The 72,089-nt window shown below is 36.0% G+C and overlaps 1 pseudogene; it reads right to left on the minus strand.

Moving 5' to 3' along the window:
• Nucleotides 1–12,782: 12,782 nt before the first annotated feature.
• Nucleotides 12,783–13,094, minus strand: LOC123811063 (annotated as a pseudogene).
• Nucleotides 13,095–72,089: the final 58,995 nt, after the last annotated feature.

Below are 72,089 nucleotides of genomic sequence, written 5' to 3' on the forward strand. Positions count from 1 at the left end.
TTCTAGCAGTAAAAATGAGAAATGTTAGCATGTAATATTTGCCATTTAATCAAAGTTTAGTGAGATATAATTGAGAAATTCATCAGGACATGAATACTACCAGGAAATAAGAGAGCAAAGTGATAATTCTCTTAAATAAATTGTTACCAAGAGGCAGTTAAGTGTCACTATTCACAATAGATAGGAGATGGAAGTAACCCAAATGGACAAAGAAATTTTTAAAAATTCCTACTGTTTGTGACAGTATAGATGGGCTTGGATTACATTATGCTAAATAAAATAAGTCAGTCACAGAAAGACAAATGACAAATGGTCTTACTTATATGCAGGATCTAAAATAGTCAAATTCCTAGAAGGAGTTTGCCAGGACATGGGGAGAGGGAGAAATGGATAGTTTTTCAATGGGTATAACATTACAGTTATACTAGATGAATAAGTTCTAGAAAATTTCTATAGTATATAGTGGTTATAGTTAACAAAAGGGTGTTTTTTACTTAAAACTTTTTTTAAGAGGGTAGATATAATCATAAGTGTTTTTACAACCTCCCATAGAGAGGAGCAAAAGGATCCAAGAAATTTTTAGAGCTGATAGGTATGTTTAATATCTTGATAGTGGCGATGCTATTAAAGCATATGCATTAAGTCCAAACTCATCAAAATGTATACATTGGATGCAATGCATACAGGTTTTTTCATATATTAATTATACCTCAATGGAGCTGAAAAGAGAAATAGGACCCCCATTTCTGGAACGGCAGCATGAGTTTCTCCAACGTCCTGCTTCTCAGTAAAATGACCTGCAGTGGGTTAAAGAGTATAATCCCAAAGTTCATATCCACTCAAAATATTAGATTATGATCTCCTTTGAAAATAGTGTCTTTGCAGATGTAATCAAGGTAAGGATTTTGAGATGAGATCATCCCGGATTTAGGGTGAGCTGAAGTCCAATGATTGGCATCCTTATTAGAAGAGGAGAGGACACAGATAGAGACCCAGAGAAGATGGCCACAGTGAGACAGGGGCAATAACTGGAGTTATGCTGTCCAGCCAGGAACACCAAGGGCCACCAGAAGCTGGAAGAGATAAGGAAGAATTCTCCCTTCCACAGAGCGAGACTTTAGAGAAATCATGGCCCATTTGACACCTTAACTCAATAATTATGGGCTCCAAAACTGTGAAAGAATAAGTTTCTGTTGTTTGATGCCTCCCAGTTTGTGTTCATTTGTTATGATAGCCCTTCAAAACTAATATACAGCCATAAATAAATAAGGAAACTATTTCAAAATATAAAGTCTCTGGGAATTGTAATAAGGATGAAAAAATGAAGAAATATTTATTTAAAAAATTACTGAGTATAGGTAATAAAGGAAGATTCTGTAGCCCTTGAGCTATGTATAATCTACTCCGACTCCCATCCCTAGGTATTTTTTTATATAATTCATTTTTTAATTTAAGTGTAGCTGATATACAATCTTATATTGATTATATTACTTTAAGATGTACAATATAGTGATTCAACATTTTTATGCCTTACAATGGGATCACTCCACTAGTTTTGGTAACCACATGTCACCATATAACCTTATCACAATGTTATTGACTATATTCCCCTTTACATTTTACACACTTCCCCACCCTTTCCCTTCAAGTAGCAGACTGTTTAGCCTCTGCCTCTCCTAGTCTGTTGTCTTTTTAAAAATTATGTTTGTTTGTTTTATATTCCACATATAAGTGAGACCATATAGTATTTGTCTTTCTCTACTTGATTTATTTGACTTAGCATAATACTCACTATATCCATCCATGTTGTCATAAATGGTAAGATTTCATTTTTAGGTCTTTTTGGTTGAAGCTTCACTGTGGGTGTTTGTGGCTAAGAGGCTGTGGCTACTTATCTTTTCAGCCTGTCAGTCAAGAGATACACACAAGATTATGGTACAGACTCTTATGAATCTACCACTCTTGTGAAATCAGCTACCCTGTATACATCATCTTCAAAATCTATGTACGTGACACAAGTAAAAATAGCTATTTAGTACAAAAGAAAGTGTACAATTACTTTGACTATCAGATTTTGCAGAAAAGGTGGTGCGAGATCAAAGAGATGTGAACATTTAAGATGATGGGACCTGTCTAAAAATTTAACAAGTAACAAGTGCTGGCTGTACTCAGATATAGATTCTAGCAGTATCAAATTTTTATTCTTGAGTTTAGTGTTCATTATTTGTATAATGACTGTTCTTGGACTTCACTTATTAAGCTAGTGGCACCCTTAAGAAAGAAGTGTTTATGTAATTTAAAATCTAGTCCAAAAGTGCTGCAACACTAATGTCGCACTCTGTGTAATTTCGCTTTAAGTGCGACTTTCAAGTATTCTAAACTAATTCCTTCATTATGTGCCAAATTACAATTGATTCTTAAAGTGGTAAGCTTTTTTGTTATTTCTAATTTGTAGTTCATTCCACCTATAAAGTACAACATAAAACCCATTTCCTTTTATTGCTATCATTTGTCAAAAAGCCAAGTCTAGGAAACGGAGGGACTGAATAATCAAAAAAGTACCCTGTTACAGAGAAAAGAGGTGGAGAGGGTGCACTGGGGACATTATGACCAACTTTGGCCAGCTGAAAGCTGCAAAATCAATGTGGAAAGGGGGAGGGGGAAAAGGAAGGGATTCTCAGAAGAGTATTAAGGCACAGATAGGAATAGAGTGAAAATAGCTTCATAGACATTATTTTTTTAATATTTTATTGATTATGCTGTTATAGTTGTTCTGATTTTTCTCCTTTTGCCCCTCCTCCACCTAGCATCCCCCACTCATTAAGGCAATACTCCCACCATTATTCATGTCCATGGGTCATGGGTATAAGTTCTTTGGATACTCCATTTCCTATACTGTTCTTTACATCCCCATGGCTATTCTGTAACTACCTATTTGTCCTTCTTGATCCCCTCACATCTTCACTAATTTCCTCAAATCCCCCTCCCACCTGACAACCATCAAAATGCTCTCTGTATTCATGATTCTGTCTCTGTTCTTCTTGTTTGCTTAGTTTGTTTTTTAGATTCAATAGTTGATAGATTTGTACTTTTTTGCCATTCTATTGTTCATAGTTTTGATCTTCTCTTTCTTAAATAAGTCCCTCTAACATTTCATATAATAATGGTTTGGTGATGATGAACTCCTTTAGTTTTTTCTTGCTTGGGAAGCTCTTTATCTGCCCTTCAGTTCTAAAGGATACCTTCATTGGGTAGAGCAATCTTGTCTGTAGGTCCCTGCTTTTCACGACGGAATATTTCTTGCCAATCCCTTCTAGCCTGCAGTTTCTGTTGAGAAATCAACAGACAGCCTCATGGGAACTCCCCTGTGGGTAACTAATTTCTTTTCTCTTGCTGCTTTTAAGATTCTCTCTTTATCTTTAAACTTTGGCATCTTAATTATGATGTGTCTTGGAGTGGTGTGTCGCAACCGATCAAGGCCAGGCAGATTCACTCTTGCTTCCAAAAATTGAAGAAAACGTGTGGAGCTGTGGGGATGCTTGACATGTCTTTATTCACGAGAGGGCAACCACAAATGCCACAAGCTGCACTCTTCTCGAGTGAGAAGCCCCTACCTATTTAAGTACTAAAGGGGAATAAAGCAAGCAAAATGCCAGAAAATTACATAACATAACAAAAGTCTGTACATGCTAGCCCACTTTGTGTTATGGGAACAGTTTATTGGACTCAGTCTGAAGGCTATGAGAACACTGGTGATCAGGGCTCTCCAAAGGTATGGGAATGCTGCTCCTCTTAATTACCCAGACACCTGGGCAGGGAAGCCAGACTGCCTCCACTTACCCTACAAGTGGGCTCTTTGTATCCATCTTGTTTGGGGCTCTCTATGCTTCCTGGACTTGCATGCCTATTTCTTTCACTAAATTAGGGAAGTTTTCTTTCATTATTATTTTTAAAGATTTCCAAATTCTTTTTTTTTAAATATTTTATTTATTTATTTTTAGAGAGGAAAGGGAGGGAGGGAGAGAGAGAGAGAGAGAGAGAGAGAGAGAGAGAGAGAGAGAGAGAGAGAAACATCAATGTGTGGTTGCTGGGGGTTATGGCCTGCAACCCAGGCATGTACCCTGGCTGGGAATCGAACCTGGGCCACTTTGGTTCCCAGCCCGCACTCAATCCACTGAGCTATGCCAGCCAGGGCTGATTTCCAAATTCTTGGTCTTTCCCTTCCCCTTCTGGTTCCTCTATGAAGTGAAAGTTGGACCTCTTGGAGTTGTGCCAAAAGCTGCTTATACTACCCTCAGTTTTTGGATTCCTTTTTCTTCTTGTTGCTCTGATTGGTTGATTTTGCTTCCTTGTTGTAGGATAAGTGGAGGCAGTTTGGCTTCCTTACCCAGGTGTTTGGGTAACTTAGGGAAGCAATATTCCCATAGTCTTGATGGAGTCTAATAAGCAGTGTTCTCATAGTCTTGAGACTGGGTCCAGTAAACTATTCCCATAACATGAAGTGGACTCACATTTGCAGAATCATGCTATGTTATATAATTTTCTGGCTGGAAGCTGGCATTGTTTACCTCTAGTACTTAAGTAGATAGGGACTCCTTGCTAGGTGCCATGATGGGTGCCATGCTGTGGAGCAAGGGCCGCAACGTGTGCCACACCGAGACACACAGGGGGACACGTGACTTGCAGCATGTGTGGCTCACCCACTCATGAACAAAGGCATGTCAGACATCCCAATGGTTCCGTGAATAGTCTTCCATCTGTCTGAATACCATAAACCTGTCAGGCCTTGAACAGTCACAACACATTTATCTATCATATCATTGATTTGATTGTTGGCTTAATCTACACTACTGTTGTTTCCCTGTATTTGTTCTTTATTTTAATTAGTGTAAGCTTAGTTTCTAACTGGATCTTTTTTATGCTGTTGAGGTCCTCACTAAGTTCTTTGAGCATCCTAGTAACCAGTGTTTTGAACCCTGAATCTGATAGATTGCTTATCTCCATTTCATTTAGCACTTTTTCTGGAATTTCCTCATTTTGGCAGCCTCCATGTGTTTGTTTATATGTATTAGGTAGAGCTGCTTTGATTCTGTGTCTTGGTAGTGTGCCTTAATATAGTAGGTGTCCTGTAGGGTCCACTGCAGGCACAGCCTCCCCTGTAACCTGAGCTGGGTACTCAAGGTACATTCTTCGTGTGGATTGAGTGTACCTTCTTCTTGTAGTTGAGCCTTGGTTGCTTTTGGGAGATCAGTGCGAAGTATTTACCCACACTAGTCAGCTGCAAGACTGGCTGTGACCACCTACTACCAACCTCTGCCTTCCATGGAAGATCAGCTGTGCAGGACAGGGTGATGGTGCTCCCATGTTACCTGTAGCTATTCACTGGGTGTGTAAGCTCTGGGATTTTCCAGGTGGTGCAGGCCAATGTCAGCCCCTATCTGTGTTTTGACCAAGGCTACTTTGCCTGAGCTATAAAGCAATCCGAGATGGCTGCTACTTGTGCTGGGTTTAGAGATTCCCAGGTGAAGCCAAGCTGTGAATCTAGGCTGGCTGCTGCTAATGCTGGGTCTGGGGCTCACTGAGGCCAGCTATTGTTTGTTTGATAGGGTTTAGAAAGCTGTGATCCCTGAGTCAAGACCAGTCATTCATACGGAAAAGCAGCTTGGGAGGGCCTATTAATTGGGTGGGGTGGAGTCCCTGGGGATCTCCTAGGCTAGTCAACAGTGTTAGCCAGGTTGATGGAGTCTCAGATATGGCACCAACCTGCTGGCTCTGTACAGGGAGGGTTTAGAAAAGGGACAATGGCATCTGTTTGCCTCGATGCCAGACACTTCAGTGTCTCCCTGCATGCCAGTGGTCCCTTTCAAGCTGCTACCCTAGTGCTGGAGCTCAGAAAGAGTGTGTCTGAGTAGGTGAGTCCATGTGTACATTCTTTAAGAGGAAGTGCCTGGGACTACAGCACTTTTTCCTTCCACCAACTCAATCCCCAATGGTTTTTGCAGCCAGAATTTTTTGGGACATATCTTCCTGACACTAACTCTGGTCTGGGAGGCCTAGTATGGGACTGGGATTCCTTGCTCCCTAAATATTCCTCAATTTTTATCTACCACACATGTGTGAGGTACCAGCCCATTCCTCCCAGTCTGCACCCCTCCTACCAGTCTGGATGAATGTAGTTCTTTTATTCAGTAGTAGTAAGACTACCATTCGACCTGATTTCTAATGGTTCTGAGTGGTGACTGTTCTATATTTTAGCTGTAATTTTGATGTGGTTGTGCAGACAGGCAAGTCATGCTTGCCTATACTACCATCTTGACTGGAAGTTATCCAAAGACTTTATTACATTTTAAATTTCTATATAGATTTTTATAGAAAATGTTAACTAATTTATATATACCACCAATTAATTAAAACTGACAACAATTTTACATTTCCCTCTTTTATTCAAAGGGCAAAATGTTATTTGTCTAAGCTGTTATAAAAAATTGCAGCATATTTATTTATACTACTCTCTCCACAATAATCTTACCGATAAACTTTTAAAAATCCACACTCTGAAAACACATGTACATTAGTACTGTGAAAGTTTAAATATTTGGCAGACTTTCCACATCTTATTTAAAGAGAAAACATTATGTGGGGCTCTAGTAATTGTCAATTTTATTATATACAGCAAACATCTTTATTGACTGCAAAGCAATACATGTCATGGACCTGAATGGACAAAAAGACCTTTCATGTTCATTTACCTTGTAGTTTATTTTATCTATTTGCTTTGCCATTATTTTTGGAAATGCCATCAACTAATACATTTACTTGCAAGTCATTCTTTAATTATTTTCAAATAAAAAATTACTAAGTGCATCACAGAAGGCCATTTTTAGTTATTTCTTGTAAATTTATTAAGTGCTCTGGCTGGTGTGGCATAGTAGATTTAGTGCAGGCCTACAGACCAAAATGTTGCAGGTTCAATTCCCAGTCAAGGCACATGCCTGGGTTGTGGACCAGGTCCCCAGCTGGGAGTGTGCAAGAAGTAACTGATGGATGTTTCTCTCCTTCTCTTTCTCCCTCCCTTCCCTTCTCTCTAAAAATAAATAAATAAAATCTTTAAAAAATAATTAAATATAGTTGGAGTGACTTTACCTTTAATAAATTGTGTTTCCACCTCAAATACCAATTAGAAAATAATATCTGAGGTTGGCTATAATTAACAAAATCCACAAGAAGAAAGAACATGAACTATTCACTGATGTGCTTGCCCCCAGCATCTAGAAAGTTCCATTACATACATCTTGAATAAATAAACTCTAACCATAATTTCCACAACAAAAGTTACCATAATCTGAATCATTGTTCAAAGTGTCACGGTGCTACAGGGATATAACCACTGAGAAATTTGGGCTTGGTTGATAAAAGGAGAGCCAACAAATATGTAAGGATTTGGAGATTAAAACACACTACATCCTTGCAGTTTTTCCAAATATAAAATTCAACATTAGCAAAATTTTTACATTTCTATCCTAGTGTTTATATAAATAAAATTCTTTAAAGGCTATCCTACAGGATACTAAAGAGGGCTGAAGAATTCTTGTGGCAGGTGGGTGGGTGACGATGTGTTTTATTAATTAAAATATTTTGTGAATTATGTATATAAAGTAGCCACTAGATATTTCATACATTTATTGGCAAAATGAATTTTCCTTTTCTGTGAAGTGCCTATTGCCCACTTTTGTCCATTAAAAAAAAACTTCAAACTTTGGAATATTTTTGTATTTGCAGAAAAATTAAGGTAGTATAGAGAGTTCTCATACAACCATACCCATTGTCTCCTATTATTAATATCTTACATTAGAATGTACTTTTTCATAATTAATGAAGTGATATTGATACATTATTATTAACTGGAGTCAAACTTTATTCTAATAACCTTACTTTTAAAAACCTAATGTTCTTTTACTGTTTCAACATCCCATTCAGGGTAACTCATTCCATTTAGTTGCCATGTCTTTTTAGGCTCCTCTTGGCTGTGACAGTGTCTCAGATCTTGAGAGAAATGTCCCAAGTTTAAACTAGCTGTCATGGGGAGTGTCTGACAACACTGAGGGCCATGGGAGATTATGTTTTTATAGTGATATCCTTTATGTCAGTCAGATCACTGTATCCAAAACATAAAACATTTTGAGGCTGAAGAAGAGGGAATGGACTTTGACATTAGCCCACTATCAGGTACATGGTTTGCACTCCTTATGCCTTCTTTGCAGTGCACTGGTTGCTCCTTTGCTGTGTGGAGTCTTTTTGTTGTTTGGCATAGTTTCACTTGCTTTCATTTTTTGTGCTTCGGTGTTATATCTGTGAAATCACAGCCAAGTCCAATGTTATGAAGCCTTCCTCTTATGTTTTCTTCCAGGAGCTTTAAAGTTTCAGGTCTTTTAATTCTTTATTCATTTTGAGTTAATTTTTGTTCTATGGTGTAAGACAACAGTCCAATCTCATTCCATTTTTATCAAAACCATTTGTTGAAGACACTGTCCTTTTCCTGTTGTGTATTCTTGACACCCGTGTTAAAGCTCAGTTGACCATATACCTATGGGTTTATTTTGGGACTCAATTTTGTTTCATTGATATATAGAGACATACCTTCTTTTACTGAGCTACAGTTTATTATGCTTCACAGATTTTATACATTTTTTACAAATTGAAGGCAAGAACCTCAAGCAGCAGGAAGACTGTGACTCACTTTATGTGGTGCAACCCACAATATCTCCAGGGCATGCCTGTGTGTGTGTCTTTGTGCAAGTTCTATGCTGGTTTGGTTACTGTATCTTGTCATACAGTTTGAAGTTGGGAAGTGTCATGTCTCTAGTAGATGTCATGTTGTGTTCTTATTACTGTATAAAAAAACAATGATAGAGATGAATAAACTAAAAAACGAAGGCAGATTTTTATTTTATTCAGAGTAAGACTTTGTAAGGATTGATAGTTCAGAAGGAAAAGGTTGTGATAGAACTGAGAATGTACAAGTGATAATATTTTTAAAAATAGTTTACAGAACCCAGACATGATGAACTAGGAAATGTAGCTGAGAGGCACTGGATAGAGTGAGACTCTATAAGTGGAAAATTCAAAATAATCAAACCACTTTAAGGAAATAAATGAGTGGAAGACATGAGAAAATAAAGGATAAAAATCAAAGAGCAGAATTTTTAAATTTCTTAACAGATTGCTAATATTTTTTCCACTTAAGACAGAGTAGATAGTGTATACACTTAAGTGGAATAAATGTTTTTAAAGCTATAAATCAAATAATTATGAGTTTTGGAGTTGAGAAAAATCACAATACTCTGGGTGAAGTATGCAGTATATATAACATATATGTACCTCTACATGTCTACATATGCTATCTCTGCTTTCTCTGCTATGCTATTTAATATTGTTATTAAGACAAAACTATTGAAATAAATAATTGGGGATATATAAAAATATAAATGAAATATTATATTTTTATGTAAATATAAAAATATGTTTTTCTCTAGCTTCTCTAAATAAGGAATACAAAGAAATTGCATGCTCAATAATTATACAAGTGACAAATATTTACATGAATATGGAATCATTTTTTACATGTGGTTTGTGGGTCACCATAGCTGTTTCATGTAACAAAGACAATACTGGGGTTGGAGTAAGAATATCAGGTTTTAAATTTTAAGTTTTCTAGTAAGTAGTAAAGTCATCTCTGTGAACTGTTTCAAATATTTAAAATAAGTATGGTTGCCCTGGCTGGATATCTCAGTTGGTTACAGTGTTGTCCTCTTCACCAAAATGTTGCGAGTTCATTTCCCAGTTAGGGTACATACCTAAGTTGTGGGTTGGATCCCCCAGTGGGGCATATGCGAGAGACAGCTGATCTATGTTTCTCACATTGCCATTCCTCTCTCTCTCTTTTCCTCTCTCTAAAATCAATGAAATCATATCTATCTTCAGGTGAGGATTCAAATAAATAAATAAATAAATAAGCATGGTAAACTGAAATGTTTTATGATGAAGCTTTGCATTGCCTAGTGGTCTTTATCATTTCAGTAACTGTCACTGTATACAATATAAATTTAAAAAATTTTGAAATTAGTTTGTAGCTATTGAATTTATATTGATCACTATTTGAATGAATAGGTGAAAATTAGAAAAAATAAGACAATATAGGTATTTTCTACATTAATGTAAACTTGATACTTATAAATACACAAAAAATAAAACATATTATAAGTCCCCTGTATTTAAATTACTTCAAAATAAAATTATTCTCAAAACATTATAATTTGGGAGTTACTTTAAATGTTCAATGTAAATAATAAGCCTATTTTGTTGGCACCAAATTTATGCAGTTTGACCTTCCTCTTTTTGTGTGGCTGAAGCACAGTGCTAAGTGACTTTATTTCCAATCAGTATACACAGTAGTCAGTTTCTCACATTTACTGCATGCAGTTCTGACTCTCAGACCACCTCAGATTCTCTCACTACCTCCCACAGGTGCCTTTTTTTAATCAATCCTCAGTTTTCAAAAAAATAGGTATTATGTTGGGGTTAGGTTTCAAGAATGGAGTAAATATTTCTATTTTCCCACTACCTGGTAATTAAAAAAGAAACTCTTACCATTTGCAACAGCATGCATGGACAGATTAGCAGAATAACAGATTATTATTCTCAGTGAAATAAGCCAGTCAGAGAAAGGCAAATGCCCTATGATCTCCCTTATATGTGGAATCTAATGAAAAAAATAAACTGACAAACGAAATAGCAATAGAAACATAGATACATAGGACACACTTACAGCTGTCAGAAAGGAGTGGGATGGGGGGACTGGATGAAAGAAGGTGAAGGGATTAACCAAAGAACATATATGTACAACTCACAGACACTGACAACATTGTGGGGATGGCCAGAGGTAAGGGTGGGTGGGAGCTGGGTAGAGGTGGGCAAAGGGGGGTGGGGACAAGGACATCTGTAATAATGTTAACAATAAAAACAAAGTTAAGAAATTAATATATATATATATATATATCACAAGTCAATTAAAAAGCTAAACTTTCAGTGGCTTCTAAAATTCTCATGAAAACAATTTATTCAAAGAAAACAAATCAAAAGGATTTTGTCATAAAAGCCATATCAAACATGATTGTGCTTGATGCATATTTGTAACCCCTAGATGATACCTAGCTTTATTCTAAGTATCTGTTCTCTGAATAGATGAAATCATTCAGGCAGAAAACAATTCGATACAGCAGGTGAATATGAATAGATAAGGAAGAGGTCAGGACCAAGCTGATGTTGCTGTGGTGCCGTGCTTACCTTATATTCAGTAGAATCTGCCTCAGGCAGTAAGGCATGTATTCTTTTGACTACTATCTTGCATTACAGTGAACAAAAGCTTTCTAGTTGTGAGGGGGAAGAGTAGGAAGCTAACAGAAATAATGTACTGCAACAAAATAAATAGACATACACTAAGTAAAATATTTATTTGCAAATTTTTACCTTTCTCCAAATAGCATTGTTGGGGAGAGCGGTGGGAGCAGAAAGTCTGCCATTTGTTTCCCACCCAACTAATATTTACTATTAATGTCATTAATGCATAGAAAGTTTTAGTAAAACAGTGAATAATGACATGCTGATATGAGACAGGCTACTATAAATTTGGTGTGAGGATAGATAAAAGTACTTTTCTTATATTTCCCATAATTGTAGATGTGGTTCATATTGAAAATGAGAAAAATATTAGCAGCACTCACAAACTGCTAAGAAATATTTTACATAGGAGAGTTTTGGCTTCATGGGCAGAAATTTTAATCATTAGAATTGATGTTCTTTTACTGGTGTTTAGGTTAGATGACCATACTATTAATCACCTGGCATGTTGTGTTTACAGAAAACAAAAGGAAAGAGACAGGCAGGAAGACAGAGAGGGAGAGAGAGAGAGAGAGAGAGAGAGAGAGACAGGGAGTGGGACAGGAACGGTTGAGATGTATCACATGCACTCATAATATTCTCTTATTGCTATTTATTTTTGTGAAAAAAAACATTTAATACAACAATTCCTTACTTTGGGCATTTTTCAATACATGAAATACACTTAACAAAAATGAGATTAAAATATGATATAAGTAAGACAAGTTCTTTTAGATAATAAGCTTCACTTTCTTTTTTTTGATGTACCTCAAATATATTCCCAAATAATAGTATTTGAAGAAGTTGGGTAACTGATAAGCAGGTTAAGATATTTAGCTGAATTATTAAATGTAAAAATAGTATACATAAGATACAGATTAAAAATTGAGTTGAAAGATAGTCACTTAGAATCAGTTTGTACTTTTATGCGGTTACATAAATTTTATATTTGTCTTAACTGTTTTAAAAATATGGTCCCTCATAATAATTTTACATTATATCTTATGGTCTCTAAATGCTTATATTTTTTCAAGGACAGTGTCTTTTCTTTTCAGTTGTTTGAAGTACTTTTTTTAAAAAAGCCAATTTACATTTTATAGTTCCATTCAACCTCATAATGTTTGTAATTTTATGATTTTTTGTCTTTGTTTAGTTTTTATTTCATAATAATAAACTTAGCTCTGCCATCCAGCTTGACTTGGATAAGGGAAATAAGGAAGTCAGTGTTAACTGCAGGGAGAGCATTAAGATTATAGAAAATTCAGAGCAGGTGGGAGTGAAGGAATGCTCTCCTGAGCTACACAAGCCATGGTTTGGTGATTAAGATAGAACACAAGTAAAATTTATTAGAGTTGTCCACAGTCAGCAATGGTGATCTTCTTGCTGATCTTGCCATTACTGGACCTACAGCACTCCATGGCTACCACAATATTCATGCTGTCTTTTGCCTTTCCAAAGACTGCATGCTTGCTGTCCAACTAGTCAGTCTTGGCAGTGCACATGAAAAGCTGGGAACCGATTGTGTTGGGTGCAGCATTTGACATGGACAAAATGCCAGGACCTATATGCTTCAGAATAAAATTCTTATCACATTTCTCCCCATAGATGGCCTTGCCATCTGTACCATTATGGCCTGTGAAATCACCACCCTGGCACATAAATCCCAGAAAAATTCGGGGAAATCAAGAACCTTTATAACCCAGTTTTCCCCAGCACACAGAGCTTGAAATGTTTCTGTTGCCTTTAGGACTTGTCTGTAACAGCTGAAAGGCTACATGGTCCCAGGGAGAATGCAGTAAGGTCGACCATGACTGGCACATATTTTCCAGTTTTTAAAGAAGTTGAAGCCAAATGTCATAACATAGTGGCTAAAGCTTATCATTATTATTATTTAAAGTGCTTTGACCATCCAATATTCAATATAATTTTAGCATATTTTTATTACATATTTTAGAAATAAAAAGAACTAGTAATATGGAAATGTTAATTATGTAATTATTTTGTCTACTAATATAATTTTCTAAAAGGGCAGAGAGTGATGGAAACCAAGGACTTTCAGCAAAAATTTACTCCAAGTTTTAGAATGAGCAGGTGCAAAATAAGCAGAATGCTTATAAACACAATAATGGCTCACATGTTAATAAGAAGGATTGGAGACCTTCATGGCCAGGACTCTCATCATCAAACATAAGTTACTTCAAATAATTATTATCATTTTTCCTCCCATGTTAACTATTCTTTGGGGTTTTTTTTTAATAAAATAATGTAACTAATTTTCTTTTAAAAAGAACTGTTTAGTCTTTTGTTTTTCTCTTTTATCAAATAATTAAAGTGAAATATTTTAAATAGGGTTACAGATTGGAATTTTGTTCTTATTTACAAAAGATCCAGATTGTCAGACACAGAAGCAGTATGAACAAAGATGGATACACACCTGGATAAACTTATCCGATCTCTATCAGAGCTGAGATGACTTAAATCTGCAATGTGTGTGTGTATATATATATATAAACCATATATAGCAATATATTCAATTATTCTAGCATTTTACAGGTCCTATCTGTATACATACACACACATATATACACATATATATATACATATATATATATATGGCAATGTTTTCAATTATTCTAGCATTTATATGGGTCCACTATTTGTATTACATACATTAATTGAATGAGTACACATACATGTGTTCATAATATTTTTCATCAATCAAAATTTTAAACAAAATTAGGAAAACAATGAAAACATGGTCATTTATTTTAAAAGTCAAGATATTTTTAGGAATATTTATAAAATGCTTACTATTGTTACTAAAGCCTAGACTATTAGCCCCATAAAATTAGCAAGGAAAAGGAGAGTCAATTCTACACAAATAGAAAAATCAATGAAGTCTACTCTATGTATGTCAGAATAATGAGAAAACCTCCATTCCTAAAATGGAATATATTGCATTCTGGGAATTTATAGTTTTTCTTGAATATATTTATGCTATTTTGATAAAGCCCACATGAACATATGTTATGTATATACTCCAAATTTATAGCAGAATGAAAAATGGCAATTGAATAAATTTAACTGAGAAGAAAAACCAAAGGAACACTATTAAAATAGTCCCCCAGTTTTTCAATTAATGATGGTTTATTTACCAAAATTTATCTATCTACTTATTTATTTATCTATTTAATTTCAGGGAGGGAGTGAGACAGAGAAACATCAGTGTGAGAGAAACATTGATCAGTTTCTTCCCACATGCACCCCAATGGGGGACCAAACCATAACCTAGGCATGTGCCCTGATCAGAAATCGAACCCATGACCTTTTGGTTTACTGGATGATTCCCAACCCACTAAGCCACACCAGCCAGGACACCAATATTTATTATTAATGACAAGTTTCTTCAGTTGTATATGTATATATATTGGAGAAGAAAAAAAACTTCTTTTTGTTTAATAGAAAATTTAGCATGAGCTTTCTCTGGGTATAGATGAGCAAAATGATTTCAATCTTAAGAAAACTGATTTTAGCAATGCCTTTGCCAACATATCCTATAATATATTTTCAGAGAATCTGAAAAGAGGTGATCTGAATGTTTTTACAGGAAGTTGGATTGCAACTGGTTGACCCATTTTATCTATGGAGGTTGATTCAGTGGTGGAGGTTAAATACACTGACTTTACCTGCTATCTCAGTGGTTGTATCCAACTTGTTTGGGTATGAAAACCTGAAGCTCCACAGAGGGGCTGGATCTCCCAGCAACAACAATCAGTTCAATCCTGTTTTTGGAATGTGGGATCTGAAAAGCCTCACTGTCTTTTTATATGGATCTCTCTCCTCTATCAGAGAATGTTTCGCCATAAGTCCAGTTTGGATCAGGCCCACAGGGAGTAGTTTGCTGCATCCTTTGAAATCTGTTTCTCATTCTCCCTCAGACCTCACCTCTATTTCCAGCTTCATGTTGTTGCAGAACATCTATGCTCTGTGCTCAGAGATATCTGAATTTTAAAAATGTATACATTTTTATTTACAATATTATAAATATTTCATAATTTTGAAATACTTTTAAAATAAAATCAGATGAATGTGAGAGATGGGGTGAAGAGAGCAGGAGGAAGAGAAAGGGAAGAAGGAAAGGGGAGAAGAGAATAGGTAGAATGGAAAAAGAATGGGTTGTAAGGGAAGAAATACATGATAAACAAAGGAACCAATGGGAACTAAGGTAGGAAGAAAAACAAAAATAACATTAATTTACTTTAGTATGTTATAGTCACTGTACTAGGCAATTTCACTTATATATGAAATTCAATCTTTACAACTTCCTTGTGAGATAACTATTTTCTACTTAATAGAACTGAGATTCTCTACCTGGCTAGAATCTGAATAATTTTATACCAAATAATTCAACACAGGAAGTGAGCCATCCTCATTATGAAAACTACACAGCAAGCCTTTTTTATTCTTGGTTAAAGTTTTCCACTACCCTAGCATTATGATATATAGCCACCTGCTTGGCAATTACAAAACTGAAGTTTTCTCTCTACCATTTATATTGCTCTTATGTCATTTCTAGGTGTAACTTGTACAGTACCAGGTCAACATTTGGGGAATCTATGTGGTATCTTAAATGAGTGATTTCACTTGTCCAATCAATATTCCAACCCTGTGAGTATTTAATAGTGAGGCACAGAAGACAACAACATTGATATGCAACCTTCTTTCCTAGACAGATTTTCTGTCTAAACTGTATGCCCAATAATCCCGAAAGGAAGGTAGGGAGAAATTATAATTGTGTGATCAGGAGAACAATAGAAAAATCAAATCTCTCCTCTGGGAGAGAACCAGCTCAAAATTCTGTACACCTGTCTTTAAGAACACAACACAATCTGCTGCACTATTTCAGGACCGAGAGCTCTGATTAGTTCCTAGAGAAGTCTGAGGAAAAACAAAATGATTAATAATCTTACTGTTAGAAAAAGCATTGCAAAATAAATCAAATTTCGGAGATATAGAAAACTCATCAACAGTTGTAGGGGAGTAAATGGTAATTAAAATACAATTTAAATTATTAAATAAAAAATTAAAAAGTTATTGAAAAAATAAAGAAAAAATAAAGTAAAAATTTTAGAACAGTGATGTGTTTTGTAATGGGAAATTAACAATGGATCTCCCCCTCCCCCCACAGCCTATCACTACATCCAATTTATTATGTTTGCAAGTGTTAATGAGGAAGGAAAAAATAACAATGTATGTGAATGGTAAAAAGTAAATTTTTAAAAGAGATTTTACTTATTTATTTTTAGAGAGGGAAGGGAGGGAGAAAGAGAGAGAGAGAAACATCAATGTGCAGTTGCTAGGATTCGTGGCCTGCAACCCAGGCATGTGCCCTGACTGGGAATCAAACCTGCAATGCTTTGGTTCTCAGTTCACGCTCAATCCACTGAGCTATGCCAGCAAGGGAGGTAAAAAGTAAATCTAAAGGATATTCTTTTTGTCATAATTATCAATGTGTCCTGTATCTGCTTCAGTTGACATAAATGGCCGCTTACTCCCTCTAGAAACACATTTTCCTGTGGCTTTGAAATCCTCTTTTCTCCCAGTTTTTTTTTTTCAGTTTTTCTAGCTGGTTTCTCCTGGTCTCCTCATCCCTAAACATTGATATGCTTCAAATTTCGGATGCAGCATCCCATGAACCTTTTTTCTTCTGCCTACATACAGTCATCAGCTGAGTTTAGTCACTCCCATGCCTTTAATTTAGACATCATCTTTAAGATAATGATTTGCAAACTTATATTGCCAACCAAAATATTTTACTTTAGTTTTGTAAATCTAGTGACTACTCAATACATCCACTTGGATGTCTAATTGGCATCTCAAAGCTCATTTGTTGAAAACTGGACCACTGATATGTCTTTCCTCACATTAAATCAATTTTACCTGAAACCTTCTACTCATTAAGTTGTACTCCAGCTTTCCATTTTCTCAGACTTTAAATTCATCCTTGACATCTTTATTTATCTTAAAACCCAGACCTAATTCATCAATAAATTCTGTTTGTGCTACCTTCAAATTATATCCATAATCCTATAACTTTTTAGCACCTCAGACAAACCATCGTCACCTTTACTTGGGTTGTTGACAAACCTTTTGACTGGTATCTGTGCTTCCATTCTCTTTCACTAACAAGCCATTCTCCATGGAACACTGGGTGATTTCTCTTTGCGATAAAAAATGCAAGCTGTGGGCCTGCTACATATGGCTGGGTAGATTGTGCAGTTATAAGGAACAACATTTCCTCATTACCCATTGTGCAATTGTATATGTATTATGACAATGCTATCGGAGATGGTCATCTGTCTTAAGAAAGTAATGTCTTTTATTTTTATTTACTTATTGTATTTTTTCGATTGTCATTTATCCTCCCTATTGCCTTTTCCACTTCCACCCCCTCCCCCAGGTGATTTCCACACTGTTGTCCACATCCACGTGTTCTCCTAATGATTGACACAAAGGAGGCATCCGAGCCTGCAGTGCTCTGAGATCACCAACTGCTCTCACTGTTGTACAATGACTATCTGATCAGCCAGCGTGAACATCCAGCAAGTCTTTATGTGATCCAGCCACTCACTTTGTTCATCTCCTAATTTTGTCTAGCTCAGTGCTTTTAAAAAATTTAACCAGTAGCCCTGGCTGGCATAGCTCAGTGGATTGAGTGCGGGCTGCGAACCAAAATGTCACAGGTTCGATTCCCAGCAAGGGTACATGCCTGGGTTGCAGGCCATAATCCCCAGCAACCACACAATGATGTCTCTCTCTCTCTATCTCCCTCCCTTCCCTTTCTAAAAAATAAATAAATAAAAATCTTAAAAAAAATTTAACCAGAGACTTTGAAATTAAGAATAAACTGACAGTAACCAGAGGGGAGGTGGGAGGGGATAATGGGGGGAAAGGAGGAAGGGTTTTCAGGAACATGTATAAAGGGCACATGAACAAAACCAAAGAGGGGTAGGATCAAAGGGTGGGAAGTAGGGATGGCTGGGGTCGGGGGAGTAGAGAGGGGGAAATGGAGACAACTGTGCTTGAACAACAAAAAAAATGTGAAAAGAGTCACAGTAAAATACATCATCATCATCATTGTCATCATCATCATCATCATCATCATCATTTATTTACATAGGAATTGCCTAGGGGTTTTGTCAAAATGCGGAACTGATTCAGTAGGTCTGCATAGGGCCTTAGTTTCTTCATTTCCAACAAACTCCCAGGTGATACCAATGGATGGTTCTGGTTTCATCCAATCAGCTTTTTTGCTCACATTGTCCTTCCTGCCTACTTGTTGTTTCTTTTACTGGGAGTACTCTTTCTCCTAGTAGCCTCAAGATTTACTCTCTCATGTATTTCTGTTACTGCTTTTTATTTCCCCTTCAATGAAGCCTTCCTGCCTATCTTTTAAAATTTTAATCCTCTCCCTCTCCACAATCTAATTTTTATTCTTTTGATAGACAATTCATCTACTCATTCTGACTGTTTTCTTTTTCTGTAGTATTTTAGTATAATGTTATAGTTGTATTAAATTATCCTGCCTAGAATTTGTTTTAGGTTCCTGAATCTGAGGATTATTGTTTTTTATGAATTTACAAAATGTCTTGATCATTGTGTCTTAAATATTATGATTCCCCATCTTTCCTGAACTTTTAGGATGTACATTAATCTAGATTTTCTCACATCATCTTACACTTACCTCTGTATCGCTTAGTCTTTCCTTCACACTTTCCAGTGGTTATTCTGTACTTCTTTTCAAATGATTTATCCAGGTCTTTTCTTTTTCTCACTAATTAACTTTAGTTGTGGCTAATCTTTATCAATTTAAAAAGGATGTGTGTATATGTGTGTCTGTGTATGTGTATGATTTCTAGGAGTTCAATTTGGCTGTTATAAATGTTTACATTTTGCCCTGACTGGTACGGCTCATTTGGCAGGGCATTGTCCTGTAAACTGAGAGGTCTCAGTTTGATTCCTGGCTAGAGCATACACACGGGTTGTGGGTTCAGTCCCCAGTTGGGGCATGTGCAAGAGACAAACCAATCATTGTTTCTCTCTCACATCAGTATTTCTCTCCCTCTCTTTCTCACCTCATTCCCCTCTCTCTAGAATCAATACAAATAAAAATAAAATTAAAAAAAATCCACCAATCATTATTGATGTCTTTTATTCCTCAGCAAATTCTTATATTAATATTATGTGATAAGAAATACATTTATTTTATAATTGTATATGTAAAATTTTAAATATGCAAATATGAGTAGTTGTTATGTTGACTAACTCATAGGGGTTTGTTTCTGTAGGTATTCTGTTTTTGTTTATTTGGTTGGCATTTAATGTGATATTTTATTTTGTAAAAATTCTCCTATGATGATTTTTTCAGCTGTTTGGCTAAACATCTTCTAGGTGAGAAGTTTCATTTGCTGATTGCAGGTTCCTAGGAGAACCAACCAATACCACTAATTTTGACTTCAGTGTGGATAATGGTAATCATAATGACAATAATTATTTTAGGATATAGAAAAAATATAAATTCTGGATCAATACATTTTTTAATGACTTGCATTAAGTGTCAGATTCAAAACTTCAGTCTAGGACCAGTGGACAAAAATAATAATGGTAACAATCCCTCGTGTTTTTTTCGGGTTTAGACTCTTGGGCTCACATTCATGTTTATGGCATTTAAATGTGCACAATGAGCTTGTGAGGCATTTTTAAGACCATATTATAGTTGAGAAAAATGGAGGATGAGAAGTAAAATTTACTCAAGGACTATGAAACAGCCTTAAGTTTCCTAAATTAAAGTTAATTAAACTTGTACCTATATTATAGTATAGTACACTAGATATTTAAAAATATGATACTTAATCTATATTCTATCATGAACCTTTGGTTGTGTTATAAATCTGGCAGTGTTTCATAATTCTTCCAAACATTTTCTAGTTCTAAAATTCTCTCTCTTTCTCCCTTTTACCTTTTCTTAACAAACTATTTGAACTATTTGACCACAGAATGTCTTGAGGTGATTACAAAATTACCTGTGATTCCTAGACCTAATTGTGTTCTGTAAACATAAATACATTTAAATTTCTAACTATAATCAAAATTATAATTATATTAATGCAGAATAAGATAGATGGATTTGATTAAAGCATGAGTGAGCCCTGCATCATTTGTCAATGGTCAGAAACATATGTCTGCCTTTGAACCTTTAAGAAGAGCTTTGAGAGGAATTAACAGGAAATTGTTACTGACAAAAATGGTAGAGTTCTTAGCCAGATTGTGGGCAGAATTCTAGGAAATGTAATAGGAAAACTGAGAATTTATTACTTCTCTGGTGCCAGTTTTGAGAGACAGGAATCTCAGGATTAAATGTTGTTATGACCAGATAGAGCAGAGAATCAAAGGAACTCAGTTCAAGGTTCTAGGTGATATTCTTTAACAGTGAAAGGCTTTTCTTTTTTTTCTTTATGTTGGCCCCCATTTATAGAATGAAGACAACCATATTTATCTTAATAACTAGAATGCAACATACTAAGCTAATCACTTTTCCTGGATGTTACTTTAATTTTCACACTGCCTCTATGAAGTAGGTGTTATTATTATTCCTACTTATGAATAAGCAAATGAAAGCATAGGCGGTTAGATTCTAGGAGCCAACTTGCTGGTAATAATGATTCCAGAGGTACATTGTAAGGATATACATACCATATGTAGGGAAGCAAGTGTTCCCGACATGGAGCTGGTGCCTTATGAATATAAGGAATTTTGTCCTGAGTCTGGACTTTAGAAATAGAGACCTAAACTAAGTAAGAGTATTAGACTCCCTGGCTAAGATGGAATCAATCTGCTCAACCAATTAGATAAAATACATGCCATCTGCGTGGTCTACCTTCTTTGAAAATTTGCCAAAATTCAGAACAGTATTTTTATTTTTATTTTTGAGGAGAACCTGCAGTGTGCAGGGCATATAGTAAATGTCTAGTGAATGTTTATTATATGGACACACTATTGGGCCCTTGCTCACCTCCAAGCATGATCAGCAGGGCTTTAACACTGCAGGAGCTTTGACCTGAGCTAGCAACAGTGTTTTCATGGAGTGAAGCAGAATTCCAGTTCCATCAAGTGGTTGTAGTTACTACAGAAATATTTTGAACCATAAATATACTATCTATCCTGTTTGTACAATTAATGTTAAAGTGTATTTTTATTTTCATTATTTTTCCCTCACAGAAGCCTTCTTAGTAATCATTATGAGTTCACTTATTTTAATGATAAGAAAATTGAGATCTCACAAAGGCACAGAACTTTCCCCATGCCACATAACAAATAGGATTTTAAGCATAGATTTAAACCCAGATCTTATACTTTAAGGGCATTTTATTATTTTTTTAAGATTTTATTTCTTTATTTTTAGAGAGAGGGAAAGGGAGGGAGAAAGGGAGAGAAACATCAATATGTGGTTACCTCTCATATGCCCCCCAACTGGGGACCTGGCCCCAGCCCAGGCATGTGCCCTAGACTGAGAACTGAATAGGCAATGCTTTGGTCCACTGGCTGGCACTCAATCCACTGAGTCACACAAGCCAGGACTAAGCGCATTTTATGATTTAACGAGCATTCCTTCAAAGGGCAATTTTGTGGCCATGCCTGGCAGAGATTCAGATGTTGAGTATCAAACCTTTTTTTTTTTTCTTTCTCATAGTTGATATATGGACCAATAAAGCAGTTCAGACAATTTTGATGAGTAGCACCTAGAAAATAAGGGTAAAAAAATTGACATGATGCCATACATAGAATCCAATACATTTATTGGGTGCAATGCCAGGTGGCATTATAGTGGGAGTCATGAAGTGACTGGGCATGCCTGCCCACCTCGCCAGCTTAGATATCTGGGCTTAAGAGTAGATCATGTTACAACTTGATTTGTATCATCATAAGGTACATTATTGTACCCCTTTTCTTTTAAACTGTTTAAAGACAGATTTTATATCTTGCTCTTTCCAGCAATTTTTGTATCTATCTATCTATCTATCTATCATGTGACAAAAGTACATTTGCAGTTGTCATATGAAAAATAATATAATAATTAATAAATAATACAAGAATAAACTTTCACATACTCACCACTGTAAAATTATTTTGACCTACCCTGTATGTATATATCTATAGATGTCTCTATCTTTATATTTATCATCTATCTACTTTGCATTCCCATGTACATTTTCAGAAGTGTGACATATACATCCTCGTGTCTATGTCCTTTTCAACCCCAGTTTAAGTGGCCCAAATCCAATGCTATGTCACCTCAGCTTGAACCCCTTCAGCAGCTGTCATGGGGTACTTCCCTTGCTGCCTTTAGTGAGGAGACTTCTCTGAGCTCTCTTGGCCTGACAAAGCAGTTCTCCTTCCTGTCATCAGAGCCTGAGGAGGATGAGGGGTGCTGGCACAGTCACTACTAAAGCTTTGTCTGGGCTGGCCTGATGAGGGCCATGTGGTCATCTTGCCCTTTCTTTCTGTCTTCTCTGATTATTCTCCCCCAAAATAGTTCAGGAGAACTAATTGTCCCACTGGTTTATCCCATGCGCATGAGTGGGAGAATCTTCTGCAACACACCTCTGTTTGGAACCCAGGAGATCAGGAGACACAGCTAAGGCTGGCAGGTGCCCAGAAGGTCTTCAGATCTTCTTCCGAAGGAGCTCAGGGTACACAGATATTAGAGTATTTTTACTGTTCCTCCTGTGCCATTAGGGAGACTGATGCCCTAGGTGGGCCAGTCCCTCTTCCTCTTAGCTACTCTCATGTTGTTCAGACTATATTTCAAATAAAAAATCTTCTGACAAATAATAATAATTATAATCTATAATCATATATATATATATATTTAATGCATCTTATTAACTCCTGAAGTAGTTTCTTTATTTCGCTATTGAGGTATGTAATTATTCCTTACTCTGTCCCTCTCTTTTTACTATTCTTCCTGATCTTGTAACTTTCTGAAATTGTTTACGTGTTCATTTATTATCAGATGAGATCGGGCGCGTTCAGGGTAGTATGGCCGTAGACAGATGTTCATTTATTATCTGTCTCCCCTCCCCCAGTACACTCTTCAACATGCAAGTAAGCAAGTTTTAAGTGAGTGGTATTCTGCCTATTTTGTGCATTGCTGCATCTATACATAAAAAGTAACATCTAGCACATTTTTGGAGTTTAAAAATATTATTGCATAAATGAATAAATACATGAATGTTGCTAAAAATTACAGAGAATAGTATTCTCAATGAACAAAAACATTAGGGGAGGCTGAAGACAGATGAAAACAACTGTCCTCAGTTCAAAGGATGGGATTTGAACATGTATAAAAATAATCTAGAATATGCAGAGGAAATCAAGATCTCAGAATCTTACTGATTCACTAAATCATATAATATTAAATCTGTTTGAGGTTTAAAGTTAAGTTCTCTGTTTGTTTCTGTTTGCTTGTAAACAAGATCGTGCTTTAAGCCTGAAAAAAAACTTTATATTACACAAAAAACCGTATGGAGACATCAATCATCAATGATAATATTTACCAAATTGGCTCAGCACACTTTAGCAGAGCAATACTTAGCCTCTGTCTTGATGAAAAGGAAATTGGAAGGAGGTCAAGTGTTACTTTTCTTTTGTACATCAATCCATGATGAAGGTTTTGGATGATTTGCTGTAAATTAATTTTTCCACATCATTGTTTCTTAAGATTTGGATTGTTTGTTAGCTGTGAGGCTTATAATTTAAGGGACACAAAAGAAAAGGAACTCATTAAAGAAACAAAAGTTAGTTATGTTGTTAAAATATTTGGAGTTGAATAATATCTTTAAAAATGCCAAATTATGGTAGATGATGTACATGAGAAGCATAGAGGATAGTGGTTTTCTCTAATGGTTCATGAACATTTGCTTATAGTAAGTACAATTAGGAAAATTCTGAAAATGTGATAAAAAGTGATACAATCATAATTTTCATACATTTTAATGCTCAAGACTTTAATAAGCCTGCAGTGAAGGGATCATCTGATAAATGCTGAAGTTTTTACATTCCCTCAAGTTTATAAAAACAAACAAAATCCCATTGGCCATTTCTACGATAAGGAACAGAGAAAAATATCTTTGCTACTCTCTAGTTTTGTTACTCCCTAGTGCCATTTTCACACACAAAAAATTGCTGATGATGCTGCATTGATATTTTATTTTTACTATCAGATATTGTATGTGCCTGTCTAGATGCAATTATAAATTGAAAAAACAAATTTATGAGTCATATGTGATTTCTAAACTAACCATTACTTTTCCTAAAATGTTTCCAAAATGATTTTCAGTAATTATTGATTTTTTATATATTAAGAATAGTTAGTGATATATTTGAAGTATTTTCTAAGTATTATTGAGAAATAATTGATATATATTACTGTATAAATTTAAGGTGTACAGCTTTATAATTTGATTTACATATTGTAAATGGTTATCACAAAAAGTTCAGTTAACATTCACCTTTCATAAAGATTCAATAAAAAGAAAAAAGGGAGGAAAAAATAAAGGGAAAATAATTCTTGTGATTAGAACTCTTAGGACATATTTTTTTAACAGTTTCCTATATGTCCTATGACAGTGTAAGCTATAGCCATCATGTTGTATTTTGTATCTGGAAATTTGTACCTTTGACAACCTGCCTCCAGCTCCCCCTCCCCCATGCCCAACCTCTGATAATCACATTCTATGTCTTTATGAGTTTAGTGGTTTTTAGTTTATTTATTATTTTTAAAATTGCACATATAAGTGAGGTCTTACATTATTTGTGTTTCTTTCTCTGACTCATTTCACTTAGCATAATGCTTCAGGTTTCATCCCTGTCACTGTAAATGGTAGGATTTTCTCATTTATTAAGGCTGGTAATTAGATGAGGTCTGTCTAGAAAGTATCCAGCCATGTAATATGAAAAATAGATATGTTCATTGAAGAAAATACAAGATACAGGAACTATTGTACACAGGACAACAATGTCTCAGTTCCCTTCAAAGTAGGCACATTGGGACCTCACACAGTTCTTCCAAACACCATCAGCTGCTCCATTGTATTTTTCTGAATGTCATCCAGGGTCTGAAATCTCTTCCCTTTCAAAGGTGATTTTAGTTTTGGGAAAAGCCAGAACTTACCGGGCACCAAATCTTGGCTGTAGGAGGGCTCAGCCATCTGGGTGATTTGATGTTTCACTGAAAATCTTTGAGGGAGACCTGAGGCTCAGGCAGGTGGCACATTGTCATGATGAAACTGCTAATCAGCAGTTGCCCATAGCTGTGGCCATTTTTGTCACGTTGTATCTCTCAACTGACAAAGAACATTAGGTAGTACTCATTATTGATTGTTTGGCATGGAGAGGTGTATTTATGATAGACAAAACCTTCCCAATCAAAAAGCACAGTTAACATGGTCTTGATCTTCCTGTGACTTTGCCTTGCTTTCTTCAGGGGTAGAGAACCAGGCTACTTCCATAGGGATGACTGGGCCTTCGTTTCTGGACCACAGCACTAGACCCACAGCTCATCTTCAGTTATGACCTTCTTGAGGACATCTGGTTCATTGGTAGCAGTTTAATTTAAGTCATTAGTAATGCCAGCATGATGATCCTTCTACTCTGCTAGCAGAAGCTGCGGAATGAATTTTGCCACAACATGTTTCATGCCAAAATCCTGCATCAAAATTTCAGACACAGTAGTTTTTGGAATCCCCAGATCAGCTTCTAGTTCTCACACTGTCACTCACCGATCTGTGTGGATTTCGGCATGTACACATTCAACATTCTCAGGTGTTCTGCTTGTTGCAGGCCTTCCAGAATGTGGATCACTTTCAACAGATTCTTCACCATTTCTGAAGTGTTTGTGCCAAACTTTTATATGTGCTGCATTCATTGCCTCATCTCTCAGAGCCTTCTGAATCATCTGAATAGTGTCCACAGAGGAGTGTTCATGCTTAATGCAAAATTTGATACAGATTTGTTATTCCACTCACTCAGTCATCTTGAATGAGAGGACCACACAGTACACATGGTCACTCAATGGAGTCTAGCACCCCCACTGTCTAATATAGTGAGGTAATCATTGCTTATACTGGTGCATTTCTTCAGTCTACTCTCCTTGGCTGCCAGGTTACATCAATGTTGTGCAAACTTTTCTCATTATATTAACAGTGGCTGGAATTATTCTGGACAAACCTTGGATATCACAAATTCTTTATTTATTTCTCCACTGATGGACACTTAAGTTGTTTCCAAGTCTTAGGCTAATGCAAATAATGCTGGTTAACATGGTAGTATCTTTTTGAGATAGTATTTTGTTATTTTTGGATATATTCCCAGGATTGAAATAGCTGAATCATGTGCTACTTCTATTTTTAATTTTCTGAGCATCTTCCATACTGTTTTCCATAGTGACTGTACCAATTTACAATCCCACCAACCACCAACAGACCCCAAGGCTTCTCTTTTCCCTACATCCATGACAGTATTTGTTAGCCCTTACGATTTTGATGAGCCATTTTAACAGGCATGACATGGTATCTCACTGAGGTTTTCACAGCATTTCTCTAATAACTAGTGATCTTGAGCATCTTTTCATGTGTCTGTTAATGTTTATTTATCTTCTCTGGAGAAATATCTACTCAGTTCCTTTGTCTGTTTTTCAATTGAGCTATTTTTTTTTTTTGCTGTTGAGTGATATTAGTTTTATATGTTTTCAATATTAACCCCTTATCAGATATATGGTTTGTAAATATCTTTACCATATTTAGGTTGACTGTTCACTTTTTTGAAGATTTATTTCATTGTACATAATTTTTAGTTTTATGTACTCTCATATTTCTTTTGTTTCTTTGTTTGTTACTTGTGTTTTAGATGTTATATCTAAAATGTCATTAACAAGACCCATGCTAATATGCTTTTTCTCTGTGTTTTTTTCTGGGACTTTCGTGGCTTCAGGTTTTACGCTTAACTCTTTAATCTATTTCAAGTTAACTTTTGTTGGGTGGTGTAAATTATGGGTTCAGTTCCATTCTGTTACATGTAAATATCCAATTATGCCAGTGCCATTGGTTGAAGAGACTTTCTCCCATTGAGTATTTTTGGCTTCTTTGTCAAATATTAGTTGACCATATATGCCTGGGTTTATTTCTGGTCTCTCAGTTGTGTTCCATTGGTTTATGTGTCTGTTTTTATACCAGTTTCATACTGTTTGGATGACTATAGCTTTATAGTATAGCTTAAAATCAGGAAGTGTGATATTTCCTGCTTTGCTTTTCTTTATCAGGATTTCTTTGCCTACTTGGAGTCACTTGTGGTCCCACATAAAATTTAGGGGTTTTTTCTAGTTCTGTAAAAATTACACTGGAATATTGATAGGAACTGCATTGAATCTAGAGATGGCTGTCAGTCAAATTGACATCTTAATAACATTAATTCTTCCTTGATTGGTGTGGCTCAGTTTGTTGGGCATCATCTCTCAAAGCAAAAGGTCGCTGGTTTGATTCCTGGTCAGGGCACATGCCTAGGTTGCAGATTTGGTCCCCGGTTGGTGTGTGTGCAAGAAGTAACCAATCATTGTTTCTATCTCATCGATGTTTCTCTCCCTCTCTTTCACCCTTTCTTTCCCTCTCTAAAAATAAATTTTCAAATAGTTAAAAATAGTAATAATAATATTAATTCTTTCAATTCATGAACATGGAATGCTTTTTAATTTATTTGTGTTCTTTTACATTTCTTCTATCAATATCATTTAGTTTTCAGTGTAGAGATTTTTCACCTTCTTGGTCCAATTTATTTCTAAGTATTTTATTGTTTTTGGTAATATTGTAAATGGGATCAATTTCTTTATTTTTTTCAGAAATTGTGTGTTTAGTGTGTAGAAATGCTACTGATTTTTGCATGCAAATTTTGCATCCTGAAACTTTACTGAGTCATTGATTAAATGTAACAGAGTTTTTGGTTGAGGCTTTGCAATTGTCCATGAATAAAATGACATCATCTGCAAATATGACATTTTTACTTCTTTCTTCTTTTTAGATTCTGCTAACTTTCAAGTTTATTTTTTTTTCTTGATTGTTTTAGCTAGGACTTGCAGTACTATGTTGAATAGAAATGGTGAGAGTGGACAACCTTGTTTTGTTCCTTATCTTAGAAAAAAAGCTTTTATCTTATCTCCATTGAATCTGATATTGGCTTGTCATATGTGGTTTTTATTATGTTGAGATATGCTCTTTCTATGCCTAATTTTTTGTATCCTCACCCAAGGATATGTTTTTATTGATTTTAGAATAAAAGGTAGGGAGAGAGACAGAGACAGAGACAGAGACAGAGAGACATTAATGTGAAAAAGAAACATTGATCAGTTGCCTCTCGTATGTGCCCTGACCAGGAAACAAACCCGTGACCTTTTGGTGCATGGGAGGATGCTCCAACCAGCTGAGCCACCTGGCCAGGGCAATGACTAATTTTTTTAGTTTTTATCATGAATGAATGTTGAATTTTATCAAATGCTTTTTCTGTGTCTATTGAGATTATGATTCTTTTCTTTCTTTCTGTTGATATGCTGTATCACACTGATTGATTGGTATATGTTGAACCATCCTTGTATGCCAGGGCTAAATCCCACACCTGATTATGGTGAATGACCCTTTTAATGTTTTGCTTAACTCAGTTTGCTAGTGTTTTATTGGGAAATTTTGCATTTATATACAGCATGGATATTGGCCTATAGTTGTCTTTACCAGTAGTGTCCTTTTATGGTTTTGATATTAAGATAATGCTGGTCATATAAAATTAGTTGGGGATACTCCTTTGTCTTTGATATTTTGAAAGAGTTTGAGAAAGATTCCTGTTAATTCTTTTTTTTAAATGCTTGGTAAAATTCACCAGTGAAGCCATCTGGTCCTGACCTTCACTGGGAGATATTTGATTACTGATCCAATCTTCTTACTAGTAATTGGTCCATTAAGATCTATTTCTTCCTGATTCAGTCTTGGTAAGTTGTATTTTTAAGATTTTTTTTCATTTTTTCTAGTTGTCTAGTTTTCAGCATATTGTTGTTTATAGTAGTTTCTTATGATCTTTTAAATTTCTGCAATATCAGTTGTAACATCTCCTTTTTCATTCATAACTTTGTTGATATGGGTCCCTTCTCCTTTACCTTGGTTAGTCAAGCTACTGCTGTGTCAATTTTGTTTATATTTTCAAAGAACCGAGTCTTAGTTTCACTAATGTCTTCTATTTTTTTATTTTCTATTTATTTTTTCTACTTTAATTTTTATTATTTTTTGTCTGCTAACTTTGGGGTCAGTTTGTCCATGTTTTTTTAGTTCCTTAAAAGATGGAGTTATGTTTTTTATTTTGGACCTTGTTTGCTTTGTAATATAGGTATTTATTGCTATAAACTTTCCTCTTAGGTTTGCTTTTGCTGCATCTCAAACATTCTAGTATATTATACATTTTTTATTTTCATTTGTCTCAAACTTTTCTTTCCCCTTCAATTTTTTCTTTGGTTCATTGGTTGTTCAGAAGAGTGTTAATTAATTTCCACATGTTTATACATTTTCCACTTTTGCTCTTGGTATTGATTTCTAGACCATGGCAGTGTGGTGAGAGAAGATCCTTGATATCATTTCACTCTTCTTAAATCTTTTAAGACTTGTTTGGTGGGTTAACATATGGTTTATTCTAGAAATATTTCATCTACCCTTGAGTAGAATGTATATCTGTTGTTCTTGGATAGAATGTTTTGTGTATGTTTGTTAGCCTCATTTTGTCTACAGTGTTTAAATGAACTGCTTTTTTGTTGATTCTCTATCTGGATGGTCCATCCATTGTTGAGAGTGATGTATTAAAGTGCTCAATTATTATTGTAATACTGTTTATTTTTCTTTTTAGTTTTATTAATTTTTGCTTTATATATTTAGTTGCTCCAATGTTGTGTACATATTTACAATTGTTATATCTTCTTGATGACTTCTTTATGATTATATAATTAAACTTTTCATTTCTTTTTCTACTTTTAGTTTAAAGCCCATTTTGTCTGACATAAGTATAGTTATCCTGCTTTTTTTATTTTTACCATTTGCTTGAAATGATTCTTTTTATTCTTTCACTTTTAGGCTATGTGTGTGTTTAAAGATAATGTGAGTCTCTTGTAGGCAGTATATTGTTGGATCTTGTTTATTTTTATTTTTTTAACCATTCAGCTATTTTGTGTTTTGATTGGAGATTTCATTCTGCTTACTTTAAAATAATTACTGATTGGTAAGGATTTGCCATTGCCACTCAGATTTTTTTTTCTGGTTGTCTTGTTCATCCATTGTTCCTTGTTTCTTATGCAACAGTCCTTTTTTATGTGTTTTGATGTCTTTTGGTAACACTATGCTTTGACTTCTGTATTATTTTTTATTTTATAATTACTACAGAGTTTCCATTGTGATTATCATTAGGATTGCATAAAATATTTTAAACTTAAAACATCCTGTTTTAAATTGCTAACAACATAACTTCAATAAAATTAGTGTACTTTACTATTTATTTCTCCTGTGCCTTCTCATAGTTTAGGTTATTGCTATTACAATTTATAAGTTTTTATATTGTGTGACTAATAGATTATTATATTTATGATGATTCTTGCTACATTCATTTAACAAAATTTTAAACTAGTTTTGAGTTATACTATACTATTGTTATATTGCATAATTTAACTATGACTATATATTTACCACTAATAGTGAGATTTACACTTCCTTTTTATGATTTTATGATGTTAATTAGCATTTTTTCTTTTTTATCTTACACACAAATAACTTCCTTTAGCATTTCATGTGAGATAAGAGTGGTGGTAACAAACTCCCTCAGTTTTTGCTAAGAATAAAGTCTTAATTCCTTTTTTTTCATTTTTAAAGGACAGCTTCACTGGATATAGAATTCTTGGTGACAGTTATTTTCTTTTAATATTTTGAATATGTCATCCCATTCTTTTTTGACCTGAAAAGTTTCTGTTGAGAAATTTGCCATTAATCTTATAGGGGTTCTCTTGAATCTAACTTCTCTCTTTTCTCTTTCTGCTCTTGAAATTATTTCTTGCCTTTGACTTTTGATTATTTAATTATAATATTCTTCAGTGTAACCCTACTTGGGTTCAACCTGGTTTTGAATGCTTTGAGCCTCATGGATTTGGGGATCCATTTCTCCCCTACAGTTCAGGAAGTTTTCAAATATTATTGTTTTAAATAAAACATATTTTCTGTCCTTTTCTCTTTCTTTTCTCCTTCTGGAATTCTCAGAATGCAAATTTTATTTATTTTTATTGTGTCCCATAATTCCTGTAGTCTTTTCTCACTCTCATTCTTTCATCTTTCTGCTCCTCTGACTGGGTAATTTTCAAGGTCTTATCCAGATTGCTGAATATCCAGATATTCTTCATCCTGCATTGTCAAGTCTACTTTTGAAAATATCTATTGAATTCTTCAATGCAGTTATTGTAATTTTCAACCTAGAGTTGTTTGTTTTTCTTAATGATTGGAATTTTCTCATCAAACTTCTCATTTTGTTTAAGTATTGTTTTCCTAAACTTGTTTAGTTGTTTCTGTTTCTTATAGCTTACTAACCTACCTTAAAAAGATTATAATGAATTCTTTATCTTATAGTTCATAAAATGAAAATTTCTTTAGGGACAGTTATTGAGCTTTACTAGTTTTATTGGTGGTGTCATGTTTTGTCATATTTTCATGATTTATCTTAATTCCTGATTTCTTACATTGATATATACACATTTAAGTAATGGTCCTCCTATTCCAGACTTTACAGGTTTGCTTTGGTGGAGACAGCTCTGTTTGAGTTTCTAGGTGTGTCTTCTGGTAATGTCTTTAGGCAAGTGGAGTCTGCTATTATGGCAGATTTTTAGGTGAGGCAACTATTCAAAGTCTGAGAACGAGAATGGGGATGTATGTCACTGGCTGAGAACAGTTGGGTAAGACTGTTAGCTTGGTTCCCTACCCAAGTGAGGCTATAGAATGGGCCCCATGATTGCCTGAATACTCTGATCAGGCTCACTTTAGTGATCAAGTCCGGGTAATATGTTCAGTAGTAGACAGCGCAGTGAATTAGATTTTCTACCATGGCAGAAAGCAGAACAGGACCTAGGGCCTGTATAGGTTATTGTTTGTGGGTCTGAATCAGGCCTGAATGTGCACTGAATTTCTTGGTCAGGTGAGGCCACTGGTTTTATTATGTATATGAGGGAAGCTATGAGCTATACTTTCTGTGCAGGGGTCACTGTACCTAGGGCTGTTGAAGGGAGTAAGTAGTTTCCCATGGGCTCTAGTTAGGTTCTGTGATTGGACAGCCTAAAGGCTGTATTTAGCTAAATATGACTACAAATCAGATTCCCTGCCCAAGCACAGTGGGAGAAGCTACTCTAAAACCAGTAAAGCTCATTATTATTTCCTCAAGTCAACCCACACCTCAAGTTTCCTGGATGAACAGGGCCACTCACTGGCTTTGCTCTGTGAACCATCAGCTCTGCTTGCCCTTCTCTCAGCTCAAGCTCTACTAGGCTGCTCATTTCTCAGATGTGTTTGCTGGCTCTTCTAGTCAGATGGAGCTGGAAGACATTCTCCATGGAAAGCAGAGTTATGGAGTTATATCTCAAGCACCTTCCTGGGTGGCTGTGGGAGAGGCTGCCTCAGGCTACTCTCATTTCCCTAAACATGCTCTTGGGTTGGGAGGGGCTGGGAGCTTCCTTCAGCCTTGGTTATGAATTAATCCTCCAGCCTGTGCACAGCATGGGAAGCCTTCATGCCTAATACTGGCTTCGCTTGGGGTGATCAGCCCTCCTGCCCTTCTCTAGGCTCAGGTAGTACTGGGCTGCATAACTTCCAGGAGTTGTCACCTGCCCTTCTGGTCAGATGGGGCTAGAAGGCACTCTCCTCAGCAGGTTATGCTGTGATTCATCAGCTTGCTTGAAGGGGAGCAAACTGAACTGTACAACTGGCAAAACAACTTCTTTTAGGATTTGAATTAAGCAAATCTTTACCCTGCTGCTTCCCTCATCAGAGTGTACCCCTGACTTGCTTCTGCAGAAGAGCCAAACCCCTGGTTAGCATTACTACTTGGGCATTATAGATATAAAATTCAGTTTGCCAAGATCTGTCTGCCAGTTGTTGCAAGCCCTGCTCCACTTTTTCGGTCACAAATTCCCAGGAGCTGGGCCCTACAAATTACCCTGCATTTTTCATGGTGTGAGACCAGAGTAAGGGCTCCCACAAAGTGACCCTCAATGCAGGGGGATTATGGCTGTCCCTTTTTGCCTCTCTTTTTACAGTGGAGGAACTGGAGGTTCAGGGCTCTCTCAACTTGGTACTGTGCTGTCCTGGGGAGGGGCAATGCATTTGAGTTGTAGCCATATCTCTTAAAGGTGAGTTAAATAGGAACATCAGGCAATGGCTTTATAAAGCTTATTTTTAAAATTGGTACTAAGAGGCTGAAAATATGAAAACAAAAACAAACCCTAATTATATATTGCTCATTAATACTGGATCCTGGAGAATTACTACTTAGTGACACTTCTCTTACTTCAGTTTTATTTAATTTGTATACATGAAGGAGTGAGGATTACACTTTCAAAAACATATGTTTAAATCTATTCTATGAATTCAAAGTAACTCAGAAGAGGATCCTCTCACAACTGCAGTTTTCAGGTAATCTAGTCCCTTTTCAAGCCATATAGATAAAAATAATAGCATAGGCAGCTAATTAGTTATAAACAAAGGGATTGGAATGGAATTAGACATTAAACCAGATTAACTAAAAAGGGGCACCTTCACAGTCACTCCAAGAAGCCATGGCTGGTGTGGCTCAGTGGATTGAATGCTGGTCTGAGAAACAAAGGGCCACTGGTTTGATTCCTGGACAAAGCACATGTCTGGGTTGAGGGCCAGGTCCCCAGTAGGGAGCGCATGAGAGGCAAAGACATATTGATGTTTCTCTCCCTCTCTTTCTCCCTCCCTTCCCCTTCATCTAAAAATAATAAAATCTTAAAAAAAAAAGACTGGCTGTTCAATCTCCCCACTGAACAATATGCTCACACCCACAGATTAACAGGTCAAAGAAGGATAAGTGGCAAGAACGAAATTCCTCTGCTGGGATATGTACAGTGGAAGCTAAAATAGTATAGGGAGAAGTCCTTCTACCATGAAACATGTGCAGTAGGAGCAAAAATGGTGACCACAAAGGGGAGGAGAAATACCTAGGAAAGGGATTGAATATGGGGAGGCACCAGCATAGACCCAGGAGATCAATGCAATAGAACATAAATGCCCTGAATCTCAACTGCAGCAAGATAGTGACCAGCACCCATCCCCAACCTCTTAAAAAAAGAACTTTGGAGTATTGTCTTGTTAAAGGAACAAAACCGAACTAGTGAATTTAAAGATATAATCGGCTTTATTAAGTAATTTATGAGTGCATCAGTATCTCACCTAGCAACTAGAAGGGCACCTCAATAGGATTCACAAATTGGATATTTTTTTATAGGAAGCAGGGGAACTACTAACAAAAAAAGGAAGGGTTATTTTCATAAAAGGACTTTAGGAGGAAGGAAACAGCAAGGCGTATTTTTTTTAATCATGCAAATCACCTCTTCTTTCTTTAGGGTTTGTAGAGGGCCAACCCCTGTAATTACAAATTACTTCATTGGTGTTGACTCCAAAATTCCAGACTGATTGATTAGGATTATGTTTCTAGGAGGTTAAAACAACAATTAGGTCAGGTATTAAATCTAGGTTTGGTTTCATGGGCATTAGCACAAGTGATGCCCTTTGGGGCCTGTGGTTTTCTTTTTAAAAGTTTCCTTGGACTTCAACATTTGTCAGCCAGAGCACGAACAGGGACAGAATCAGCAATGGGCTCTTGGATAGCCACTGTGCAAGTTCAATTACCCGCTTCTTTCTAAACTGCAATGAGAGCTTAAGCAAGGGTGTGATGACTTCAACAGAAATGGGAGAAAATTCTGGAAATATCTGCAGCCACAACCTTTCTTGTACCAACAGTAGAGAAAAACAATGAAAGAAGGTAGTAAATAAAATATCGTGATGGAATTCTGATGGCTATGCTGTACCTGAAAGAAATTAATCTATAGACTACAAGGTTACATGTTAGGAGATGAGAGTTTCATAGGTGACAATAAAAATGTATCATCAAAACTGGGACACTAATCTGAGTGAAAAGGGATATTATTAATATTACTTTGGAACCTCAAATATAGAAATACACGTCTATGTTTGCCCACCGTAGTAAAGGAGACTGTATGCCAGAGCAGGGCTACTGACTAAGGAAGAGAAAAACCAGAATTCTTATAAAATGGTAGACATGATAATTTTTACAAATATTATTTTCTAATATCTACTGATGTGGGGCCATTCTTACAGAAATTATAGATAGAGAGATGCCTATATATTCTAAAAACTGGAAATTAGAATAAGACCTATAGTTTCTTCGGGTTTAAGCTAAATGCACAAAGCATGAATAAATATAGAGTTTTTATTCCATTGATTCTAGCTCAGACAGAAGAGCTTGAGTGTTCACTTACTAAACCCAGTTTTGGCATCTGTATTATTTTCAGATGGAAGAGATACTTATTTAATAACAGATGTAAGTAAAATAATCTATGAAAAAACATTATCATATGGAAGACAGTTCTGTCACAATGAAAGAAGTCTTCAAATGACTTCATAGAACTTTCCCACCTCTTATTTATTTTGCAGTATAACTCATGGTTAACATTCTTTTTGCAAGTCAAATTTATATTTTATACACAATCACAAAATACACAAATCAATTTCCTGCAGGTCTATGTGATATTTAGTTCCTAGGTGACTTGAAATATTGCACTATTGGGCATTATGGCACCTAGAATTTCTATGTAGAAAGCATATTCAAAATGCAAAAGTAAAGCATTGCCTCTGAACTTCTAATTTTTTTCTGATGTTAGTAAGGTGGATATATAAATCTTTTAAATGTGGATTATGATAAAACATGAAATGCCTATATACAGAGAATAATGTAAGAAAGATATGTCACATACCAGATGAGTCAGGTTAAACAGAGAAACTTTCTACATGAGTTAGAACACCATAGAAGAAGTGTTTCATATACCCGAACTTTATCACTATGGTGGTCCTTAACATTGTCACTAACCTCACACTGTGGCTATATATTTATTCATCTATGTAAATTGAATTTAAATATTATTGAGAACATCTGTATCCAGCAGTATGCTAGGCATTAAGGATAAAAGACAGCTCATGAGCTAGTCAGGGGATGGCAAGCAATGACATTGCAATGGGAAATATGAAACTCAATTTGCCTTTGGCACTCCAGTTAAAAGTAAGGCAGGAGCCAGTGGGTCTGTAATATATTTTATTTTTTTGTTTTCACTGTTTCTCAGATTGTTGCTCATCACCAACATTTCTCCTCTCCTCTTTATCTTCTTCATCCACACAAATAATTAAAAGTTTAAGTAACTGTAAATACTACTGATTCCCAGTTTACTGTTCTTCCACAACACTAGATAATAGATCTTTAGGAATTTCCCTTTAAAATACATTAACTTTCTTTCTTTCTCCTCCTTTCCCTCTGTCCCTTTTCCCTTCCCTTCCCTTCCCTTCCTTCCTTCCTTCCTTCCCTCCCTCCTTCCTCTCTCCCTTCCTTCCTCCCTTTTCTTTCCCTATTAAGAGTATCTTTATAATGCAATTAAATATGTATACAAACCTTCATGGAACTGAAAAGCCTGGCAAAGTGGTATTTTAAGGAAGGGGAAAGGACAAGAATGGTGGCAGAAGCTAGAAGCAAGAGGTCAAACCAGAGATGCTGTTCCCTGTGGGCTCTCTTCAATGGAGCTCTTGGACAACTCTTAAGGAAATTGTTTTCTGGGACTGGGAGACGGTTACAGAATAAAGAGTTACAGGAAGTAAACCTACATCTATCTTCCTTCATTCTTATGTTCACCTTCCATAGATCTAGAAGGGTCTCTAATAGCACACAGTGAGACAGTAAACAATACAAAAGACTTGGCACATTTGAGACCTGCCTTGAATGCTTAGCAGTTTAATTTGATAATATTAGAGAATAAATGAACCTGGTTAAATTTCCCCAACTCAGTCATCCTTCAATTCTCATATATAGTCTCCTTTGTAAACTTTTGATAAGTTTCCTCTCTCTTACCCAATCCCAACATAGCTAATTAAACCCTGTGTGAACTGCATCGTATGGTTGAATATATCGCTCTCTTTTGTAATTGTTTTTTTGTGATAAAGATCGCAGACTCTTCAGGAAAATATCTGTGTCTTTCTGCAAGCGTTCCCAAGTGGTTTTTCCATGGAGTAACACCACTGTCATTCCTTGAGGACCTGGTTTTCATTGGCCCATGAAAAAAAATACGAAGATACACTGCATCATGCCATCTAATTTAAGGAATAAATGATAGTCACAGAGGAAGTCATTTCCTTTAAGAAGACTTCTATAAGAAAATATAACTTTTCAGTTGGTTATTTTCTTAGAATATTACAAATATTTGTAATTTATTAATCTGAAGTGCTGAGAAAATGTGAAAGGGAATGAGTGATTTGGTTACCATGCAGGTTTCAGAGACACATTCAGGAAAGGGTTAACTTTTACTGAGGAATGCATGAATTTTGAAAAAAACTAAAAATGGAATTTATTTTACCTGTTTCTTTTTATTTATTTTTCTTTTTTAAAATGCTATTTTTCAATTACAATTTACATTCAATATTGTTATCTATTAGTTTCAGGTTTAGAGTAAAGTGGTTAGATAATCATATATTTTACAAAATATTCCCTCTGATATTTCCAATATACACTTAGAATAATACCGAGGTTATTACCCTATTATTAACTATTAACTATTTCCCATATCCTGTACTTTAAGAGAACTCATCCTACTTATTCTTTTTTAAAAAATTATTGTTCAAGTACAGTTGTCTCCATTTTCCCCTACCACTCCCCTCTGCCCCACCCATCCTACCTCCCACCCTTGATCCTACCCCCCTTTGGCTTTGTCCATGTGTCCTTTATATATATATATATATATATTCCTTGATGACCTTTTCTCTTTTCTCCCCCATTGTCACCCCCCAGCTCCCCTCAGGTTACTGTCAGTTTCTTCTTAATTTCAATGTCTCTGGTTATATTTTGCTTGTTTGTTTGCTTTGTTGATTGGGTTCTACTTATTGGTGAGATCATATGATATTTGTCTTTTATTTCCTGGCTTATTTCACTTAACATAATGCTCTCCAGATTCATCCATGCTGCCATGCAGGGTTGGAGCTCCTTCTTTCTTTCTGCTAAGTAGTGTTCCATCCTGTGAATGTACCGTAGTTTTTTGATCCAGTCATTTACTGATGGGCAATTAGGTTTCTTCCAGCACTTGGCTATTGTAAATTGTGCTGTTATGAACACTGGGGTGCATAGGTTCTTCTGAAATGGTGTTTCAGGATTCTTAGGGTATAGTCACAGCAGTAGAATTGCCAGTTCAAAAGGTAGATCCATTTTTAGTTTTCTGAGGAAATTACATACTGTTTTCCACAGTGGCTGTACCAGTCTGCCTTCCCACCAACAAGGTACTAGGGTTCCCTTTTCTCTGCAACCTCTCCAGCACTTGCCATTTGTTGATTTGGTTATGATGGCCATTCTGATCAGTGTGAAGTGGTATCTCATTGTGGTTTTAATTTGCATCTCTCTCCTGGCTAGTGATGCTGCGGATCCTTTCATATGACTCTGGGCCCTCTGTATGTCCTCCTTGGAGAAGTGTCTGTTTGGGTTGTTTGCCCATTTTTTAATTAGGTTGTTTGTCTTCCTGGAGTGGAGTCATGTGATTTCTTTTTATATTTTGGAGATCAAACCCTTGTCCAAGATATCATTTGCAAATATGTTTTCCCATATAGTTGGTTCCCTTTTCATTTTGCTGATATTTTCTTTAGCCATGCAGAAGCTTTTTATTTTGATGGGATCTTATTTGTTTATTCTTTCCTTTATGTCCCTTGCTCTAAGGGACCTATCTTTGAAAATATGCTGCATATAATATCTGAGATTTTCCTCCTGATGTCCTCTTCTAGGACTTTTATGGTCTCATGACTTATATTTAAGTCTTTTATAAATTTTGAATTTATTTTTGTGTATCGTATAAGTTGGTGGTTGAGTTTCTTTCCTTCTTTCTTTCCTTCCTTCCTTCCTTCCTTCCTTCCTTCTTCTTTTTTGCATGTGGCTGTCCAGATCTTCCAACACTGTTTGTTAAGGAGGCTAATTTTACTCCCTCTTATGCTTCTGCCCCCTTTGTCAAATTTAATTGTCCATGGACACTGGGTTTATTTCTGGATGCTCTATTCTATTCCACTGATCCATGTGTCTATTCTTATGACAGTACCAGACAAGTTTGATTACAGCGGTCTAGTAATGTAGTTTGATAACAGGTATTGTGATCTTTCCTACTTTGTTTTACTTTCTCAAAATTGCTGTGGCTATTCAGGGTTGTTTATAGTACCATATAAATTTCTGAAGTGTTTGTTCTATATCTGTGAAATATGCCATTGGCATTTTAATAAGGATTGCATTGAATCTATACATTGCTTTGGGTAGTATGGACATTTTGATGATGTTAATTCTTCCAATCCATGAACATGGTACATGCTTCCATTTATTGGTGTCTTCCTTAATTTCTTTCTTCAGTATTGTGTAGTTTTCTGACTACAAATGTCTTACCTCCTTGGTTAGGTTTATTCCTAGGTACTTTATTTTTCTGTTGCTATGCCAAATGGGATTTTTTCCCTGAATTATGTTTCTGATATTTTATTGTTTTTGTACAAACATGCCTTTCATTTCTGAATAATGACTTTGTATCCCTCTCTTTTGCCACTTTCGCTTATTAGGTCATGTAGTTTTTTGGTGGAGTCTTAGGATTTTCTATGTACACTATCATGTCATCTGCAAACAATGACAGTTTTGCTTCCTCCTTTCCAATTTGGATGCTCTTTATTTCTTTTTCTTGTTTGATTGCTGTGGCTAGGACTTCTAATACTATGTTGAATAGAAGTGGTGAAAGCAGGAATCCTTGTCTTATTCCTGATCTTAGTGGGAAAGCTTTTAGATTTTGCCCATTGAGTATGTATATGGACTTCATTATGTTGAGGTATGCTCCCTCTATTTCCACTTTGCTGAATGTTTTTATCATAAGTGAGTGCTATACCTTATTAAATAGATTCTTTTTCCTCATCTATTGATATGATCATGTGATTTTTGCATCTGCTTTTGTTTATGTGATATATTACATTTATTGATTTGCAAAGATAGATTTGTACCAATTTTATAATTTGTACCATCTTTGCATCCCTGGAATGAATCCCACTTGTTCATGGTGTATGATCATTTTCAAATTGCTGGATGAAATTTGCCAATATTTTGTTCAGGATTTTAGCATCCATGTTCATCAGCAATATTGGCCTGTAGTTTTCTTTCTTTGTTCTGTGTTTATATGGTTTGAGATTAGGATGATGCTGACTTCATAGAAAGAGCTTGGGAGTTTTCCATGTTGTTGGATTTTTTTTTGGAATAGTCTTTGAAGAATAGGGGTTAGCTCTTCCTTAAAGGTTTTGTTAAATTGTTCTGTGAAACTGTCCAGTCCTAGGCTTTTGAGTGCCAGGAGTTCTTTGATTATTGTTTTGATTTTGCCAGCTGTTAGCACTTTGTTCAAGCCTTCTGCTTCTTCTTGATTCAGTTTTGGAAGATTATATTTTTCTAGAAATGTGTCCATTTCACCCATGTTTTCAAATTTCTTGGCATATAGTCATTCTAGTAATTCCTTAGAATCCTTTGTATTTCTGTTGTATCAATTGTAATCTCTCCTCTTTCATTTCTGATTTTATTTATTTGGGTCTTCTCTCTTTTTTTTCATGATGAGTCACTTAAATGCTTGTCTATTTTCTTTATATTTTTCAAAGAATCAACTCCTGGATTTATTGTCCTTTGGATTATTGTTTTGTATCTATGTCATTTAATTCTGCTCTGATCTTGGTTATTTCCTTCCTTCTACTCACTTGGAGCTTTGTTTGTTGTTATTCCTCCAGTTCTTGTAAGTTTAGGTTGTTTATTTGCAAAGTTTCTATCCTTTCTAGGGAGACCTGTATGGTACAGATTTCCTCTCAGGACTGCCTATGCTGTGTCCCACAAATTTTGGAATGTTATGTGTTCATTTTCATTTGTTTCCAGAAACTTTCTTATTTCTTCCTTGATCTCATTTTTAAACCATTCATTGTTTAATAGCATGTTATTCAATCTCCACAAATTTGAGTGCTTTTGAGTTTTTTCCTTGAAGTTTCTAGTTTCACGCCCTTGTGGTCTGAGAAAATGCTTGATATGATTTCAGTTTTCTTGAATTTGTTGAGGCTTGTTTTGTGTCCTATTATGTGGTCTATCTTTGACAATGTTCCATGTGCATTTGAAAGAATGCGTATTTTGCTTCTTTGGGATGAAAGGTTCTATATAAATCAGTTAATTCCATTTGATCTAGGGCATTTTTCAATGCTACAATATGCTTGTGATATTTTATTTGGAAGATATATGTATTTTTGACAGTGGGATGTTGAAATCCCCTACTATAAGTGTGTTTCTGTCTAGATCTTTCTTGAAGTCCTCTAAGACTTTCCTTATATCTTTGGGTGCTCTTATGTTGGGTTAATACAAGTTTATAATGTTTATGTATTCTTGATGGATTCTTCCCCTGAGTATTATGAAGTGTCCTTCTGTGTCTCTTTTTATGGACTTGGTTTTGAAGCCTATTTTTCTGATATAAGTATTGCTACCCTGGCATTTTTTCCCATCCATTTGCTTGGAATATTTTTTTTCCAGCCCTTCGTTTTCAGTCTGTGTAGGTCTTTTGTTCTGAGGTGTATCTCTTGTAGACAGCATATGTGCGGGTCATGTTTTCTTATCCATTCAGCCACCGTATGTCTTTGATTGGAGCATTTAATCCATTTACATTTAAGGTTATTATTGATAGGTACTTATTTATTGCCATTTTATTCCTTTTGTGCCTGTGTTCCTCTCTCTCTCTTACTCTTTCCCTGTCCTTAAAGCAGTCCCTTTAGCATATCCTGCAACGCTAGTTTGGTGAGGTGTATTCTTTCAGTCTTTTTTTTTGGTCTGGAAAACTCCTTATTTCACCTTCCATTTTAATTGAGAGCTTTGCTGGTAGAGTAGTCTTGGTTGCAGACCCTTGGTTTTTATTAAAATATTTCTTGCCATTCCCTTCTGTCTTGGAGTGTTTCCATTGAGAATTCAGCTGCTAGTATTATCTAGGCTCCCTTGTATGTTATTTTCCTTTTCTCTCATGGTGCCTTTAAGATTTTCTCTTTGTATTTGAATTTTGCCATTTTAATTATGATGTGTCTTGGAGTGGGCCTTTTTGGGTTCCTTTTGATTGGGATCTTCTGTGCTTCCTGGATTTGTGTGACATTTTCTCTCATTAAACTAGGGAATTTTTCCATCATTACTTTTTCAAGGAGGTTTTCTATCCCTTGTTCCTCTTCTTATCTTTCTGGTATCCCTATTATATGGTATTATTGTGTTTCATGTTGTCCTTCATTTCCCTTAACCCCTCTTTATTCTTTCTGAGTCTTTTTTCCTTTTCTTGCTCTTTCTGGAAGTTTTTTTCTACCTTATCCTCCAGCTTTCTGGTGTGATCATCTGTATCATCTAGTCTGCTTTTGATTCCATCTATTGTATTTTTCAATTCAGAAGTTGTATTCTTCATTTCCTCTCCTCTCCTATTGATAATTTCTATGTCTTTTTTCATGCAGATATAGTTTTCAGTAAGTTCCTTGTAGCTTCCCTGTAGTTTTCAGTAATTCTCACTGAGCTCATTGGGCTTCCTTATAACCAATGCTTTGAACTCAATATCTGGTAGTTGACTTGCTTCTATTTCATTTAGCACTTTTTTTCTGAGGATTTCTCCTTTCTTTTCAACTGAGGGTTGTTTCTTTGTCTTCCCATTATTTGTTAGACTCTTCTTGTTTGCCTCTGCTCCTTAAATTGATCCATTTTGACTTCTTGAGTTTGTGGTGTAAACTTCTATGGTAGGGGCCCTGTGAGATTCAGTAGTTTAGTCTTCTTGATATCCTAAACTTGATGATCTTGGGATACTCTTTATGCCATTTATGTTGGTTCTCTGGGTATAATTGTGTTTTGATTATTGTTGGGTCATACCTTGGTGGGTCCTTTCCTACAGCTGGTTGACTGAGGGTCACTCTACCCACCACATCTGTTATGTTATTTTGCAGGTGCTGCCAGAACAAAACCACAAAGCCCATGAAACAAACCCACACCCAGAAATATAACTACTCCCTCCCCCCTGCAATTCTACTATCAACAGCAAATGAAGCAGTACTAATAAAGGTGTAAAGAGATTAAGACTATTACAACAAAGGAAACTATAGTATAAAATCTAGTGACTTAATATACACAAACTTGATGGACAAGAAATGAATGTTAAAATGCTTTGCAGGAAAGGAAGCATCGCTAATCATGGAGAAGACCACTGTGGATTTCATCTCTGTAGCTTCTAGTATTTACCACTGTTTTTTATTTCTGAATCCACCTCTGGTGGTGTCAGATGTTGACCCCTTCTGACCTTAAGTAGCCTGATCTTAGACTCCCAGGGATCTACTGTCTGTAGCTGACTCTGTCAGTTGTTAATCTAGTCACCCTGCACTCAGCAGTCAGACGTAAGCACCATAGAGCCCACACAGAATCCCTCCTGCGGTCAGGTCTATTATTTCCCTTCAGGCTTCTTCTAGGAGGGGAGTGGTCTGCCTGAGCAAGGATGGCTGTGCCAATGGGAAATGACTCAGCACCAGGATCCCAGCATCTACTCTCTCAGTTCTCTCCCCAAAGCTTCCATCCCCAGTCTCTTCTCAGACATCTCTAGCCCACTCTACCCTTCGCCTTTGCTATAGCCCAGGGTAAGTGTCTGCAAATGAAAATTTGTATGCTGGCGCCTTAAAATGGCTCTCTAAGTGTCTAGTCTTCTGTCTCTGGCAGAGAGCAAACCTGCCACTTTTCACAGCTGGATGTTATCTGTGTACTTTTTGGATTCTGGTGCTCTAGGATGGGGATCCCAGCTTAGGGTATAGACCCCACACTTCCCAGGGGGATCCAACCAGTTGCTTACTTGTCCCTCTGCTACTGACACCTGTAGGCACCTAGCCAGTCTTCTTGAGTCTCCACCACACTCTTTACCATTCAGCTTGTGCTGAAGCTGATTCTTCTGTCTGAAGTTATAAGGCTTCTCTCTTGCTATTGTTCAAGTGTTTGTTCTACAACTTACTTACAATTCCAGATCAGTCCTGGGAGGAGGTTAGTGTGACTTCCATTCACTCTTTCATTATCTTGCCTTCCACCTCTTTTCTTATAAAGAACCAGATGGTGTGTATGAGCCCAGGGAACAGCGAATCTGTGTGGGGATAGAATCAGAATAGATTTTAGTGCCAATCACAGTGTTACTCAAACTCTTTATAAAATTACATTGTTTGAGTCCCCTCTCTTTTAACTCACTGAAGCAAAAGGTTTTCAGTCAATTCTAAGTAATAGACATGGTTACAAAATCACTAAGATTGATACTTGCACATTTTGTTATACTGACAAATAAAAGTATTCAGATGCAGGAGGCAGTACATATCTAGGAAGTGTCATTACCTAGCAGTTTACTAAACACCTTAGGACACTGAAACTATAAAAGAAGATACTGAATAGGGAGGGATATGTTACTAGCCATCATCTAGCAAAGGTTGTCACATGGGAAGGGAGAAGTAGAGTTACTCCTGAAGCCTAAATCCAGGGACAGAAAGTTCAAATACGCTATTATTTTTTTTATCTTAAAAAATGGTCTAAATATAGTTCATTTAGCAGTAGTTCATCACCATAAAGAAAAGGAGTTGAACCATATGTATAGAGTTTGAAAATTTCCTCGTGAGTTTACATTTTATTTCCAGCCCTATCCATAGTTGAAGATAAGGGTATAAAAATGTCCATCACAAGATCATATGTTATTGCTTACTGTATCAATACACTGGGAGAAAATTTCATATACTTGCTTCTTGTTCTTTTTCCAGATGGAGTATCTCATCTATTGTTTTTGTTTATAAATATGTGATGTAATATTTCAGTAATTTGAGTTTTATTAATTTGTTCAGAATATTTCTAGTAATTCAAGTCTTTTTTTTTTTAGTCTAGCTAAAGGTTTGTCAATATTGTTTATTTTTCCTATGAACCCACATTTGGCTTTGTTGATTTTTCTTGTTTTTTTACTTGTTTCCTGTAGCTCTACCCTAACATTTATTATGACCTTCATGCTGCCAGCTCTGGTTTTACCCTGCTCTTTTTTTCACTAGCATCTTAAGGTATGAATGTAGGTTATTGATTTGAGATCTTTATTTTTCTTTTTAATGTAGGCATTTATAATCATCAGTTTTCCTCTGAACATTGCTTTTGTTGCATTCTACATGTTTTTGTTTTGATTTCATTTATCTAAAAGTATGTTATAATTTCTCTTGTATCTTTTCTGAACCATTGCCTTAATTATTTAATTTTCACATATTTTTAAATTTTACTGTTTTCCTTATGTTAGTAATTTCTAGCTTCATTCCATTGTGGTAAGACAGAGTACTTTAAATGGTTGCAATCTTTATCAACTTATTGATCATTATTTTATGGCCTAATATATGGTCTATCTTGAAGAATGGTCCATGTACCCTTGAGAAGAATTTACATTCTTTATTTGTTGCTTAAAGTATTATACAGCTGTCTCTTAAGTCTAGGGGATTTATAGTGTTGTCTACACCTTCTATTTCTCTGCTGATCCTCTATTATAAGCCAAAAGTACAATACTAAAAATGCTATATACCAAAATATGATAATACTGTTTTTTATTTACTTATGTTATATTTACCAGTGTCTTATATTTCTTTTCATGGCCTATAGTTTCTGTGTAGTGTCATTCACTTCATCCTGAAGGACATCCTTTAGCATTCTTGTATGGCACATCCACTGGTAATGAATTCTGTCTGCTTTTGTTTACCCAGAAATGTCCTAATTTATTCTTCATTTTCAAAAGGTGGAAAACTTATGCAATCTGAAGATAAAACAGAGTATACTCTCCTTCATTTCTAAAGAGTAATTTTGACAGCTATCTAGCCTGGTGCTCTCTGACCTTTGTGTTTTCTGATCGGAAATTTCCTATCGATCTTATTGAAGATCAGATGTGTGTTATGATTCACTTCTCTCTGGCTGCTTTCAAGATTCTCTTTCTTTAACTTTTGGCCATTTAATTGGAATGTGTCTTGTAGATCTCTGAGTTTATTCTTATAGTTCATTAAGCTTCTTTATTGTATATTTTTTGTCTTTCATCAAATTGGAAAGTTTTCAGCAATAAATTTTAAATATTCTGTCCACCTTCCTCTTTATTCTGTCCTCTAGGATTCCCATTATGCATGTTATGGTACTTTGGATGGTGTCTCACAAGTTTCTTAGGTTTTGTTCATTTTACTTATTCTTTGTTTCTATTCCTCAGATTAGATAATTTCAACTAACCTATCCTCAATTTTACAACTTTTTTCTTGTGTCTGTTGAAATCTGCTTTTGAACCCCTTTAGTGATTTTTTAATTTCAGTTATTATATTTTCAGCTTCAGAATTTCCACCTTGTTATTTTTTTTTACAGTTGTTAAAATTTAACAACTCTATTGGAACTCTATATTTTATTGAGACAATATTTTCCTGGTTTCTTTTTGTTCTTTGCCCATGACTTACTGTAGCTACTTAGACATATTTAAGATTATTGTTTTAAAGTATTTGGGTTGTAATTGCAGTGTTTAGTTTTCTCGGGGGCTGTTTTTGTTAATATATTTTTTGTGAATAAGTCATACTTTCTTGTTTAATTTTATGCAGTAAACTTTTTTTGTTGTTGAAGAGTGGACATTTTGAATACAAAAGCTTTGGCATAACTCTGGAAATCAGGCCATTACTCTCTCCAGGCCATGTTGTTGCTGCTTGTTGATAGTTGGAATTGTTTGTTCTTTGTTCACTGACTTTTCTAAAATAATTTTTACAAAAATTATATTCATTACTGTATGTAGTCACTAACAGATTTGTTTCATTACCTATTGGCCAAATGGTGATTTGATAGATGTTTCCTTAAAATCCTGGGAGTGGGGAGAAAAAAGAAACAAGCAAAAACACTTCTCCTCTCCTGGTCTTTGTAGATCGACTCTGTGTTGTGGTACCCCCGCCATACTTAGCAAGGTCATTTATTTATGTCTGATTTAACATTCACTCAGAACCTGAAGTTAAGCTGGCAATGAGTCTTTTCATTTTGTTTCTGAGCCCATGTCCACACTGTGCATGTGTGTGGCCTGCTAGATTTCTCAGTTTGTGTAAGAGAGTTTTTTAAAGACTTTATGGCCTTCATTTACTTTTTTCCCTATTAAGCAATCCTTGATTGCTGTAAATTATTGATTAGATTCCAGAATTTTAAAAAAATGTAGATTTTTAAAGTTTATACCAGCTTAATCTTTGTGAACTCTAGTATCTCAGGTCACAATGGATTTCAGATTTGTTGACTGAGAAGTAGACACTTTGACAAATAATGTTATTGTGAAGCTTGAAATTAAAGAAAAAAACATTAAAAACCAAGAATAATTATCAATTTAAAACCAGTATTCTGTTTTTTCAGGCTGTATTGAGATGTAAGTTACATGTGATATTGCATATGATTAGGTGTTGATTTGATTCACATACATGTTGGCAAATGATTACCACCGTAAATTATATAACACCTCCATCATGTCACATAATTACCATTTCCTTTTTGTGGTGAGAATATCTCAGATTTACTCCTTAGGAACTTCCAAATATGTAATATAGTATTTTTAATAGTAATCAGCATGCTATATATGTTAGATTCCCAGATTTTACTCATCTTTTTTTAAAAGATTTTATTTATTTTTTATTTTTTAGAGAAAGGAGAAGGGAGGGAAAAAGGGAGAGAAACAGTGTGTGAGACAAACATAGATCAGTTGCCTTTTGTATGACCCAGAGTGGGGACCTGGCCCGCAGCCCAGCAAACCAGCAACTTCCTGGTTCACAGTAAAGTGCTCAACCCACCTAGCCACACCAGCCAGGATTTATCTTCTAACTAAAAGTTTGTACTCTTGACAAATAGATCTCCATTTCCCTGACCCCTCAACCTTTTCTAACTACCATTCCATTGTTGCTCTGAATTTGACTTTTGCAAATTACAAATGTGAGATACAAATACAAATACAACCACAGTGTTTGTCATTCTCTGTTTGACTTGTATCACATAGCAGATTGCCTTCAGGGTCCATTCTTTGTTGTTAAAAAAAGGCAACATTTCCTTCTTTTATAGGGCAGGATAACATGCCATTGTATATGTATCCATTCTTCCATCCATTCATCCCTCTGTGAACACTTTGGTTGTTTCAATGTTTTAACTATTGGGAATAATGCTGAAACAGAAAGAAGGCTTGTTTTCTGCCTGTGCTCTCCAGCTGTCTACCAAAGCCCACTCTGACTGCAGCCCTCAGGAGCACACACAGGGAGCTGGCCAGAGTGTGGGGAGGTGTGGGTGAGGCATGTGCAGCAATGGGGACACTTATGTACCAGTTGGACGGATTGGTGGGTAAGGTTTTCCCAGCAATTCTTGAGCAGATTTTCTGACAGAATACACACTGCAGTCAGCAAGAACTACATCCTTTTAATGTCCTTAGAGAATCCTAGCTATGGGTCTTCTCACTTTCCTCCCCCAGTCATGGGGCTCCTGATTTAGTACTCCAGAGACAGAAAGAGAAAAATGAGTGTCTTTGTGCCCTACACAGCTGGAGGAGCCAGATGTTCCCTCTCTTTCTCCTTCTTTTTCTCCCAGGAGAAGCCACAGGCCAGGGTCTCCTTCAGCCATAAGCTTTGCTGACTTCAGGGAGAGATAATACAGGCAAAGTCAAACTGCTTCTCTTGACTCTCCCCAGGGCATCTAAATTTGTATTTTTTGCTCCAATGGTGTGCTGGAATTTCTCTTGTGGAAGCTTGGGCTTCCATCTGGCTCTCATTCATTGGTGACTGCCTAAGCGAGGGTTCTCCAAATGCTCCAGGACCATGGCTAAGTGGGGCTGGAACTGTTTTACAGGCTACTGCAGGGCCCGCTGCTGGTACCAAGGTCTGTCTGCCCATCACCCTCTGCACAGGTGTGAGGGACTCCTCCCAGATCCCTTGGTATATGATGCTGAGTCCCACAACTCCCACAGTGGCACTTTTGTTTGTGAATGGAGGCTGATTTTGGGTCGTGGAAGAGGGAGACAACATAAAGAGCATCTTGTGCTGTTTTGAGGCTGATATCACTCCAAATGTAAAACTGTGGTAAAATTGTGGCCTAGTGGCATGACAATTAACAGGATTCACATGGGGTAGCTGTCAGTGTGATAAATATTAAGGAAAAATATTTGTCGCAGCCAACCCTAGACTCAAAGTACACAGTAAGTGTTATATATATATATATAACCAGGGAGGTAAAATAAAGAAAAGGGGAGGGACAGAGACAAAGAGCAAATATGAAAGAGAGAAAAAGAGAGACTATGAGAATGAGTGGTAAAAAAATCAGTATTAGCAAAGATAAGTCATGTCAACAAAGCCTGTTCAGCACAATCTCTATATTTCTGTACAATTTACTGCATTTTGTTGGAAACAATTCTTTTGTTGGTTTGAGACGACTTGGCTTCAAATATTTTTTTCAACCAATTTTAGCCAGTTACTCCCTGTGTGAAAATAGGTGAGCTTCTCCAACAGTGCTTTGCAGGAGTGGTCCCTCAGGGATTTTGTGATCAAAGATGCTATAGGAAATGTATCTCTTCATCTTACAAACCCCTGGTACATGCCAGGGCGTTAAGATCTCTGACTAGTCTTTCATGATTTTAACACTCTTTTTACACTAGCATTTCTCAAACTCATTTTATTGTCCATTGATACTTTTTTTGCATGTAACAACTTTTAACCTGAATATCATACTTTCAAAAACTCAGTATTAGATGATTAATCTCTTTAAGCCGGTAGTGTGGAGAGAAAATAACTATCTTTCCATCCACATGAAGTAAAAATTTAGTAATATAATATGAGGTTTCATTATGAATTATATCATGTATAAAATACACTTACTATTATTATATTAATTAATTATTAATAAAATTGATTATTTAAAAACATTACCTGTCCTATTCACTCTTTGTGGGGTAGAATAGTGAGTTTGCAGAGGGTTCTGCCTTTGTTTCAGAGATGAGTAAATAGCATAAAAAATGAAATACCTAACCTAAAACCTCATGGTATCAGGTAGAAAAATTGAAATGGTAAATCAGATCCTCTGACACTTAGAACAGAATACCACTCACTTTTCTGCTCTGCCTCCATAGGGTCACAAGACAACCCACTCACACACAGTGCTGCTGAGGTGAGAGGTCTGGGGGCTTTGTAACCAACTCTGTACAATATCAATTTGGAGGAAATTAGGAAAGACTCATAATTTAGAATTTAATTTAAATACCCACCCATAGCGTATTATACTCAGAGATAAATGTAACATATTTTAGTGCTTTTTATCCCCAATAATTTAATGAAAAAGAATACATATATAAGTGAGCCACAGTTCTTCAAAAACTTGTGTAGCTTGATACATTCCATGATGGATTTAGATTAATGAGGTATTTTTAGAGGTGTCTGAGCTACCATAACTGCTGTTTAATTTTCAACACTGATCTCCAATAATTTCCATTAATATATTATTTAAAAATGTGTTCTACCCATCCCCCATTCTCTATAATTTTTTATCTTGTTCCTTTTTATTATATCTTTCCTTCAACTTCCATGTTTTATTTCTTTTGTTGTTCAAGGTCACTTTTGTTGAAGCACATCAGGGTGAGAAGAGCAAGAGTTTGGCTGAAAGAAAAATGGCACTGGCGGGTGATTCTGCTCTAGTCCTGAATGTGTGTAAAGTGATCGCGTTAAAGTGACATGTGAGACCTCTAAGGTACAGATACAGGCTGATGGAAAAGAGGGACATGGGGGGGTTAAAAATGCTGGTATTTTTGTAAGTCAGACAATATGGTCATGGATTCTTCTCAACAGCAGAAACTCTTTCCGAGGTGGGCGAACTAGTCAAAAGAGCCCAAGGGCCCCAGTACACTGTTAAAATCGGCGAGAAAACCAAGGGACCTGAAGTTAAAAAACTCCTCCTTATTCCTTGGCTGACATTTTCAAAGCGCATAGTTATCTATATAAATGAAAAAATATTCTAAAATTAGATAATGATTTATACACTATAAACCAAGGGTGAAAAATAAAAACCATTTTATTTTTATTACTGTTAGTTATAAAGATTTAGTAGTATGTACAGGTATTTCAGTATTTCATGAGGAAAGAAGAACATAATGCTTAAAAGCAGGATCAGTGTGAAAAATTCAGAACGTTTCTCTAGCTGTGTGGACAGCAATGTGGTATCATTAACAACTTTACCCTGTGAGTCTAGGAATTAAATGTGAACTGACCTATGTTCCTGTACCTAATACATCAGATATGAATTTTTAAGAATGAACAGTGGCCAGAAGGGAAGGGGAGGAGGTGATGGGAAAAAGGGGGAAGGGTGAAGCAAAGGAAGACAAATAGAGGACGCACGGACATGGACAATGCGGAGTGATTGACTCTGGGGGGTGGGGTAGGAGTGAGCAATGGGGAAAAAACATGGGGCAACTGGAACTGAACAATAAAGAAAAAATAAAAAATCATTCCTTATCACAATAAAAAAATGTGCGGCTTAGTAGAATTTCTCAGCAGCCCCATTGATTACAAAATAGAGAAGTACTTTCTACAGGGAATTGGTAATCTGCTCCACACTGCAAAGTTGTTTTATGAAGAAGTACTTGATTCATGTATGTTCCCTTGCTCCTTTGTCTCCAGGTCCTCACCCCTCAATGGAAAACCTCTGTGCAGCTTCCCAGACGGACTCAGCTATAGTGAAGCATCAGCACCTGCACACAACTTTATTCGAGCTGAATTTCATTTTAGCTTTTAAAAAGTAAAGTTGAGGGTTTAGTCATTAACATATTAGTCCAGGAATCTGGGCCAGATTGTGCTAGACTTCTGAGCTGTTTCTAGAGAACAGTAATGATGATAATTAGTAAGCAGTTGATATTCATTAATGAAAAGTTTAAGCCAGAATGAAGTTTTTGAAATATTTGGCTCATATCTGGTTCAGGAAAGGAAAAGGAGTCTGGGATATTTCTGTTCAGGAAAGCCAAGTAATCTGAGCAAGTGTTAATCCCAAGAAGGACCTGAGTAGGTGAAATGACTGATGTATGTATTCCCTAAAGGTCCCTGGTATGCCCTATGTTCACGATTACGGTAATGGACTTTGTCTGGGCTCCTGTTCCATTTTCTCTTTAGCTCATTGATGACTTGCTTAATTTCTTGACTTTCCCATGTCCTCTTGCAGGCATTTTGAAGAGTCCTTTGATCATTACCTTTTCCACTCTCACCCTCACTTCAACTCATTCCTTTCAGTTGTCTATTTGAGAAAACCAAGAAGGAGGTCTCTCTGCTCTCCTGTTCTACATTGAATCAACATAGGCCATGAACATTCTTCTGGCAGCAATTATAAAGTCCTGTGTTAAACAATGGTGTCTGCTTGTAATATCAGACTCCTTTTTTAAACAGTTCAGATTACAGTCCACGCTTCTCTGATAGGAGGTTGAAGTGTCCTTCAAACAGCTTCCAGCATCTAAATATTACTTGCCATTATGAAGGTCTTTTATGAAAGTCACTAAATTAAAAACCTCTGCCTGGAAATTTTCCACAGCTAAGCATACTTTTTAGATCAAGGTTTAAAAATAATCCTATATCCCATGTCCAAAGTGTTTCACCACAGAAAAGCTTCCTGAAACCCCCATTCATTTATCAAGTCTTTCTTGTTTACTGTGTCCATGGTTAGGTGAAAAGCTGATACCTGATTTACATCTCTGGTTCAAAGGAAAAGTGTACCTACCGTAGGGTTTCTCACAAAAGCCATGTGCTGCAGATTCTCAGGCTCTAGCACTGGCTCTCTGCAGCTGAATATAAGGGAACAATACTACATTTTGTACAACTGTTGCAGGATATTTAAGTGCAGTACACAATTTTTGGACCACTGGCAGATGCATGGTTCCAAGAACAAAATCGTTTCTTGATTTAGTATCAATAAGTTACATGCACTGATTAATTTAAGCAGCAGATTTAACATTTGTTTGGTATGTTAAATACTATGACTGTTGATTCACAGCAGATTATTGTCACTCTCTGACACAAAGTAAGCTTGATGACATGTGCGTGAACAAGAATTGGATTCATTTCTCCCACTGTTTGCTCTGGGCCTCAGTTTATTAGGCATCTCCAGCAAACAAAGCAAGAAAATCGAGCCCTTCTTGGACAGTATGTGCTTTCTGAGACAGTGGAAGTCCTGTCTCCTGGTTAACACCCTTTTCTCCTCTTCATGCCTTTTTTCTGTATCCATCTAGTTCCCTTAAAATAATCCCTGTGGAACTTAGAGAGGAGCTGAGTGAAATGACAGTGGGAGGGCTAGACTACCACAGAGTGACCACAGGCAGAACTCGTGAAGCATGTTGAGACTAAGGAGCAGCAATGCCTGTGGACTGCCCCTTTTATCACACTAACTGCAATATTAGAGCTTCATGGTCTGGGCAACCAGTTAGGAATTGTACACATCAATCCACTTATGCAATAAAATAACCTAATGAAGGTACTGATGCTGACAAGTACGTAATGAAATGGCCCTTCTTGTTCATTTGTATACACAATTACAAAATTCTACAGGTCCAATCACCCTTTTCTTAAAAACCTGTGCATAAATATATACTGTAATTCATTTTTCTCTGATGTTAAAAAGTTAAAACAATTTTCACCACCTATAGCAAACACTGTATTATTTTTTTCATTAAAATCTATTGGCATTTCATAAACTCAAACCAAACAAATAGCCTCTGAGAAAGTAAAACGAAAGCAGCCTCTCACCTCCAGAAGCTGTCATGGCATTCACAGCAGACCATGTTATCCTCCTACAGAAACAATCTCACAGAACACCAACCTCAGACAAGGTGACTGTGATGTCCTGACAAAGGGGGATACAACATGGCTACTTTGTAATTTTGTCTAAGCCCACATAAAGTCAATGCCAAACATTCACTTCCTGAGCTAAACTGAATGACTGCTTACTGGAAAACTATCCTCACTCTAGTCTGCTCTTGTTATATATTCCATAATATTTATTGAAATACCTGATCAAAGAATTGTCTCTACTTTCTGACACCTATCTAGAGCTAACCTCACTTCCCTAGACTCTTCACCCAAGCAAAGCCCTGAAGCTACAATAGATTTTCTCTAGAGCTCTCTTACTGAGATAGTCCTGGGTCGTTCCATACAGAGTCACAGACCCAATGCGTTCAGCTGTAGGTGCGTTTCCAGTGGTTTTGAATGGAAGGCATTGACACCTCACATCATATCACTTCAGGTCAACTTTGGACAGTTAATGAGTTCAAGTAAGTAAGGTTTTATCTTTAAATGAGTTACAAAAAGACTTTTAAGTTTCAAGGCATTTTAAATTTTAGAATCTCAGATATGGTTTTACATATTTTATAGTATTTTTGGAAACTACTTGGCAATATGTATCAATAGCTTTAAAAATATATACACGTTATATGACAAATCCTCAGCTAATATCATATTCAATGGTATAAAACAAAGCTTTTTTTCTAAGATCAGGAACAAGGCAAGGATGTCCACTCTTGCTATTGTTCTTTAATGTAGTGCTGGCAGTCCTATTCAGGGCAATCAAGCAAGATAAAAAAATAAAAGGCATCCAGATTAGGAAGGAAGAAGTACATGATTCTATATATAGAAAATTCTAAAGACTCCACTACAGACTATTAGAAATAATAAACAAATATAATGAAGTTGCAGCATACAAAATCAATGTACAAAATTCATTCCATTTCTGTATACTTATAATGAAATATCAAAAATAGAAATGAATAGCAATCCTTTTTGCAATTGCAGCAAAATAATAAAATAGGAATAAACTTAACAAAGGAAGTAAAGGATTTATACACTTAAGACTACATGACATCGTTGAAAGAAATTGAAAAAGACACAAAGAAATGGAAAGATATTTTGTGTTCATAGACTGGAAGAATCAATATAGTTAAAATGACCATATTACCTAAAATGGTACAGAAATTTAATGCAGTCTCCATCAAAATGCAAAAGCAATCCTGAGACAAAAGAACAAAACCAGAGGGATCATGCTTATTGTCTTCAAAGCACATGACAAAGCTAAATCAAAACAGTGTTGTACTGGCAGAAAAAAATGGACACACCAATCCATGGAACATAATTGAGACCCCAGAAATATGTAGGCAAATACTTTTCACCAAAGAAGCCAAAAACATACAATGGAGAAAGGAAAGCCTCTTCCATAAGTGGTGCTGGGAAAATTAGAAAGCCACATGCAAAAGCATGAAACTATAGGACACCATATACAAATATTAGCTCAAAATAAATGATAGACTTAAATATGGGACCTGAAACAATAAAATATATAAAAGAAATTACAGGCTCTAAACTTAAGGACCTTTGTCTCAGAGGGTTTTTGTGAACTTGAACCCAAAGGCAAAAGAAGTTAAAAAAAAATAAAGGAATGTGATCACATCAAACTAAAAAGCATCTACACAGCAAAAGAAACCATCAAAAAGACAATTAACTGAATGGGAAAAGGTTTTGCAAATAGCATATCCAATAGGCGATAATATACAAAATATATTAAAAACTCGTACAACTGAAGAACAACAACAAAAAAACACAATCTAATTAAAAATGAGCAGAGGTCCTGAACAGACACTTTTTCCAAGAAGACATACAAACAGCCAACAGATATATGAAAAGATACTTAACTTCACTAGCTATAAGGGAAATGAAAATTAAAACCACAATGAGATATCACACTATACTTTTAGAATGGCTGTTATCAATAAGACAGAAAAAATCAAGTGTTAGAGAGGATGTGGAGAAAAAGGAAACCTCATTCACTGCTGGTGGGCTTGTAAATTGGTACAACTATGGAAAAACAGGAAGGATGTTCCTCAAAAAGTTAAGAATAGAGCTAGCATATGACCCAGAAATGCCTCTTCTGGGTATCGTAAAAATTTTGAAAACATTTATTTGTAAACATTGTACCTCTATACTCACTGCACCATTACTCATAGCAGTCAAGACATGGAAACAAACAAAATGGCCTTCACTGGATGATTAGATAAAGAGGATGTGGAATACTACTAGTCATAAAAAGGATCAAATATTGCCATTTGTGACCACATGGATGGATCTTTAGAGTATCATATTAAGTGATATAAGTCAGATGGAAAAGGACAAAGGACTGTATACCTTTATACATATGTGAGATATAAAACAGAAAGCAACAAAGGAACCAACAAAACAAACTCATACACGAAGACAACAGTATCTTGGTTACCCAAGGGGAAGAGAGGGGAGGGAAAACAAAGAGGGTAAAAGAGGTCAAATACACAGTGACAGAAGATCACTAAACTTTGGGTGGAAGGCATAACCCAACATATAGATGATGTATTACAGAATCGTACACTTGAGACTTATATAAATATAATGTCACTAACCAATGTTACCCCAATACACTTCATTTTTTAAAATGTACACATGTTGATCATATAATATTTTAATGATAAACCTCAAATTTAAATATCTCTTCTGGCATTATTTATGAAAACAGAAATTCAAAAAAAAAAGTTGGTATGCAAAAATATGGATGTATGCAAAAATAGTTCACACATTAAATGAACTATAATCAGACATAAAAATGATTTTTATAAGTTTTGATGAAATGCTTATGATATGAGGCTGAGTTAAAGCAAAAGGTAAAATTGTATACATGACATGACCTCATGGATATTTACCAAACTAAAACAATGGTCAATTTGTCTGACTTGTACATATTTTTGTACTCTTTCAATGTTCATTCCTTGAGTTTTATATATATATTTTTAGATTGCTGTGAGTATAAATTATTGTTTCAAAAAAGCAAACATTGTTCACATATATTTAGTAGCCAATTATTTTCCATGTAGTCTTTTAGAAAACAAATGAGGAATAGAATTTAATCATTCCTAAGATGCTAGCAGGGTAAGAACTATACTTATGAAACAATTAGATATAAAGTAGTCATTTAGCATTACAATGATATATATGATGGTCAGATGTGAAGAAAGAAGAAGATGGTATTTTGAGGCAAATAAAGATATAGACATAAATATAAATACATATTTATATATAAAGTCTTGATTACCATGGAGAGAAGTAATGTGGGTTATAGGTATAAAATTAAATTTGATCTTGCTTGCATTGTTTCAATATATGGAATAAATCAACCCAATTGATGGCATAATTTTCCCTTTATTTGTGAACAAATGACTTTGACTTGAGGAAAACAGTATTTTAAAAATGAAACTGTATTTACAAAGGTTAAATACTTCAACCTGTCAACAGCATTTCCTCTAAAATATATTTGAAGTAGAGAAATCTTTAGGCGATTTACACTTTGGGGTGAGCATCTCTCTTTGGCATTTTATTCTCAAAGAACACCCTCAGTAATTCCATTAAAAGAGCACAATTTATTGCAATCTGTCTTTGTAGATTTTATCAATGCTGAAACCTTTTAAACTGAGAATGAGATTAAATAAACCCCATTTACCAACGTGGTTAAATATAATAGACATCCAGCCCATTAAATGGCCGGCTAAATCAATATATGTGCTTGGCAGCAATTTCCAAAAGATAAGGTGAAAGCCTTCTGTTCTATTTGATGGATGAGTAAACTTAAAGGGAAAAATTTACAGTAGACTCAGCGCATACCTCGGAAGAGTGTTCATTATTCTCAAATTACCTCCTCGTGTCAGCAGATTCGTGGTTAGTAAACACAGGGATCATTCGTACTACTCCTCCTGTGTGGTCACAGAGGGTGCGCTGAAGCGAGTAACCGATTGGAAGGCAGGTGAGTATCTGAAACTATCTAACAAAGATGAGATTTCAGCTGTGATTAAAAGATGTTTATATATTTTAATTGATAAATATATTAGGTATTTCCTGTTAAGTTAGTATAGGATCAATATGTGCATATTTTTAAAAAATTAAATTTATTGTAATAACATTAGTTAATAGTATTTATGAATTACAAAATGATATTTATAATTTTAATTATAAATTTATACATTTTAATTTAATTTAACCTATACTGTTTAAAATCACTTCAAATAATATGGCTTTTTATATTGGAGTGAAGAAGGGAGAATGTGAAAGACAGAGGAAGCTAAGGAGTAATAATCACAACATAATGTGCTTATAATGTGTCAGGCACTGTGTTTTATATATTTATTAATTTAATAGTAATAAATTAAAAGCAGAAACTTAATTTGTGTTTACAACATAGTAGAAACTATTTTTGGCATCTTACATACCTTATCATTTATTTGATCAACAAATCTTGCAATAGATATTATTACGGATATGGAAACAGAGAATCAGAGTGAACTGCCCCAAAATACAATGAAAAATATTGAGGTTACTATTTAATTTAGGCTTTTTGTTTTCTAGATCCATTGTCTATACAACAACATACCAAGAATAAGAGACTTGTAAAGTTTTTCTCTATATATGTATGTAGAGAAACATACATATGTAGATATACATGTATATGTGTATCTGTAGATATATGTAGATATACATACATATATAAAAACAGAAAATATACATATATGAATATGTATAGTCTTAGGCTAAAGCTGAATATTGTAAATAGGAATTAGCTCTTTATACAACAGTTCAGGAAACAGAAATCAGTAACTAAACTCATGGACAAGCATCAAAATCAGGAAAAGAAGAAGCAGGTTATGGTATCTCAGAAAATGCTCACGTCAAAAAGAGGAGTTGCAGCATTATCAAAGAACACTAATTCTGTGATTCCTTAGAGTTACATTTAAACAAAAGAGTTCAGTCATGACCTTAAATGAGGCAGCATGTCTGAAAACTCTTAACTTTGTGCTGGGCACATTTTAGCTTCAATAAATGCCCAACCGGGCCTTGAGACTCAGGGGTGGTACACATCTACCTTGAATGAGACAGACTTGATTTCAAGTCCAAGTCTGGACCATTTATCAGCTGTAGGACTTTTGACAATATTTTTGCATGGATTAACTTTTCTAAAACTGTTATTTATTGAATAAAGATATAAAAGAATTTAACACATGGCTTTTACATGAGAATGTTATGTAATGTATATAAAACACTTAATTCACTACCTGGTACTTAATAACTGCCTGAATAAAAATGTTACATTCTATATATTATCCTTATATACACATAAATATCTATGGGCACAAATGTAGTCTTTATATGTATATAGACAATCTTAACATATATATGTAAAATTATATATATAATTGCATATATTTGTAATGTATTTAAATTATACATATGTGCAGATGCATATACTGTATGTGTATATTATAGATAATATAAAGATTTTATTTTATATATTAAGGTTTATAATAAAGATTTTATTTTATAAATTATATAATTTTATATAATAACTTTATATATAACTTTATATAATTTATAAATACACAAAATAACATACAAATATATATAATATATTATATATTATAGTATATTATTTTATATTATCTGTAAGATATATTAAATTTTATATTATAGACTTAAAAATTTCTATAAAATGTATCCTGATTTTCTGACCAAATAGTATAATATAAACATGTTCTATTTTAATATTTTAGTAACATTTCTTCACAAAAGAACTTTTCAATGGCTATAAAACACTCAACTCTGTAAATGGCCCAACATTTATTTAATCATTCAACTACTGTTGTGCATTTAGGAAATTTTACATTTCCTCCCAACATGGATAATGTTGTAATGAATATCTTCTGCATGAGATGGACATGACATCCTTTCCCAGTGCAGGAATCTGAAACTTAGAGAACATGTGTGATCTTTCTCAAGTCATCAGATTACTAGGTAGCAGAAAGTAGACTTGAATTCAAGTGTAACCTCCATTTCTCCACAGTAGAAGCATAATACACAGATGTCCTGAATGTGCAAGGCCTTGTGTGCAGCAATGAAGATGCCCTTTCCCACTTCACTGCTCTGCCATGGGTCTCCCTGAATCAACCTCCTCCTCCCAGCAATATGCTTGGCATTCAAGACCATGGAAAGAGGGGTCCTGGCTGAGTAGTTCAGTTGGTTAGAGCATCTTCCTGATAAACAAAGGTCATGAGGTTTCTCTCCTCTCTCTTCCTCTGTCTCTCTGTCTCTCTCTAATCAATAAATAAAAATGTTTAAAAAGACCATAGAAGAATGGAAAAAATGAGCATGAGTTTTGTTATGCTTTATCTAAGGCTGAAAGATAGATACCAGATTCTAAATCAGAAAAGTGTCCAAGGGTGTAGTCTAAAGTTCTCCATAAAATCAGAGGGAATGAGGTGTAGACATAGAAGTGCAAGGAGCAGAAGAGTGAAAGTTGTTTTTGAGAAGGATCAGTGTTAGAAGAAAAAAATATCTTATCATGATGGGCTCTTTGCAAATATTTATCTTTGTGGTTTACTAGATAAGCATAAACCTTTAGTGCCGGCATAGACAGTGTCTGGATGTGGAATATGACCCTGGTTTAATGACTCTTCTGAAGATGAAAAGTTTCCTGTTTAGGTGCTATTGGGCATGCAACTCTATAAACTCCACCATCTCCACATGAGCCGGGTATGAAAAAGGGCAGACTTGATTCACAGAGTATAGAGGTTCATGCCTGTGTCCCTGAGAAGTAATGAATTTAGCCCTGGTTAATGGTTATTTGTGAACTGTTACAACAGACCCCAACTTACACAAATCTACATATGACTTTCAGTCAAACCTGGGAATAACATTAGTGACTGGTACTTTTTGCATCTTCACATGGTATGATGCCCTTTTGAGGGAAGCATGCTGAACTGTTATTTTATATTCCTAAGGCATTACATCATGGGTGCTCTCACTTCCTGTTTCCTAAGCAGTGCATCATGGTTGCTTAGCACTTATTAGAGCATCTTTTGTACTTCACGACATGTGGTACTTCCTAAGTGTCTTGTGTAGCAGTGTCAGTTTTCAGGGTTTATCTTGTAGTGTAATTAGGGAAAGGAAGCATGTGGTCTACCGACTTAAGTCCTTAAATCTGACACAGTGTTGAATTGTCTTTTCTCTGCTCTGCTGGGCTGCAGACCAATTTTCAGCTGTGTATGGGTGCTGCTCAATGCTTCTGGGCACTTTCCCCTTGAATAAGGCCTGCTCTTTCTGCAAAGGCAATGGGATGAGGGCTCTTGAGGTGTACCTCCTTTTCACTAATGGGCTATGTGCCACTTGTAGGTCTAGGGCTTAACATACATGTGTTTAATTAGCTCTCCTCTACCTTAAAATAATATTATACAACATCAAGTGTAGTGTGAGGATCTCACAGAAGTACATTCCCAAATCCTCCTTTACCATTTTTTGTGCTTCCATTGTTATACATATGCGATAGTACACAATACATAGCTATTATTTTTAGGCCACTGAACATTTTTTAAAAATTGAATCTTACATTTACCTTAATGTATGTGATTTTGAAGGAAGAGCCCATCAAGAACAGTGATTGCTGGTTGACTCAAGAGCTGGACCTGCACAATCAGAGGCTCCTCACCCCTCCTCTGGCCTTAGAATACACTTCCCACTCATTGTTCCCATGGCCAGAGCCTTCTTCAGGGGTGTGGCCTTGAGACAGCAAAGTCTTGTTGAAACTGTCTGGGGGGTATATGACTGAATCTGGTTAAAGTCGCTACACAAACTTTTAAGATTCTGATGGGCAGACACAAAGATCTATTTGTCTTGAGGTTGCCCAAGTCAAGCCTCCTAAGTAAGTCTACTGGCTCATTAAACCTGCCATCTATTGATCTGGAGTGGCTGGCCTCTTTTTTTAGTCTCCCCTTGCCCCCTGGCTAGGGGCCCAGTTTCAGATTCTGCTTCGGAAGATCTTGAGTTAGCAAACCAACACATTTCTATATGTGTGTGTCTGCATGTGTGTGTATTATTCCTTTTGTTAAAAAATTCTTTTAACATTACTTCTAGCGAAAAGGTACCATCATTCTGGCCAGTGTGGCTCAGTTGGTTGGAGCACCATCCCATAATCAAAAGGTTGTGGATTCTACTCCCAGTCAGGGCACATGTTGGGTTGTGTGTTAAGTCCCTTGTCCAGGCACATATGGGAGACAACCAACTGATGCTTCTTTCTCACATGGATGCTTCTCTCTCTCCCTTTCTCTTTCTATCTAAAAAGCAATGAAAAAATATTCTTGTGTAAGGATAAAAAAAATGTAAGTACTGTCAAAAGATTGTGTCAGCTCTAGTTTATCTGGAAAAAATCCTATTTTTCATATTTTGAAAGGTATTTTCACTGGCTATAGAATTCTGGGCAAACAGATCTCTTCTTTCTCTACTATAAAAGTACTGCAGCATTGTCCTTGCCTTGAGAATAATGGCAAGCTTTGTTCTCCTGTATGTAATGTGTCTCTTATCTGCTGCTGCCTTTAAGGTTTTCTTTAGTATTTTTAGCCATTTGAATCTGATATATTTTGACTTTTTCCTGTTCTTTTACTTATTCTATGTTTATATACTTATTTATTTGGTAGTTATCCTGTTTGTTGTTTCCTCAGCTTTTTGGATCTTTGATTTTTTTCTTAGCCATTATCTCTTGAAAGAATTATTTTGACCTGTTCTCTCTTCTCCTTTCATATCTCTACTGAACTTTCAGGTTCACACATGATGTCAACCTTTTGCAATAGAATCTTTAACATAATAACCATAATTACCTTGAATTCCCTGTTCAGATATTCCTGTGTCTGGGCTATATAACAATATGATTTATTTCTGACAGTATATTATTTTACTTCTTGTTTCTTGTGCTTTTTGTAAGTTTTGGTTGAAAGCCAGGCATCTTGTATGGGGCAGTAAAGGTAGATAAATAACATTCATGCCAGAAAATGGGCACGTTTTTTCCTTAGGCCTTTATGTGGGGTAGGGCTAAGTCAATTGAATCAGGTGTTGTGCCAGCTTTAGATTTGGGTTTTGTTGTCACTGTTGTTACCATTAATGCACAATGGGCCTCAGGGTCCTCTAGTGCTATCTGTTTAGGATGGGGAACACCCATTTTGTCAGAGGGATTTCTTCAGTGAAGGATCTACCCTAAATATTATGATTTCTTTTTGTACTTTGAACTTACAGATGCTCTCTTTCCATTCTCCTATCAGCCCTAGCAGTAGACAGCTGCTACGTGTTGCTAGACACTTGGTAGTCAGGTGTTGGGAGAGGGAAGCATTCTATATGCTAGTTTAGTCTCAGTCATATCAGCTGTTGTGTTCCCGAGTCTTTGGAGTGGGATCTGCTCAGGAATCTTGCCTCTCCCCAAAGAGTGGGGAATCTCTAATGTCTTGAACCTAGGAGTTTCCTGCTCTTTGCTCAGAATGTGTGTTTGTTGTTAAAGTGACAGGTTTTACTACCCTTCCTTTAGCATTTTAAACAATGTATCTTTGTTCTATCAGAAAGATAGAAAAGGATCCAGAATCCAGACAGGGTTTACATAAAATCCCACAGTGCTTTGGATCCTAGTTCTAGGGGACTCAGAGACAATGTGCAAATAACTAAAACAGGGACACTAACAAAGAAAACGAACTGGTATGGTTACATAAATCAAGAAATCAGGGACAAAATTCTGCCCTGGCTGGCATAGCTCAGTGGATTGAGTGTGGCTGCAAACCAAAGTGTTGCAGGTTCGATTCCCAGTCAGGGTACATGCCTGGGTTGCAGGCCATGACCCCCAGCAACCGCACATTGATGTCTTTCTCTCTCTCTCTCCCTCTCCCTCCCTTCCCTCTCTATACTCTCTATAAATAAATAAATAAATAAATAAATAAAATCATTAATAAAAAAGTGTGTTTGAGAAACATTACAAAAAAAGAAATCAGGGACAAAATTCTAAAAATCAAAGCAGGGTTCAAATATTATAGTTGAAGCATATAAAGTGAGAGTCACATAACTAGAATGACTTGATGATAAATGATAGAATGATTCTAGGTGTGTGAATGCAGAAATGCATGTGAAAGTCATTTTCCTGGGTGGCCATAAAGGGCGCCTTTCCGTGCCAGATATTTCCTATAAATTTGAACTGATATTTCAATGCAAGAGCATAAAAGTGTATGATCTTGATAGTCCAAGTTTTATGTCTTATTAATCAAATTAGCTTCAAGCTGTTAGAAATATGCTTTAATCTATTCTGTATATGACAGAGACTCCAGTTAACTGTACTAGCTCATTATCTTATGTGTTTTTTGTAGCTCCAACTTTAACTAACGGGAATGACCCAGTCTGACTACTAATCTCCTGATGGATTGCAATTTTTAAAGGTAGAAAAAGAAAGAAAACAACAAATTAAAAAATTAAATAAGAAATTCAGTACAAAAAGCTGTTATGGAAACGGAAAAGATAAATTTGGGAAAGAAGAAAATTCGGGGGAAATAAGAGACCATGAAGTGATGTGACTAATGGTGGAATAAGGCAGCATGTTTTCAAGAACAAATCCTACCTGACAACATCTGTGGGTCATAAGTTGTAAATGATTCAAATAAAATTAAAATGTAGTCTTTGCTCTTATGGCATGTGGTTACAAATTATTGGGCAGATGAATCTAACACACCTGAAGTTATACAAATGTTGGGCTCTGAAAATAACCTGTGACATCATGTGAGATCTGAAGACATTTCTCCAGCTTCCTTCCTCAGGACCTGCCTCCTGCGTCTGCCTCTGTGGACCAAGATTTGGTACTTACATTCACTGCTTCTTTAGCTTCAGTGATGCCATCAGTTTTGGTTCTACTTCTCCAAAAAATTTTCTGCTTCCTATTGTCAATTCTCATTTTCTTTGACTCCTTTCTGTTTATCTCTTCAGCTACATGTCCATCCAAATGTTGAGTCTTATACTCTCTCTTTCTCTCTCTTCAACACAACTCTAGGTATATTTGTTTTACATTTGTCAAAATTAAACTGACATTAAATTTTTACAGTGGTTTTGCTTTTTAAATATTTATGTTTCACTGTTATTCTATCATATCATCATTAATAATTGATGCTTATTGAACACCAGGACAAATAAGGCATAAATATGGAGAAGAAGTAATGCCTCACTTCAAGGAAAAGCAATAATAAACACAACCAATCACTCACTCACTCCTTCAGTTATTTCACAAATGTTTATCATGAGGATTGTTGCCATTTATTCTGATACGTAAACAGTTCCAGGTACAAATTAGACATTTGTTGAACATTAGCATATTATTTAATGAAAGTAGGCAAGAGGAGCCTATTTAAGAAAATATGTTGTATTTAGCATGAGGAAGTGGAGAAAAATATGGGGTAATTGAAGAGTTGATATTCACTACTAATGGCTAATTAAGTGAAACAATTTATTTTGCAATGGAAGGGATATATTTTGTTTTTTTTAATGACTGAAAACTAGGACTGTAAATAATTAGTTTTTACTCTTAAAGGGACTGGGAAACCTTGTTTCCATAAACATTTTAAGAAAATAATTGTAGAAATTATTGCCTGTGTATGGTTTTAATAACCTTACCTGAAGGTGGATTGTGTGAAATCCTCATGGTACCACACAGTGGGGTTAATGCTCTCATTAGACACACAGAGCCATTTGCACCTAAATCTCCCCTTTATCTTTTTTGTCATCCTTATTTATAAATTCTGCAGTATGGAATAAAATGGATGATTCCCTAAAGTAATATCAGGGTATTAAGTGCTGAATTTCATATGTGATTTCTTTTTTTCTGCAACCTGGCACAGAAAATTTATTGAAATATAAAAACATTATTCTGTCACTTGGAGTAAATAGAGTATTCATGAATTTTAAATATTCTCCATATGCCACTCATTTCATACCCTAAACAAAAATACAATGCTTCTGAAATAAATGCATATTAAGTCCTGGGAAGGAAAGAAAGGATAAATTGTTTCTTCTACATTTATTTGCAATATTTAAATATCACGCAGTGCTGTTTGAGAGTCCTCAGCTCACTATAGGATTTAATGCCTCTCTTAAAGGAACACCTTGAATATATATGTGCACTCTTAACATGGATAAGGAATTTTCTCTTACAAGTGGAAACATTTAAATATGAAATAGTCTGTAACAAAGTACAAAAATAATTCAGTGCCCCATCACATTGAGTGGAGCCAAAGATCATGAATCACAGTTAGGAATATCTGAATACAGCTCCTGAAGCTGGATTCGGTCAGGACAGTCTATATTCTGAGCTCTCAAAATGAAAAATTCCAGAAGTTTGGTGACTGTCATATTTTTAGGAAAGGGCATTCTTTAAAACTAGTAATGTGTAGACAGTGTAGAAATATTTAAGTGATTTCTTTCACTCCAAAGACATTTTGCTTAATAGGAAAACCGAAAAACATTTTATTAGAGGCAGGAATAAAACAAAGAGGCCCATTATTATTATTATTATTATTGTGTTTGCTTTTGTTGTTACCCAGTACAATTAGATAAACAGAAGTTAAATTTAAAATTTTTCTGGTAACAGAACTAAGAATATTAACTTTTTAAAACCCAGTAATCCACAAGAAAAAGCTGACTATTAATGCTTTGTAACAAATCACCCCACAATGTAATGACTTCAAATAATAATCATTTATAATCACTCATTATTTCTGTGGATTGGAGATTTAGATGCAATTTAGCTGTGGAATTCTGACCCTGGCGAGTCCTGGGGCCATCACAAAACCTTCTTCATTCTTATTCCTGCTTCCTGGCCTGAGAGTCGGATGGTGAATGAGCTGAAGTTCCATCACCATCTCTTTCTCTGTGCTCTCTCTATTGGGTTTTCTATACTGTGGATCCTGAGAAAGAAGATTGACACAGATACTGGCCAGCAGTATCCGCGGTGCCGTGGATGGTTGAAATATGAGACATTCACACGGACTACCAAGGCCTGTGGAGGAATAGGGATGGCATGGCTACTCCCTCAAGGGGAGGGTGCCTTGGAGTGGCTTGGCCACTCTCTCAAAGGAGAGCACAGCATGATGCTACCTGAACAGGCTTTTATTAGGTGTTTTGGGTAGGAATACAGATGCAGCTTATTAACCGTTGTCTGGCAGTGAGGATCAAACAAGTAGATAACGTTCAAAGGGGTAAAAAGGGCTCACACTAAGATGGGGTCTTATCACCTAAAAAACTATAGAACTTAAAGGGCTAAATTCATTTCCTGCCCAGGCCTTCATAATCTAATTAAGAGCATCCTCAGCAAAGCAGGCATCACAGGATTTTACATATCCTATCTCAGGGCCTGATTATCCCGGGAATCCTGCCATTTCCACCATAGGGCTCTACTGCCCCTTGTCGTTGTCGCATGCTTGAGTAAGGCAGAGGAGACAAGGCAGGTGAGAGGTTTGAGACTTCTCGCAGGCGGAATGAGGACTCAAGCTTTGTCAAAGCTGAGGGGTGGGGATCAATCACCCCCATTTTCCATAATCCCCCAAGTCCTTCCCTGAGGGCCTTCCCACGTGATTGTGCCTGTCTTAGATGCATCCTCCTCTGAGGAATCTTACCCATCATTGGCTAACGGACCAAGCAGTGGGGGCCAGATAAGGAGCAGAAACAGCGCAGGAGCGAGTGAGGAGCCAGGGAGATAAGCTTGTCTCCTTAGTGTCTCCTGGTCCCAAGGTCTCTCACTCAGCTTTAGCCATGGGGGGGTTACAGCTTCCTGAAACCAGGCAGGGTAGTTCCCAACATCAGATCCTCAGAAGGACTCCTGGTGGTTAACTGAGCTCAAATTAAATAAACAAACAACAACAACAAAAACAGAGCTTAGCGCTGTTTTTAGATGGCCATCTTTCACATAAGCCACCCCTCAGGGAGCATCTTGCACTGAACTGCCTGCCTACACTGTGTTCCAGCTAGCTGAGTCAGCTGTTGTAAAGGAGTTTCTGGAATCTTATTTCAATCAATAGGACTGAGACTTTCCTCTCTGATCAAAGTTGTGCAACTATATTCTAATTAGCATCTTCACTGACCAAGCACAGAAGTTTTATTCTGACCAATCAGAGCAGTGTTTTTTAGACCAATCAAAAAATGAGGATTTGGAGTGCACATTTGCATGAAGATGAACTAATTGGGGACCAGAGGCTGAATGTCTCTGTATAGAAGTCAGCTCCCCTCAGGCTTGGAAAGTGCTTTTTCCCTTTCCATGGAAGACTGAAAGCTGTGTTTCCCTGGCTGGAGCTGAAATGCTGAAGATGTCTCACCAGAGCAGAGTAGAGCAGAGCAGACCAGACTGAGGTGGAGCAGAGAAGGACTGGGCAGAGCCAGAGTGGGCAGAGCAGACCAGACTGGAGCAGAGCAGAGTTGTGTAGTGGGGAGGGGCCTTGCCCCAGGGCTACCTTACAGGCTTGCTATTTCATACCCAAACTGTGTCATAATTGAGCTGTTTGCACCGAATGAAGTTTCCTTTTTCACTGCACCCCAAATTGGGAGTCCTTGCTGGCCATGAATTGGTACCAACTAACATTGGCTAACACCACCAAGATGGTGATAAGTTAGGTTCACTGCTTGTATGGTGACTCAAGGTTCTAAAGACATTTCCTGATATAGAAAGCCTGATGGAAGCCATATTGCAGGTCTTACCAGAAGAATATCACGTGGTTATCTTCAGAAGTGTAATTCTTTTTTAGAGGGCCTTTTGTCAATTGCTCTCAAAATTACAGTTGACCCCATAATTTCACTTTAGGGAATTTTATAGTGTTAGGTAGAATTTTAGAAGGTGCCTAACAGCATATACCCAAGTAAAATGTCAGCCTCATGAATGTAGCCTGGACCTATAACTTGCTTTTTAACCAATAAATATAAAAGTGATGGGTTCTCACTCCTGTGATTATTTCAGATTACAAGTCAACCATTAAGGAATTTTTGCAGATATAATTGAGGCCCCTAATCAGCTGATTTTTAAGTTAATCAAATGTGAAATTATCTTGGGTGGAACTGACCAAAAAACAAGGTGTAAAAAAAGTGCTGTGGTGTATAACCAACTATGTAATAAAAGAAGAAAAGAAATATAAATTTATATTTCTTTGTATAAGCAAAAATAACCTTTTGAATTAATCAAAAATACTAGTAATTACTTGTTCTGGAAGTTGGAAGATGTAATCTGATTTGAAAGAGGATTATTGTAGGAGGTAACCTTTTACTCTAATGGATTATTTATTTAAAATAATTTTAATATTTAATTTTATTTTAAAATGTTAAAATCATAAATACCAAAATTCATACTCTTCTAAAGGAATACTACAACACATAAAAAATAAATTAACAGGAAACATGGAGGCCAAGAAGATTCAAGCACCTAATACAATGTAAGAGAGTGGACAGGACAATGATAAGAGGGTTCAAGGTGAGGGTAAATAGCTGGTACTTGGTGGAATGGCTGGTCCGGTTTAAAGTGCTAGGTATGGAAAGATACTTGTGATAATGAGATTCAGTTTGGAAGGCAGGCAAGTGTTGATTGGATCTCATGTGAGCAAAATGAACTTGGTGATGTGAAAGAAGTGATGGTCACCTAAAATAGTGCTGTGTGGAAAGCTACACTTTATATTCTGCCCAAATGAGTCCACCGACACAAACTCTTTTCATTTCTTAACCCCTACATTGCATAATCACATTTCCTTATTTGTTCCCAGGAAGATTACTTGCAAGTCACGTGGAGTCTCTATGGCTTTGAAGCAATATTGCCAACATCATAGGCTAATACTGCTGGGAACAAGATTGAATTTCAAGTGTCTGCAATTGAGAGGTCTCATAGCTGCTTATTTGTTTAGCATCTCCAAGAAATGGTTTCCTGATGACTCATCTTTTATTGCCAGAGTGATCTGACAATATTTTTGGAAGCAAACCCAGGCCAATATAATCTATAGATGAATCCTGATTTCATTGTTTGTTTAGTGAGATTTAGGCCTTTAAGTAGCAAGATATAGAGACATCCCAAAAGTGCTTTGCATTTTAAGAACACTTTTGTGACTTCAATTTATGACAAAGGCATTGTCAAAACAATAATATTTGTAAATCAGGTATAAAGAAGATTTGTGAAAAATGCCTTTGGCTAATTCAATGTCTGTCTCCAGGATTTGTTTCTATGCTAGGAAGCTGTGGGCAACTAGTCTGAAGCTGATGTTGCTTGCATTTCATCTGGTACCATTAGAGGGCCCGCCCCCAGCTCTTCCCCAAGCAAGGGAACCCAGGGTATTTTCACTCTTCATTATTCATTATAATTTCCCGCTATTAAAGCTGCAACATGGGAGTCATTATGCACTTGGGGGAACTGTATTAGCTATAGCAAACCACTAGGGATCTATGTAGTGTACAGAAGCTGTAATTTACAAAATACTCCCTGGAGAAAGGAGGGAGGGAATGGAGCTTTGAAAGTGCTTCCTTTGTGTGTGTGCTTGTGTGCGTGTGTAGGAGCTTATACACTATGGGAATTAAACTCAGCAAAACATCCTAGCACAACAGCTTCATAAATACAAAAGAATCTTTCTATTGTGTAAAACAGGGAAATTTGGAAACCTCTTCTTGGGTTTCCACTTAAGCTATTGTTTTAATAAACATGTATTACTATGGTTCTCCTAATAACAACTGAACCAGAATATTCTCTGGGTAATTCTCAAGACAGGTAAGTTTTACTTGTTTTATTCTCCTAGCAGAGTGAGTAGCCAATGAAGCTTTTAAAAAAAGATTTAATTTATTTTTTAGAGAGAGGGGAAGGGAAGGAAAAAGAGAGGGAGAAAAACATGTATGTGTGAGAGAAACATCAATTGGCTGCCCCTCGCATGCCCCCAACTGGGGACCTGGTCCACTTACCCAGGTATGTGTCCCAGCAGGGAATCAAACCTGCCACCTTTCAGTCTATGGGACTATGTCCAATGTACTGAGCCACACCAGTGAGTGCATCAATGAAGCTGTGTGATTTTTGTTAAAAAATTAAATTTGGGGGAAAGTAGATATTGATGTGAAATAATTAAAAATTTGTTATGGATATTTCCAGTGTATAAGTAAACCTTTGCTAAATGGATTCCTGCTTACAAGAGATAGGTCTTTCTTTTTCACCTGTTGAGAGGCTACCTGGTTGCTTTCAAGTTTTAGTTATTATAAATAAAGTTGATA

This window comes from Phyllostomus hastatus, unplaced genomic scaffold, assembly GCF_019186645.2.
Source record: "Phyllostomus hastatus isolate PE091 unplaced genomic scaffold, TTU_PhHast_1.1 phas_scaffold_78, whole genome shotgun sequence".
Lineage (NCBI taxonomy): Eukaryota > Metazoa > Chordata > Mammalia > Chiroptera > Phyllostomidae > Phyllostomus > Phyllostomus hastatus.